Here is a 59642-nt window from a genome sequence, read left to right on the forward strand (position 1 = left end):
TTTACGGATCCGTATTAACCTCACATCCGTACGCGAGCGCGACCGCTGATAGAGAACAAGGGGTCAGTACTTCAGGTATTTACGGATCCGTATTAACCTCACATCCGCACGCGAGCGCGACCGCTGATAGAAGACAAGGGATCGTTACTTCAGGTATTTACGGATCCGTATTAACCTCACATCCGCACGCGAGCGCGACCGCTGATAGAACACAAGGGGTCAGTACTTCAGGTATTTACGGATCCGTATTAACCTCACATCCGCACGCGAGCGCGACCGCTGATAGAACACAAGGGGTCAGTACTTCAGGTATTTACGGATCCGTATTAACCTCACATCCGCACGCGAGCGCGACCGCTGATGGAACACAAGGGATCGTTACTTCAGGTATTTACGGATCCGTATTAACCTCACATCCGCACGCGAGCGCGACCGCTGATAGAAAACAAGGGATCGTTACTTCAGGTATTTACGGATCCGTATTAACCTCACATCCGCACGCGAGCGCGACCGCTGATAGAACACAAGGGGTCAGTACTTCAGGTATTTACGGATCCGTATTAACCTCACATCCGCACGCGAGCGCGACCGCTGATAGAGAACAAGGGATCGTTACTTCAGGTATTTACGGATCCGTATTAACCTCACATCCGCACGCGAGCGCGACCGCTGATAGAGAACAAGGGGTCATTACTTCAGGTATTTACGGATCCGTATTAACCTCACATCCGCACGCGAGTGCGACCGCTGATAGAGAACAAGGGGTCAGTACTTCAGGCATTTACGGATCCGTATTAACCTCACATCCGCACGCGAGCGCGACCGCTGATGGAACACAAGGGATCGTTACTTCAGGTATTTACGGATCCGTATTAACCTCACATCCGCACGCGAGCGCGACCGCTGATAGAGAACAAGGGGTCATTACTTCAGGTATTTACGGATCCGTATTAACCTCACATCCGCACGCGAGCGCGACCGCTGATAGAGAACAAGGGATCAGTACTTCAGGTATTTACGGATCCGTATTAACCTCACATCCGCACGCGAGCGCGACCGCTGATAGAACACAAGGGATCAGTACTTCAGGTATTTACGGATCCGTATTTACCTCACATCCGCAAGCGAGCGCGACCGCTGATAGAGAACAAGGGATCAGTACTTCAGGTATTTACGGATCCGTATTAACCTCACATCCGCACGCGAGCGCGACCGCTGATAGAACACAAGGGATCGTTACTTCAGTTATATACGGATCCGTATTAACCTCACATCCGCACGCGAGCGCGACCGCTGATAGAAAACAAGGGATCGTTACTTCAGGTATTTACGGATCCGTATTAACCTCACATCCGCACGCGAGCGCGACCGCTGATAGAACACAAGGGGTCAGTACTTCAGGTATTTACGGATCCGTATTAACCTCACATCCGCACACGAGCGCGACCGCTGATAGAGAACAAGGGATCGTTACTTCAGGTATTTACGGATCCGTATTAACCTCACATCCGCACACGAGCGCGACCGCTGATAGAGAACAAGGGGTCAGTACTTCAGGTATTTACGGATCCGTATTAACCTCACATCCGTACGCCAGCGCGACCGCTGATAGAACACAAGGGGTCATTACTTCAGGTATTTACGGATCCGTATTAACCTCACATCCGCACGCGAGCGCGACTGCTGATAGAGAACAAGGGATCCGTACTTCAGGTATTTACGGATCCGTATTAACCTCACATCCGCACGCGAGCGCGACCGCTGATAGAGAACAAGGGATCCGTACTTCAGGTATTTACGGATCCGTATTAACCTCACATCCGTACGCGAGCGCGACCGCTGATAGAGAACAAGGGGTCAGTACTTCAGGTATTTACGGATCCGTATTAACCTCACATCCGTACGCGAGCGCGACCGCTGATAGAACACAAGGGATCGTTACTTCAGGTATTTACGGATCCGTATTAACCTCACATCCGCACGCGAGCGCGACCGCTGATAGAACACAAGGGGTCAGTACTTCAGGTATTTACGGATCCGTATTAACCTCACATCCGTACGCCAGCGCGACCGCTGATAGAACACAAGGGGTCAGTACTTCAGGCATTTACGGATCCGTATTAACCTCACATCCGCACGCGAGCGCGACCGCTGATGGAACACAAGGGTTCGTTACTTCAGGTATTTACGGATCCGTATTAACCTCACATCCGCACGCGAGCGCGACCGCTGATAGAGAACAAGGGATCGTTACTTCAGGTATTTACGGATCCGTATTAACCTCACATCCGCACGCGAGCGCGACCGCTGATAGAGAACAAGAGGTCAGTACTTCAGGTATTTACGGATCCGTATTAACCTCACATCCGCACGCGAGCGCGACCGCTGATAGAACACAAGGGATCCGTACTTCAGGTATTTACGGATCCGTATTAACCTCACATCCGCACGCGAGCGCGACCGCTGATAGAGAACAAGGGATCGTTACTTCAGGTATTTACGGATCCGTATTAACCTCACATCCGCACGCGAGCGCGACCGCTGATAGAGAACAAGGGGTCATTACTTCAGGTATTTACGGATCCGTATTAACCTCACATCCGCACGCGAGCGCGACCGCTGATAGAGAACAAGGGATCATTACTTCAGGTATTTACGGATCCGTATTAACCTCACATCCGCACGCGAGCGCGACCGCTGATAGAACACAAGGGATCGTTACTTCAGGTATTTACGGATCCGTATTAACCTCACATCCGCACGCGAGCGCGACCGCTGATAGAGAACAAGGGATCGTTACTTCAGGTATTTACGGATCCGTATTAACCTCACATCCGCACGCGAGCGCGACCGCTGATAGAGAACAAGGGATCCGTACTTCAGGTATTTACGGATCCGTATTAACCTCACATCCGCACGCGAGCGCGACCGCTGATAGAACACAAGGGATCGTTACTTCAGGTATTTACGGATCCGTATTAACCTCACATCCGCACGCGAGCGCGACCGCTGATAGAGAACAAGGGATCCGTACTTCAGGTATTTACGGATCCGTATTAACCTCACATCCGTACGCGAGCGCGACCGCTGATAGAACACAAGGGATCAGTACTTCAGTTATATACGGATCCGTATTAACCTCACATCCGCACGCGAGCGCGACCGCTGATGGAACACAAGGGATCAGTACTTCAGGTATTTACGGATCCGTATTAACCTCACATCCGCACGCGAGCGCGACCGCTGATAGAGAACAAGGGATCGTTACTTCAGGTATTTACGGATCCGTATTAACCTCACATCCGCACGCGAGCGCGACCGCTGATAGAGAACAAGGGGTCATTACTTCAGGTATTTACGGATCCGTATTAACCTCACATCCGCACGCGAGCGCGACCGCTGATAGAGAACAAGGGATCAGTACTTCAGGTATTTACGGATCCGTATTAACCTCACATCCGCACGTGAGCGCGACCGCTGATAGAACACAAGGGATCGTTACTTCAGGTATTTACGGATCCGTATTAACCTCACATCCGCACGCGAGCGCGACCGCTGATAGAGAACAAGGGGTCAGTACTTCAGGTATTTACGGATCCGTATTTACCTCACATCCGCACGCGAGCGCGACCGCTGATAGAGAACAAGGGATCAGTACTTCAGGTATTTACGGATCCGTATTAACCTCACATCCGCACGCGAGCGCGACCGCTGATAGAACACAAGGGATCGTTACTTCAGGTATTTACGGATCCGTATTAACCTCACATCCGCACGCGAGCGCGACCGCTGATAGAACACAAGGGGTCAGTACTTCAGGTATTTACGGATCCGTATTAACCTCACATCCGTACGCCAGCGCGACCGCTGATAGAACACAAGGGATCGTTACTTCAGGTATTTACGGATCCGTATTAACCTCACATCCGCACGCGAGTGCGACCGCTGATAGAAAACAAGGGATCGTTACTTCAGGTATTTACGGATCCGTATTAACCTCACATCCGCACGCGAGCGCGACCGCTGATGGAACACAAGGGATCGTTACTTCAGGTATTTACGGATCCGTATTAACCTCACATCCGCACGCGAGCGCGACCGCTGATAGAAAACAAGGGATCGTTACTTCAGGTATTTACGGATCCGTATTAACCTCACATCCGCACGCGAGCGCGACCGCTGATAGAGAACAAGGGATCGTTACTTCAGGTATTTACGGATCCGTATTAACCTCACATCCGCACGCGAGCGCGACCGCTGATGGAACACAAGGGATCGTTACTTCAGGTATTTACGGATCCGTATTAACCTCACATCCGCACGCCAGCGCGACCGCTGATAGAACACAAGGGGTCAGTACTTCAGGCATTTACGGATCCGTATTAACCTCACATCCGCACGCGAGCGCGACCGCTGATAGAAAACAAGGGATCGTTACTTCAGGTATTTACGGATCCGTATTAACCTCACATCCGCACGCGAGCGCGACCGCTGATAGAGAACAAGGGATCATTACTTCCGGTATTTACGGATCCGTATTAACCTCACATCCGCACGCGAGCGCGACCGCTGATAGAACACAAGGGATCAGTACTTCAGGTATTTACGGATCCGTATTAACCTCACATCCGCACGCGAGCGCGACCGCTGATAGAGAACAAGGGGTCAGTACTTCAGGTATTTACGGATCCGTATTAACCTCACATCCGCACGCGAGCGCGACCGCTGATAGAGAACAAGGGGTCATTACTTCAGGTATTTACGGATCCGTATTAACCTCACATCCGCACGCGAGCGCGACCGCTGATAGAGAACAAGGGATCGTTACTTCAGGTATTTACGGATCCGTATTAACCTCACATCCGCACGCGAGCGCGACCGCTGATAGAGAACAAGGGATCGTTACTTCAGGTATTTACGGATCCGTATTAACCTCACATCCGTACGCGAGCGCAACCGCTGATAGAGAACAAGGGATCAGTACTTCAGGTATTTACGGATCCGTATTAACCTCACATCCGCACGCGAGCGCGACCGCTGATAGAACAAGGGATCAGTACTTCAGTTATATACGGATCCGTATTAACCTCACATCCGCACGCGAGCGCGACCGCTGATAGAACACAAGGGGTCAGTACTTCAGGTATTTACGGATCCGTATTAACCTCACATCCGCACGCCAGCGCGACCGCTGATAGAACACAAGGGATCGTTACTTCAGGTATTTACGGATCCGTATTAACCTCACATCCGCACGCGAGCGCGACCGCTGATAGAACAAGGGATCAGTACTTCAGTTATATACGGATCCGTATTAACCTCACATCCGCACGCGAGCGCGACCGCTGATAGAACACAAGGGGTCAGTACTTCAGGTATTTACGGATCCGTATTAACCTCACATCCGCACGCGAGCGCGACCGCTGATAGAGAACAAGGGATCAGTACTTCATGTATTTACGGATCCGTATTAACCTCACATCCGCAACGCGAGCGCGACCGCTGATAGAACACAAGGGATCAGTACTTCAGTTATTTACGGATCCGTATTAACCTCACATCCGCACGCGAGCGCGACCGCTGATAGAGAACAAGGGGTCAGTACTTCAGGTATTTACGGATCCGTATTAACCTCACATCCGTACGCGAGCGCGACCGCTGATAGAGAACAAGGGATCCGTACTTCAGGTATTTACGGATCCGTATTAACCTCACATCCGTACGCGAGCGCGACCGCTGATAGAGAACAAGGGGTCAGTACTTCAGGTATTTACGGATCCGTATTAACCTCACATCCGCACGCGAGCGCGACCGCTGATAGAAGACAAGGGATCGTTACTTCAGGTATTTACGGATCCGTATTAACCTCACATCCGCACGCGAGCGCGACCGCTGATAGAACACAAGGGGTCAGTACTTCAGGTATTTACGGATCCGTATTAACCTCACATCCGCACGCGAGCGCGACCGCTGATAGAACACAAGGGGTCAGTACTTCAGGTATTTACGGATCCGTATTAACCTCACATCCGCACGCGAGCGCGACCGCTGATGGAACACAAGGGATCGTTACTTCAGGTATTTACGGATCCGTATTAACCTCACATCCGCACGCGAGCGCGACCGCTGATAGAAAACAAGGGATCGTTACTTCAGGTATTTACGGATCCGTATTAACCTCACATCCGCACGCGAGCGCGACCGCTGATAGAACACAAGGGGTCAGTACTTCAGGTATTTACGGATCCGTATTAACCTCACATCCGCACGCGAGCGCGACCGCTGATAGAGAACAAGGGATCGTTACTTCAGGTATTTACGGATCCGTATTAACCTCACATCCGCACGCGAGCGCGACCGCTGATAGAGAACAAGGGGTCAGTACTTCAGGCATTTACGGATCCGTATTAACCTCACATCCGCACGCGAGCGCGACCGCTGATGGAACACAAGGGATCGTTACTTCAGGTATTTACGGATCCGTATTAACCTCACATCCGCACGCGAGCGCGACCGCTGATAGAGAACAAGGGATCGTTACTTCAGGTATTTACGGATCCGTATTAACCTCACATCCGCACGCGAGCGCGACCGCTGATAGAGAACAAGGGATCAGTACTTCAGGTATTTACGGATCCGTATTAACCTCACATCCGCACGCGAGCGCGACCGCTGATAGAACACAAGGGATCAGTACTTCAGGTATTTACGGATCCGTATTTACCTCACATCCGCAAGCGAGCGCGACCGCTGATAGAGAACAAGGGATCAGTACTTCAGGTATTTACGGATCCGTATTAACCTCACATCCGCACGCGAGCGCGACCGCTGATAGAACACAAGGGATCGTTACTTCAGTTATATACGGATCCGTATTAACCTCACATCCGCACGCGAGCGCGACCGCTGATAGAAAACAAGGGATCGTTACTTCAGGTATTTACGGATCCGTATTAACCTCACATCCGCAGGCGAGCGCGACCGCTGATAGAACACAAGGGATCAGTACTTCAGGTATTTACGGATCCGTATTAACCTCACATCCGCACGCGAGCGCGACCGCTGATAGAACACAAGGGGTCAGTACTTCAGGTATTTACGGATCCGTATTAACCTCACATCCGCACACGAGCGCGACCGCTGATAGAGAACAAGGGATCGTTACTTCAGGTATTTACGGATCCGTATTAACCTCACATCCGCACACGAGCGCGACCGCTGATAGAGAACAAGGGGTCAGTACTTCAGGTATTTACGGATCCGTATTAACCTCACATCCGTACGCCAGCGCGACCGCTGATAGAACACAAGGGGTCATTACTTCAGGTATTTACGGATCCGTATTAACCTCACATCCGCACGCGAGCGCGACTGCTGATAGAGAACAAGGGATCAGTACTTCAGGTATTTACGGATCCGTATTAACCTCACATCCGCACGCGAGCGCGACCGCTGATAGAGAACAAGGGATCCGTACTTCAGGTATTTACGGATCCGTATTAACCTCACATCCGTACGCGAGCGCGACCGCTGATAGAACACAAGGGGTCAGTACTTCAGGTATTTACGGATCCGTATTAACCTCACATCCGCACGCGAGCGCGACCGCTGATAGAACACAAGGGGTCAGTACTTCAGGTATTTACGGATCCGTATTAACCTCACATCCGTACGCCAGCGCGACCGCTGATAGAACACAAGGGGTCAGTACTTCAGGCATTTACGGATCCGTATTAACCTCACATCCGCACGCGAGCGCGACCGCTGATGGAACACAAGGGTTCGTTACTTCAGGTATTTACGGATCCGTATTAACCTCACATCCGCACGCGAGCGCGACCGCTGATAGAGAACAAGGGATCGTTACTTCAGGTATTTACGGATCCGTATTAACCTCACATCCGCACGCGAGCGCGACCGCTGATAGAGAACAAGAGGTCAGTACTTCAGGTATTTACGGATCCGTATTAACCTCACATCCGCACGCGAGCGCGACCGCTGATAGAACACAAGGGATCCGTACTTCAGGTATTTACGGATCCGTATTAACCTCACATCCGCACGCGAGCGCGACCGCTGATAGAGAACAAGGGATCGTTACTTCAGGTATTTACGGATCCGTATTAACCTCACATCCGCACGCGAGCGCGACCGCTGATAGAGAACAAGGGGTCATTACTTCAGGTATTTACGGATCCGTATTAACCTCACATCCGCACGCGAGCGCGACCGCTGATAGAGAACAAGGGATCATTACTTCAGGTATTTACGGATCCGTATTAACCTCACATCCGCACGCGAGCGCGACCGCTGATAGAACACAAGGGATCGTTACTTCAGGTATTTACGGATCCGTATTAACCTCACATCCGCACGCGAGCGCGACCGCTGATAGAGAACAAGGGATCGTTACTTCAGGTATTTACGGATCCGTATTAACCTCACATCCGCACGCGAGCGCGACCGCTGATAGAGAACAAGGGATCCGTACTTCAGGTATTTACGGATCCGTATTAACCTCACATCCGCACGCGAGCGCGACCGCTGATAGAACACAAGGGATCGTTACTTCAGGTATTTACGGATCCGTATTAACCTCACATCCGCACGCGAGCGCGACCGCTGATAGAGAACAAGGGATCCGTACTTCAGGTATTTACGGATCCGTATTAACCTCACATCCGTACGCGAGCGCGACCGCTGATAGAACACAAGGGATCAGTACTTCAGTTATATACGGATCCGTATTAACCTCACATCCGCACGCGAGCGCGACCGCTGATGGAACACAAGGGATCAGTACTTCAGGTATTTACGGATCCGTATTAACCTCACATCCGCACGCGAGCGCGACCGCTGATAGAGAACAAGGGATCGTTACTTCAGGTATTTACGGATCCGTATTAACCTCACATCCGCACGCGAGCGCGACCGCTGATAGAGAACAAGGGGTCAGTACTTCAGGTATTTACGGATCCATATTAACCTCACATCCGCACGCGAGCGCGACCGCTGATAGAGAACAAGGGGTCAGTACTTCAGGTATTTACGGATCCGTATTAACCTCACATCCGCACGCGAGCGCGACCACTGATAGAACACAAGGGGTCATTACTTCAGGTATTTACGGATCCGTATTAACCTCACATCCGCACGCGAGCGCGACCGCTGATAGAGAACAAGGGATCAGTACTTCAGGTATTTACGGATCCGTATTAACCTCACATCCGCACGTGAGCGCGACCGCTGATAGAACACAAGGGATCGTTACTTCAGGTATTTACGGATCCGTATTAACCTCACATCCGCACGCGAGCGCGACCGCTGATAGAGAACAAGGGGTCAGTACTTCAGGTATTTACGGATCCGTATTTACCTCACATCCGCACGCGAGCGCGACCGCTGATAGAGAACAAGGGATCAGTACTTCAGGTATTTACGGATCCGTATTAACCTCACATCCGCACGCGAGCGCGACCGCTGATAGAACACAAGGGATCGTTACTTCAGGTATTTACGGATCCGTATTAACCTCACATCCGCACGCGAGCGCGACCGCTGATAGAGAACAAGGGATCATTACTTCAGGTATTTACGGATCCGTATTAACCTCACATCCGCACGCGAGCGCGACCGCTGATAGAGAACAAGGGATCAGTACTTCAGGTATTTACGGATCCGTATTAACCTCACATCCGCACGCGAGCGCGACCGCTGATAGAGAACAAGGGATCATTACTTCAGGTATTTACGGATCCGTATTAACCTCACATCCGCACGCGAGCGCGACCGCTGATAGAACACAAGGGGTCATTACTTCAGGTATTTACGGATCCGTATTAACCTCACATCCACACGCGAGCGCGACCGCTGATAGAAAACAAGGGATCGTTACTTCAGGTATTTACGGATCCGTATTAACCTCACATCCGCACGCCAGCGCGACCGCTGATAGAAAACAAGGGATCGTTACTTCAGGTATTTACGGATCCGTATTAACCTCACATCCGCACGCGAGCGCGACCGCTGATAGAGAACAAGGGGTCAGTACTTCAGGTATTTACGGATCCGTATTTACCTCACATCCGCACGCGAGCGCGACCGCTGATAGAGAACAAGGGATCCGTACTTCAGGTATTTACGGATCCGTATTAACCTCACATCCGCACGCGAGCGCGACCGCTGATAGAGAACAAGGGATCCGTACTTCAGGTATTTACGGATCCGTATTTACCTCACATCCGTACGCGAGCGCGACCGCTGATAGAACACAAGGGATCAGTACTTCAGGTATTTACGGATCCGTATTAACCTCACATCCGCACGCGAGCGCGACCGCTGATAGAGAACAAGGGATCATTACTTCAGGTATTTACGGATCCGTATTAACCTCACATCCGCACGCGAGCGCGACCACTGATAGAACACAAGGGATCGTTACTTCAGGTATTTACGGATCCGTATTAACCTCACATCCGCACGCGAGCGCGACCGCTGATAGAGAACAAGGGGTCAGTACTTCAGGTATTTACGGATCCGTATTAACCTCACATCCGTACGCCAGCGCGACCGCTGATAGAACACAAGGGGTCAGTACTTCAGGCATTTACGGATCCGTATTAACCTCACATCCGCACGCGAGCGCGACCGCTGATAGAGAACAAGGGATCGTTACTTCAGGTATTTACGGAACCGTATTAACCTCACATCCGCACGCCAGCGCGACCGCTGATAGAGAACAAGGGATCAGTACTTCAGGTATTTACGGATCCGTATTAACCTCACATCCGCACGCGAGCGCGACCGCTTATAGAGAACAAGGGGTCAGTACTTCAGGTATTTACGGATCCGTATTAACCTCACATCCGCACGCGAGCGCGACCGCTGATAGAACACAAGGGGTCATTACTTCAGGTATTTACGGATCCGTATTAACCTCACATCCGCACGCGAGCGCGACCGCTGATAGAGAACAAGGGATCCGTACTTCAGGTATTTATGGATCCGTATTAACCTCACATCCGCACGCGAGCGCGACCGCTGATAGAACACAAGGGGTCAGTACTTCAGGTATTTACGGATCCGTATTAACCTCACATCCGCACGCGAGCGCGACCGCTGATAGAACACAAGGGATCATTACTTCAGGTATTTACGGATCCGTATTAACCTCACATCCGCACGCGAGCGCGACCGCTGATAGAGAACAAGGGATCGTTACTTCAGGTATTTACGGATCCGTATTAACCTCACATCCGCACGCGAGCGCGACCGCTGATAGAACACAAGGGATCATTACTTCAGGTATTTACGGATCCGTATTAACCTCACATCCGCACGCGAGCGCGACCGCTGATAGAACACAAGGGATCGTTACTTCAGGTATTTACGGATCCGTATTAACCTCACATCCGCACGCCAGCGCGACCGCTGATAGAGAACAAGGGATCAGTACTTCAGGTATTTACGGATCCGTATTAACCTCACATCCGCACGCGAGCGCGACCGCTGATAGAACACAAGGGATCGTTACTTCAGGTATTTACGGATCCGTATTAACCTCACATCCGCACGCGAGCGCGACCGCTGAGAGAACACAAGGGATCATTACTTCAGGTATTTACGGATCCGTATTAACCTCACATCCGCACGCGAGCGCGACCGCTGATAGAACACATGGGATCGTTACTTCAGGTATTTACGGATCCGTATTAACCTCACATCCGCACGCCAGCGCGACCGCTGATAGAGAACAAGGGGTCAGTACTTCAGGTATTTACGGATCCGTATTAACCTCACATCCGCACGCGAGCGCGACCGCTGATAGAGAACAAGGGGTCAGTACTTCAGGTATTTACGGATCCGTATTTACCTCACATCCGCACGCGAGCGCGACCGCTGATAGAGAACAAGGGGTCAGTACTTCAGGTATTTACGGATCCGTATTAACCTCACATCCGCACGCGAGCGCGACCGCTGATAGAACACAAGGGATCGTTACTTCAGTTATTTACGGATCCGTATTAACCTCACATCCGCACGCCAGCGCGACCGCTGATAGAACACAAGGGATCGTTACTTCAGGTATTTACGGATCCGTATTAACCTCACATCCGCACGCCAGCGCGACCGCTGATAGAGAACAAGGGATCGTTACTTCAGGTATTTACGGATCCGTATTAACCTCACATCCGCACGCGAGCGCGACCGCTGATAGAACACAAGGGATCATTACTTCAGGTATTTACGGATCCGTATTAACCTCACATCCGCACGCGAGTGCGACCGCTGATAGAGAACAAGGGGTCAGTACTTCAGGTATTTACGGATCCGTATTAACCTCACATCCGCACGCGAGCGCGACCGCTGATAGAGAACAAGGGATCAGTACTTCAGGTATTTACGGATCCGTATTAACCTCACATCCGCACGTGAGCGCGACCGCTGATAGAACACAAGGGATCAGTACTTCAGGTATTTACGGATCCGTATTAACCTCACATCCGCACGCCAGCGCGACCGCTGATAGAACAAGGGGTCGTTACTTCAGTTATTTACGGATCCGTATTAACCTCACATCCGCACGCGAGCGCGACCGCTGATAGAACACAAGGGATCAGTACTTCAGGTATTTACGGATCCATATGAACCTCACATCCGCACGCGAGCGCGACCGCTGATAGGGAACAAGGGGTCAGTACTTCAGGTATTTACGGATCCGTTTTCCCTTCGTTCGTCTTTCTAACCTTCTAAAGACGGGTCCGATGGACGACCGGAGCGGTAGCCATGGAAGCATCCAGCTCCGTCAGCCATTGACTATAATGTAAACCGGATGGGGGCTCATTTATGTTCGCAGTTCGCTGTTTGTACGGTTTTTTTTCATTAAAAAAAACGGAAAGCAGACAAATGGAACTGAGCGAAGCTGAAAGTCCGCCGGAAGTAAAACGGAAGATCAGGATGGAAGACGACAACGCTGGGGAGCGAACGCAGGAGAAAAAACGGATGCAGCAAAAGGAAGAAATAGCGGACACAAACCGAGGCTTGTCCATTTGCATCTGTTCTCTATGGACACCAACATGAGAAGCAGAAGGCCACATTCCGCCGCGCGTCCGAGTATTTGGGGACGGAGGAAGCAGCGGTGCGGACGGCACTGGGGCCTTTCTTTAAAAAAACGGAAACATACTGAAAAACTCAGAGACGGAAAATCCGAAAGCTGAAATCCATGGGAAAATAAAGTGAAACGTTCTGCTTCGTTTTTCTGTCCCTACGATGGAGGGAATCCCCGAACGCGGCGGAGGCTCGTCCCGCCTCCATCCAATATTAATTTGCAGCAATTTTTGAAGTTTTTTTAAAATCTTGCATTTTATATTGGAGAAAGTGAAATCCCGCAAGTCTCACATCCGTACGTCCCGCTGTACACAACCGACCGTGGTATCGGGCAGCGCCAGCGCCAAAGATCTGCATGAGCTCACTATTAAGCAAAAAATACATAAATGCACCCATATAGTATATATATATAGATGATGCGGAGGCCCGACGCCATCCGCGTCCGCGGGTACGGAGGGATATTAGCGAGGACTCCGCGCTCCACCTTTAGAATCAATGTGTTTCTTGTGTCAAAGACTCTAATATGAAACATGAAGCAACATCTCTGGTGGTCTGTGGTGGTGAGGGGGTTAATTGTATACTCTTTGGAGGCTAGCGGCCATGGAAGGGTTAATAGCATCATCTATCATTATGAAGCAGTTCATAGTATCATGTCTGGTGGTCTATGGTGATGAAAGGGTAAATATCATCATCTGTGGTGCTCAGTGGCAATGAAAAGGTTAATTGTGTTATATCTGTGGTAGTGAAGTGGTTAATGGTCTCATCTTTGGTGGACAGTGGTGATTAAGGAGTTAATCTTATCTATAGTGATGAAGGCTTAATAGTATCTCGGTGGGAGGGGCAGTGGTAATGAAGAGGTTAACAGTGTCACCTTAGTAGGCTATAGTGAGAAAGGGTTAATTGTGGTCAGCAGCAGGGAAGGGGTTAATGGTGTTCTCTTTGGTAGCCAGCAGCAAGGAAGGGGTTATGGAGTCAGCTTTGCCGGTTGTGATGGGGTTAATGTGGACCGGTTAAAAGTATCTCGGGGTAATGAAGAGGTTAATAGTGTCATCTCCAGTGATTTATGGTGATGAGAGTGTAATGGTGTCATCTCTGATGGTCTGTGGTGGGGAAGAGGTTAATGGTATCTCTGGTGGTCTATGAAGATCATGGGTTAATAGTAACGTCTCTGGTGATGAAGTGGTTAATAGTATTTTGGCTCATCTCTGGTGATGAAGTGGTTAATAGTATCGTCTCTGGTGATGAAGTGGTTAATAGTATTTTGGCTCATCTCTGGTGATGAAGTGGTTAATAGTATTTTGGCTCATCGGTGATGATGTGGTTAATAGTATTTTGGCTCATCTCTGGTGATGAAGTGGTTAATAGTATTTTGGCTCATCTCTGGTGATGAAGTGGTTAATAGTATTTTGGCTCATCTCTGGTGATGAAGTGGTTAATAGTATTTTGGCTCATCTCTGGTGATGAAGTGGTTAATAGTATTTTGGCTCATCTCTGGTGATGAAGTGGTTAATAGTATTTTGGCTCATCTCTGGTGATGAAGTGGTTAATAGTATTTTGGCTCCTCTCTGGTGATGAAGTGGTTAATAGTATTTTGGCTCATCTCTGGTGATGAAGTGGTTAATAGTATTTTGGCTCATCTCTGGCGATGAAGTGGTTAATAGTATTTTGGCTCATCTCTGGTGATGAAGTGGTTAATAGTATTTTGGCTCATCTCTGGTGGTTTTTGGTGATGAGTTAATAGTATATCTTGTGGTCGATAATAATGAGGGGGTCAATCGTTATCATCTCTGCTGGTCTCTGGTGGTGAAGGGGTTAATGATGTCATTCTTGCTGGACTGAGTCTATGTAGTATTGTTAGGTCTTCAGGAGAGCAGAAGGGTCCCTCAGCCCCCCCCCCCCCCCCCCAGCAGTGGTCGCCCTTCAGGACAGGATGGAGGGGGGTGCTGTAGTGACTCCTAGCTCCATCACAACTCTTAGCTTTGGTCACAGGGAGCAGAAATAGCCGTGACTGAGCACCTTCAACAAGTGTCTGCATTCTTGAATCCCCTCCGAGATGCCATGGAGAACATTCCAAGACCCGCCGGTGTCGCGATTGCCCTGTTCATAGGATAAGAGTGACATTTCTTCTACCTCAGGGTGACCTCCTACAGCAAGACTTTCCTCTACCTTTTTCTTCATCAGATTTAATCTCAGAACTAACAATTCTCTATCTCTCCTATACGAGAACATCCTGCTCCCCTATCTGTATCTCTCCCATACACTGTACACAGAGAGGAGATCCTGCTCCCCTATCTGTATCTCTCCCATACACTGTACACAGAGGAGATCCTGCTCCCCTATCTGTATCTCTCCCATACACTGTACACAGAGAGGAGATCCTGCTCCCCTATCTGTATCTCTCCCATACACTGTACACAGAGAGGAGATCCTGCTCCCCTATCTCTATCTCTCCCATACACTGTACACAGAGAGGAGATCCTGCTCCCCTATCTGTATCTCTCCCATACACTGTACACAGAGAAGATCCTGCTGCCCTATCTATATCTCTCCCATACACTATACACATAGAGGAGATCCTGCTCCCCTATCTCTATCTCTCCCATACACTGTACACAAAGGAGATCCTGCTCCCCCTATCTCTATCTCTCCCATACACTGCACACAGAGGAGATCCTGCTCCCCTATCTCTATCTCTCCCATACGCTGTACACACAGAGGAGATCCTGCTCCCCTATCTCTCCCATACACTGTACACATAGAGGAGATCCTGCTCCCCTATCTCTATCTCTCCCATACACTGCACACAGAGAGAAGATCCTGCTCCCCTATCTCTATCTCTCCCATACATTGTACACGGAGGAGATCCTGCTCCCCTATCTCTATCTCTCCCATACATTGTACACAGAGGAGATCCTGCTCCCCTATCTTTATCTCTTTCATATACTGTTAACATAAAGAAGATCCTGCTCCCCTATCTCTATCTCTCCCATACATTGTACACAGAGGAGATCCTGCTCCCCTATCTTTATCTCTTTCATATACTGTTAACATAAAGAAGATCCTGCTCCCCTATCTCTATCTCTCCCATACGCTGTACACACAGAGGAGATCCTGCTCCCCTATCTCTCCCATACACTGTACACATAGAGGAGATCCTGCTCCCCTATCTCTATCTCTCCCATACACTGCACACAGAGAGAAGATCCTGCTCCCCTATCTCTATCTCTCCCATACATTGTACACGGAGGAGATCCTGCTCCCCTATCTCTATCTCTCCCATACATTGTACACAGAGGAGATCCTGCTCCCCTATCTTTATCTCTTTCATATACTGTTAACATAAAGAAGATCCTGCTCCCCTATCTCTATCTCTCCCATACATTGTACACAGAGGAGATCCTGCTCCCCAATCTTTATCTCTTTCATATACTGTTAACATAAAGAAGATCCTGCTCCCCTATCTCTATCTCTCCCATACGCTGTACACAGAGAGGAGATCCTGCTCCCCTATCTCTCCCATACGCTGTACACACAGAGGAGATCCTGCTCCCCTATCTCTCCCATACGCTGTACACACAGAGGAGATCCTGCTCCCCTATCTTTCCCATACACTGTACACAGAGGAGATCCTGCTCCCCTATCTCTATCTCTCCCATACACTGCACACAGAGAGAAGATCCTGCTCCCCTATCTCTATCTCTCCCATACATTGTACACAGAGGAGATCCTGCTCCCCTATCTCTATCTCTCCCATACGCTGTACACACAGAGGAGATCCTGCTCCCCTATCTCTATCTCTCCCATACGCTGTACACACAGAGGAGAGCCTGCTCCCCTATCTCTATCTCTCCCATACACTGTACACAGAGGAGATCCTGCTCCCCTATCTCTCCCATACACTGTACACATAGAGGAGATCCTGCTCCATTATCTCTATCTCTCCCATACAATGTACCCAGAGAGGAGATCCTGCTTCCCTATCTCTATCTCTCCCATACACTGTACGCAGAGAGGAGATCCTTCTCCCCTATCTCTATCTCTCCCATACAATGTACCCAGAGAGGAGATCCCCTTTCTCTCCCATATATTCTAAATATAGAGGAGATCGTGCTCCCCTATCTGTATCTCTATATACCATACACACCGAGGAGATACTGCTCTTCTATCTCTTTCATACACAGTACACAATGAGGGGATCCTGCTCCCCTATTTTTCCTATAGGTTATAAATGTAGAAAAGATCCTGCTCCCCTATCTCTATCTCTCCCATACACTGTACACAGAGAGGAGATCCTGCTCCCCTATCTCTATCTCTCCCATACACTGTACACAGAGGAGATCCTGCTCCCCTATCTCTATCTCTCCCATACACTGTACACAGAGGAGATCCTGCTCCCCTATCTCTATCTCTCCCATACACTGTACACAGAGAGGAGATCCTGCTCCCCTATCTCTATATCTCCCATACACTGTACACAGAGGAGATCCTGCTTCCCTATCTCTATTTCTCCCATACACTGTACACAGAGGAGATCCTGCTCCCCTATCTCTATTTCTCCCATACACTGTACACAGAGGAGATCCTGCTCCCCTATCTCTATTTGTCCCATACAGTGTACACACAGGAGATCCTGCTCCCCTATCTCTATCTCTCCCATACACTGTACACAGAGGAGATCCTGCTCCCCTATCTCTATCTCTCCTATACACTGTACACAAAGGAGATCCTGCTCCCCTATCTATATCTCTCCCATACACTGTACACAAAGGAGATCCTGCTGCCCTATCTATATCTCTCCCATACACTGTACACATAAAGATCCTGCTCCCATATCTCTATTTCTCCCATACACTGTACACAGATGAGATCCTGCTCCCCTATCTGTATCTCTCCCATACACTGTACACAAAGGAAATCCTGCTCCCCTATCTGTATCTCTCCCATACACTGTACACAGAGGAGATCCTGCTCCCCTATCTCTATCTCTCCCATACACTGTACGCAGAGAGGAGATCCTGCTCCCCTATCTCTATCTCTCCCATACACTGTACACACAGAGGAGACCCTGCTCCCCTATCTCTACCTCTCCCATACACTGTACACAGAGAGGAGATCCTGCTCCCCTATCTCTATCTCTCCCATACACTGTACACACAGGGAGGAGATCCAGCTCCCCTATCTCTATCTCTCCCATACACTGTACGCAGAGAGGAGATCCGGCCCCCCCATCAATATCTCTCCCATATACTGAACACACAGAGGAGATCCTGCTCCCCTATCTCTCCCATACACTGTACACAGAGGAGATCCTGCTCCCCTATCTCTATCTCTCCCATACACTGTACACAGAGAGGAGATCCTGCTCCCCTATTTCTATCTCTCCCATACACTGAACACACAGAGGAGATCCTGCTTCCCTATTTCTATCTCTCCCATACACTGAACACACAGAGGAGATCCTGCTTCCCTATCTCTATCTCTCCTATACACTGTATACAGAGGAGATCCTGCTCCCTTATCTCTATCTCTCCCATACACTGTACACAGAGGGAGATCCTGCTCCCCTATCTCTATCTCTCCCATACACTGTACACAGAGAGGAGATCCTGCTCCCCTATCTGTATCTCTCCCATACACTGTACACAGAGAGGAGATCCTGCTCCCCTATCTCTATCTCTCCCATACACTGTACACAGAGGAGATCCTGCTCCCCTATCTGTATCTCTCCCATACACTGTACACATAGAGAAGATGCCGCTTCCTTATCTCTATCTCTCCTATACACTGTACAAATAGAGTTGATCCTTCTCCCCTATCTCTATCTCTCCCATACACTGTATACAGAAAGGAGATCCAGCTCCCCTATCTCTATCTCTCCTATACACTGTACACAGAGAAGATCCTGCTCCCCTATCTCTATCTCTCCCATACACTGTACACAGAGAGGAGATCCTGCTCCCCTATCTCTATCTCTCCCATACACTGTATACAGAAAGGAGATCCTGCTCCCTATCTCTATCTCTTCCTTACACTGTATACAGAGGAGATCCTGCTCCCCTATCTCTATCTCTCCCATACACTGTACACAGAGGAGATCCTGCTCCCCTATCTCCATCTCTCCCATACACTGTACACAGAGGAGATCCTGCTCTCCTATCTCTATTTTTCCCATACACTGCACACAGAGAAGAGATCCCGCTCCCCAATCTCTTTCTTTCCCATACACTGTACACAGTGAGGAGATCCTGCTCCCCTATCTCTATCTCTCCCATACACTGTACACAGAGGAGATCCAGCTCCCCTATCTCTATCTCTCCCATACATTGTACACAGAGAGGAGATCCTGCTCCCCTATCTCTATCTCTCCCATACACTGTACACAGAGAGGAGATCCTGCTCCCCTATCTCTCCCATACACTGTACACAGAGAGGAGATTCTGCTCCCCTATCTCTCCCATACACTGTACACAGAGAGGAGATCCTGCTCCCCTATCTCTATCTCTCCCATACACTGTACACAGAGAGGAGATCCTGCTCCCCTATCTCTATCTCTCCCATACACTGTACACAGAGGAGATCCTGCTCCCCTATCTCTATATCTCCCATACACTGTACACAGAGGAGATCCTGCTCCCCTATCTATATCTCTCCCATACACTGTACACAGAGGAGATCCTGCTCCCCTATCTATATCACTCCCATACACTGTACACAGAGGAGATCCTGCTCCCCTATCTCTATCTCTCCCATACACTGTACACAGAGAGGAGATCCTGCTCCTCTATCTATATCTCTCCCATACACTGTACACAGAGGAGATCCTGCTCCCCTATCTCTATCTCTTCTATACACTGTACACAGAGGAGATCCTGCTCCCCTATCTCTCTCACTCCCATACACTGTACACAGAGGAGATCCTGCTCCCCTATCTCTATCTCTTCTATACACTGTACACAGAGGAGATCCTGCTCCCCTATCTCTCTCACTCCCATACACTGTACACAGAGGAGATCCTGCTCCCCTATCTCTATCTCTTCTATACACTGTACACAGAGGAGATCCTGCTCCCTTATCTCTATCTCTCCCATACACTGTACACAGAGGAGATCCTGCTCCCCTATCTCTATCTCTCCCATACACTGTACACAGAGAGGAGATCCTGCTCCCCTATCTCTATCTCTCCCATACACTGTACACAGAGGAGATCCTGCTCCCCTATCTCTATATCTCCCATACACTGTACACAGAGGAGATCCTGCTCCCCTATCTATATCTCTCCCATACACTGTACACAGAGGAGATCCTGCTCCCCTATCTATATCACTCCCATACACTGTACACAGAGAGGAGATCCTGCTCCTCTATCTATATCTCTCCCATACACTGTACACAGAGGAGATCCTGCTCCCCTATCTCTATCTCTTCTATACACTGTACACAGAGGAGATCCTGCTCCCCTATCTCTCTCACTCCCATACACTGTACACAGAGGAGATCCTGCTCCCCTATCTCTATCTCTTCTATACACTGTACACAGAGAGGAGATCCTGCTCCCCTATCTCTATCTAACCATACACTGTACACAGAGAGGAGATCCTGCTCCCCTATCTATATCACTCCCATACACTGTACACAGAGGAGATCCTGCTCCCCTATCTATATCTCTCCCATACACTGTACACAGAGAGGAGATCCTGCTCCTCTATCTATATCTCTCCCATACACTGTACACAGAGGAGATCCTGCTCCCCTATCTCTATCTCTTCTATACACTGTACACAGAGGAGATCCTGCTCCCCTATCTCTCTCACTCCCATACACTGTACACAGAGGAGATCCTGCTCCCCTATCTCTATCTCTTCTATACACTGTACACAGAGGAGATCCTGCTCCCCTATCTCTCTCACTCCCATACACTGTACACAGAGGAGATCCTGCTCCCCTATCTCTATCTCTTCTATACACTGTACACAGAGGAGATCCTGCTCCCTTATCTCTATCTCTCCCATACACTGTACACAGAGGAGATCCTGCTCCCCTATCTCTATCTCTCCCATACACTGTACACAGAGAGGAGATCCTGCTCCCCTATCTCTATCTCTCCCATACACTGTACACAGAGGAGATCCTGCTCCCCTATCTCTATATCTCCCATACACTGTACACAGAGGAGATCCTGCTCCCCTATCTATATCTCTCCCATACACTGTACACAGAGGAGATCCTGCTCCCCTATCTATATCACTCCCATACACTGTACACAGAGGAGATCCTGCTCCCCTATCTATATCTCTCCCATACACTGTACACAGAGAGGAGATCCTGCTCCTCTATCTATATCTCTCCCATACACTGTACACAGAGGAGATCCTGCTCCCCTATCTCTATCTCTTCTATACACTGTACACAGAGGAGATCCTGCTCCCCTATCTCTCTCACTCCCATACACTGTACACAGAGGAGATCCTGCTCCCCTATCTCTATCTCTTCTATACACTGTACACAGAGAGGAGATCCTGCTCCCCTATCTCTATCTCTCCCTTATACTTTACACAGAGAGGAGATTCGGTCACATAAAGAGGAACCTGCTGCACATGCTGAGGAGAATAAGATCTGCTTGTTGCTCATTTTTCCCTTTCGGTGGTCTTGTAACTGCTTGAGCCCACTTAGCAGAGTTGCAGATGGAGAGTTACATGCGGGCATGCAGAGTAGACACTCCGATGTCGGGGAGCATGCCGTTTCTGCTGGGACAGAGAGCCACATGCCAACAGCACCAGCATGGAGAGGTGGTCGAAGCCTGGATGGGGGCATGCATAATAAGAGGATGGTGTGACTCGGGGCTTCAGTGGCTCGCTTCTGTGATTCAAGGCAGGTCATTAGCATATAGGGTGCGAGAGAATAAAAGTTTTTGCTATAAAGCACTTTCTGCCATTCCTTGCAGACATACAGCCAGACTGATCTCATGTGCGAGGTACAATAGAAAGATGACCTCATGTGCGAGGTACAATAGAAAGATGACCTCATGTGCGAGGTACAATAGAAAGATGACCTCATGTGCGAGGTACAATAGAAAGATGACCTCATGTGCGAGGTACAACAGAAAGATGACCTCATGTGCGAGGTACAATAGAAAGATGACCTCATGTGCGAGGTACAATAGAAAGATGACCTCATGTGCGAGGCAGTGAGTATGGACGAATAAGGTGACGACAGAAGCCGTCTAACCTCTGCCCCAGATGTGGGATGATTGATGGTCCTTACGATTTCCGAACTATTCAGGTAAGAGCTTGCTCCTCTCGAGAGGTTGTATGAAGCCTGCCATACAGTCTTATGTGTTCGCCATCATGCTCCACCCCCTCGGCAGCAGCCATATTGCTGGTCTGTGAGCTCCCCGTGGACGGGTCAGCTGCGCCCGTTACTCCAGCCATCTGGGTGATGTGTTTAATGGTTTGGATTTGTGCTGATTATCTCCAGTAAATGGCGTTCTATCTGCTCCCTGCTGACCATGTATTAGTTATGTCTCCAGCTGCGCCTCCTCATCCGCCCAGCTTACAGTGAATATGAAAGACTTAAGGGCTAGGATGAGACATTTGTCCTCGGGGGCCACTAATACTTCCTGGACAGACTGATGGTGATGGCACCACCGCCCAAGAACGCAAGATGTCGGTTCCCATTATTGACTGTCACAATGTAAGACTTAAAGGCATTGTTCCAGAATATCAACTTCTCCCTCGTCCACAGGATATCCATAGGATAGGGAATAACTTGCTGATCGGTGGTGGTCTTATTGCTGGGACCCCCCACCAGTCTCAAGAACAGAGGTTCCGTGTGTCCCATCCTCCTCCCTGCAGGGTTACATTGCTCCCACCATGAGGAGTGCACCAGCACTCCAATCACTTAGCAGGTCTGCAGAGATACCCAAGCGAGTGCCACTCGCCCATTTCCATCAGCCCCATTGAAATGAATGAAGCCACTGACCACACATGCCCAGCCAATGCTCCATTCATTCTGGCACCACGGAGGTGGAAAAAATGACCCCCACAGTGACAGGAGAGCGTGACATGAAAATCCCTTTCTCCAGATCAGTGGGGTCTTAGTAGTGAGACCACCGATCAGCAGGTTATTCCCTATCCTGTGGCTGGGGAATAACTGGAAATTCTGGTACAACCCCTTTAAAGGGAACCTGTTATCACCTATAACCACCATGAACTAAGTTTATGAACTGATAGGTCAGTGGGGAGGAGCCCGGGGTTGTACTTCTTATACTTACCTGCCTCCCCTGTTCCTACGCTATCAGCCCTCTAATCGACGCTTGGTCTGTGCACCAGCCTCATCTCTGCAGTTAGTGTGTACGTACACACTCATTGCAGAGAGAAGTCCACTGCATTGAAAGCGCACGAACTTCTAGGGCTGACAGCGAGGCAACCAGGTGAATATAAAAAGCACACCCCCAGTCTCTTCGGCCTCTATTCTTTGTAAACCAACAATGGCCTGTACTCAGCAAATCCACTCTCAGAAAGTAGATGTAACATCAGCTGATCTTCACTGTGCTATTGGGGGAATAAAAGAATGCAGGCTATCTGTAAGCAGAGAGATGGTGAGGGAACACTTAGCTAACTTACATGAATTCAAGTCTCAAGGTCCAGATGAATTACATCCTAGGATACTAAAGAAAGCAGCAGAGGAAGCTGCTGAACCAGTCGCCATAATCTGTGAAAATTCCTGGAGAACAGGAGAAGTCCCAGAAGATTGGAAAAGGGCAAATGTTGTCCCTATCTTCAAAAAAGGGAAGATGGTGGATTCAGGAAACTACAGGCCTGTGAGCCTGACTTCTATACCAAGAAAGATCTCTGAACAAATTATTAAACAGCATGTATGCAAGTACTTGGATGAGAATGGAGTAATTAACCAGAGCCAGCATGGGTTTGTAACAAACAAGTCATGCCAGACAAATCTAATTTCCTTCTATGACAGAATCACCGACTGGGTTGATCAGGGAAATGCGATGGATATAGTATATCTTGGCTTTAGTAAAGCATTTAACAAAGTATCTCATACCATCCTTATTTATAAAATGACCAAATCTGGGATTGACATTGTTATAAATGATCTGGAGGAGGGAATTGTGGGAAACTGATCAAATTTGCTGATGACACAAAGCTAGGAGAGATAGCGAACACTAGGGAAGCAAGAGTATTCAAAAAGATCTAGAAAAGCTTGCGCAGTGGTCGGCGACTAACAGAATGGTATTTACCAAGGAGAAATGCAAAGTCCTACATCTGGGCAAGAAAAATGAAGAAAGCACAAAATTAGAATGGGAGGAATTGGGCTAAGCAGCAACACATGTGAAAAAGACTTGGGTATACTAATAGATCATAGACTGAACATGAGTCAGCAATGTGATGCAGCAGCCAAAAAGGCAAACACAATTCTGGGCTGTATTAAGAGAAGCATAGAGTCTAGATCAGGTGAGGCCATTATCCCCTCTACTCTTCCTTAGTCAGACCTCATCTGGAATACTGGGTCCAGTTCAGAGCACCCCTCTTTAAAAAAGACAGCCAAACTGGAGCAAGTTCAGAGAAGAGTTACCAGGATGGTGAGCGGTCTGCAAATCATGTCCTATGAGGAACGGTTAAAGGATTTGGGAATGTTTAGCAGAAGAGAAGACTGAGAGGAGACTTAATAGCGGTCTACAAATATCTGAAGGGCTGTCACAGTGCAGAGGGATCAGCCCTATTCTCATCTGTACAAGGAAAGACTAGAAGCAATGGGATGAAACAAGGGAGGAGACACAGATTACATATTAGACAGTGAGGGGGGTCAATGTGTGGAACAGGTTGCCACGGGAGATGGCGAGTTCTCCTTCAATGGAAATGTTGGACAAAGGCTGGTCAAATATCTTTCTGGGATGATTTAGTGATCCTGCACTGAGCAGGGGGTTGGACCCGATGACCCTGGAGGTCCCTTGCATCTCTACCCTTCTATGATTCATCAATAGTAGATGAGTGAAGGGTCCATCTTCTGGGACCCCCACCACTCAGCTGTTCTCTAGGCTGGTGTGTTCGTGCACTGAAATTATTTCTGCAGGAAACATCAACAGCTCCATTCTCATTGTTGTGGCTAGACTTGATATTGCAGGCAAAGTTTCTACTAAAATGAATGAGAGCTTTCCCTGCACTACCAAGCCTGGCCACGGAGCTTTTTCACTACAGCCTTTATACAGTAAATATTCCAAGGAGTTTGGGTTGAGCTCTATCTCCAGTAGTTCAGGGTGGATCTTCTATAGGCTCTGAGAACAAGAACAACCTAAAGGTAAATCACACCTATATCAAGTTTTAGCTATTTCTTGGGCGGAACACATAATCCTACAGATGTCACTCCCTTGGTATATATTTTTAGGACTTGGTGCTTTACATACACCTTACATAAAACCTGTGTATTCAGGTGGGTCAGCTCGAAAGAAACCACCAGCAGACAAAAGCCTTGTGGCCGGCTCATGCGGCATTTCCATCCCGATTCAGTTCCAACCCTGTGAAATCCCACATAATAAATGGTGGCGACATTTATACAATCATTGGAGGCCAAAACAAGATACGACGCGTCCAGATGTGACGTAAAACAATATCAAAACATACATTTTATTTTCCTGTAGATCACCGCTGGGCTGCAAGCTGCTGGACAGCAGATCATACATGACTGTCATAAAACAAGGCACAAACCCTGAATCTGCGGAGCTGCGTATTAAGCGCTAATCCTGATAGCGGGTGGCGGTCTCACCCAACATATTGCAATAAGGGAGCTGCTACCACTAAGCGGATGTCAGAAGCATGATTGAGATTGAAAATACTAACAGCAGATGGTGTGTAAAGAGCGACATAAGGGAAACATCATATGGAGGAGGTTTATCTCCAAAGGTTCTCCAAGATGGTGGATCTCCAGAGACTGGTCGTTCTTACATACTGGCTGGGAGAATCTCCAGAGACTGGTCATTGTTACGTAATGGCCGGGGGAGTCTCCAGAGACTGGTCGTTGTTACGTAATGGCCGGGGGAGTCTCCAGAGACTGGTCGTTGTTACGTAATGGCCGGGGGAGTCTCCAGAGACTGGTCGTTGTTACGTACTGGCCGGGGAAATCTCCAGAGACTGGTCGTTGTTACGTACTGGCCGGGGAAATCTCCAGAGACTGATCGTTGTTACGTACTGGCCGGGGAAATTTCCAGAGACTGGTCGTTATTACGTACTGACCGGGGGAGTCTCCAGAGACTGGTCACAGTTATATACTGGCCGGGGGAATCTCCAGAGACTGGTCGTTGTTACGTACTGGCCAGGGGAGTCTCCAAAGACTGGTCATGGTTATGTACTGGCCGGGGAAATCTCCAGAGACTGGTCGTTGTTAGTACTGGCTGGTGGAATCTACAGAGACTGGTCATGGTTATATACTGACTGGGGGAATCTTCAGAGACTGGTCATGGTTACATACTAGCTGAGAGAATGTCGAGACTAGTCATGGTTATTTACTGGCCGGGGGAATCTCCAGAAACTGGTCATTGTTACGTGCGGGCCGGGGGAATCTCCAGAGACTGGTCATTGTTACATACTGGCTGGTGGAATCTCCAGAGACTGGTCGACCTTACGTACTGGCTGGGGGAATCGCCAGAGACTGGTCGACCTTACGCACTGGCCGGGGGAATCTCTAGAGACTGGTCGTTGTTACGTACTTGGCTGGGGGAATCTCCAGAGACTGGTCGTTGTTACGTACTGGCCGGGGGAGTCTCCAGAGACTGGTCACAGTTATATACTGGCCGGGGGAATCTCCAGAGACTGGTCGTTGTTACGTACTGGCCAGGGGAGTCTCCAGAGACTGGTCATGGTTATGTACTGGCCGGGGGAATCTCCAGAGACTGGTGGTCGTTAGTACTGGCTGGTGGAATCTACAGAGACTGGTCATAGTTATATACTAACTGGGGGAATCTTCAGAGACTGGTCATGGTTACATACTAGCTGAGAGAATGTCGAGACTAGTCATGGTTATTTACTGGCCGGGGGAATCTCCAGAAACTGGTCATTGTTACGTGCGGGCCGGGGGAATCTCCAGAGACTGGTCATGGTTATGTACTGGTCGGGGGAATCTCCAGAAACTGGTCATTGTTACGTACTGGCTGGGGGAATCGCCAGAGACTGGTCGACCTTACGTACTGGCTGGGGGAATCGCCAGAGACTGGTCGACCTTACGCACTGGCCGGGGGAATCTCTAGAGACTGGTCGTTGTTACGTACTGGCTGGTGGAATCTCCAGGGACTGGTCGACCCTATGTACTGGCTGGGGGAATCGCCAGAGACTGGTCGACCTTACATACTGGCTGGGGGAATCACTAGAGACTAGTCGACCTTACGTACTGGCTGGGGGAAATCGCCAAAGACTGGTCGACCTTACATGCTTGCTGGGGGAATCTCCAGAGACTGGTCGACCTTACGTACTGGCTGGGGGAATCTCCAGAGACTGGTCATGGTTACGTACTGGTTGGGGGAATCTCCAGTGACTGGTCATGGTTACGTACTGGCTGGGGGAATCTCCAGTGACTGGTCATGGTTACGTACTGGCTGGGGGAATCTCCAGTGACTGGTCATGGTTACGTACTGGCTGGGGGAATCTCCAGTGACTGGTCATGGTTACGTACTGGCTGGGGGAATCTCCAGTGACTGGTCATGGTTACGTACTGGTTGGGGGAATCTCTAGAGACTGTTCATGGTTACGTACTGGTTGGGGGAATCTCTAGAGACTGTTCATGGTTCCGTACTGGTTGAGGGAATCTACAGAGACTGTTCATGGTTACGTACTGGTTGGGGGAATCTCCAGAGACTGTTCATGGTTACGTACTGGTTGGAGGGAATCTCCAGAGACTGGTTGACCTTACATATTGGCTGGGGGAATCTCCAGAGACTGCTCATGGTTACATACTGGCTGGGGGAATCTCCAGAGACTGGTCATCGTTACATACTGGCTGGGGGAATCTCCAGAGACTGGTCATCATTACATACTGGCTGGGGGAATCTCCAGAGACTGGTCATCATTACATACTGGCTGGGGGAATCTCCAGAGACTGGTCAATGTCCTGCAATATTTAAGAGATCTCTGGTTTGATTATTGCTCATGTACTAGGTGGTGGATGAATACAGACTAGACATGCTCCAGTAGTGTCTGGGGAATCCTCAGTCTGGTCATCTGTGTGTGGTGCATCTCCTGAAACTGCTTTCTCCTGTACTGGCTGAGGGATCTCCAATCTGGTCATCCTTCCCTAGCAGCATTCTCCCACAATGGCTAAGAGATGTCCAGTCTGGTTATTGCTCATGTACTAGATGATGAATGTCCACAGTCTGGATATGCTGTGGTACTGGTTGAGGTATCCCCAGTCAGGTCAGCCTCATGTACAAAGTGGTGGATCTCCAGCATCTGGTCATCCTTCTATACAGTCCTGGGTGGATCCCCAGGTAAGTCTTCCTGATGCATCAGGTGCTGATCTCCAGAGAGCGGTCACCGTTACGTAGCCGGTGGTTGAGTCCCAGTGACTAGTCATTAGAACATAGTGAGTCTCCATCCTCTGCTCCTCATCATGATACAAGACTCCCATCATTTTAAGGCCCGTGTCACACAAATCCATTTGCGCAGTATTTTGCACGTACAATGATCATTGATTTCAATGGGTTCGTTCACTGAAGCGTATTTGGAGCGCGCCCGTTTTCCTGCACATTGGCACAAGGAGAGAGCGCATTCTGAGCTAACTCCACATTTCAATGAGATGGCGCACGCGTGTGTTTGTGCGCAAAAAGTACAGTAAAACAAGTACAACACGCAGATGTGCCGATAAATCGGCTCCTGTGACACCGGCCTCACACGGTACGTCAGGACTCCAGTTAGGTAGGCTCCCCCGTTTTCTACAGCGCTGCAGAATATGTGGGCGCTCTATAAATAAAGGGTGTGATTATTAGGTGAGCTATCACCACGGGCGCCCATCAGTATGTGCCCCTTTCCAAGTACCTCCTCCTACTACAGAGCTGTCACACCGATTAGTTTTTCTTGTACTTCTTGTGGAATATTCTGTTTTGTTACTCATTATATAATGGTGTGCAGGGGGGCAATTACTTTTTCACGAGTGACTCGGGATGTTGATGACTTTGCATGATTCCATTTGGCTTATGTTCAATGTAACACACATGTACAACGCCACTTCCAAAAAGGAGGGGACTGTGTAAAGTATTAAAAAACGTAAAAAAAGGGCTGCAATGATTGTGGAATCTCATCGAAGTAGATCAGAGGGGCCATTCTTACAGCTCATCCAGAACACCTTTACAAACTGATGGCAGCAACACATCTCACAAAAGGGATTCCTCTGACCACAGATCCGTTCTCCATTGTGCCTCGGTCCACTGTAAATGAGCTTTGGCCCAGAGAAGACGCCGGCGCTCCTGGATCGTGTTGGTATACGGCTTCTCTGCATGATACAGGTGTAGCTTACATCTGTGGATTGTACAGAGATCTGTGTTCACAGGCAGTGATTCCTCTGACCACAGATCCGTTCTCCATTGTGCCCCGGTCCACTGTAAATGAGGTTTGGCCCAGAGAAGACGCCGGCGCTCCTGGACCGTGTTGGTATACGGCTTCTCTGCATGATACAGGTGTAGCTTACATCTGTGGATTGTACAGAGATCTGTGTTCACAGGCAGTGATTCCTCTGATCACAGATCCGTTCTCCATTGTGCCTCGGTCCACTGTAAATGAGGTTTGGCCCAGAGAAGACGCCGGAGCTCCTGGATCGTGTTGGTATACGGCTTCTCTGCAGGATACAGCTGTAGCTTACATTTGTGGATTGTACAGAGATCTGTGTTCACAGGCAGTGATTCCTCTGATCACAGATCCGTTCTCCATTGTGCCTCGGTCCACTGTAAATGAGCTTTGGCCCAGAGAGGACGCCGGTGCTCCTGGATCGTGTTGGTATACGGCTTCTCTGCATGATACAGGTGTAGCTTACATTTGTGGATTGTACACATAGTGATATCTGGAAGTATTCCTGAGCGCTGCAGTGATTACAGTACAGAATCATGTCTGTATATAATGCTGCGCCGCCTGAGGGCCGTAGATCTCCAGCATCCAGTACTGACCCTCGGCCTTATTCTTTGTGCACATGACTTTCTACCAGATTCTAGGAATCTCCTGATGATATTATGTCCTGTGGATGGGGGGGGGGGGGGGGGGGGAATGTTCTTTAATTAATTATTAGACAGATTGGTGATCTTTGCTTCTGAGAGACTCGGCCTCTCTAACATGCTCTTTTCATACAGTCATGTGACTTTATATTGACCCTCCCGTTTTTATTTGTACCACCTACTGTCCAGCCTTTGTTACCCCTGTCCCATCTTTCGTGAGATGTTTCTGCCAGCAATGTCTAAATGGGTTATAAGTTAAAAGGGACAATATCCCCCCCCCCCCCCCCCCCCATCTGATAAATGTTCTGTTGGGAACAATCTAGTTAGATGAGATTTCCAGACCATTGCATTCTTTTACGCAGCTGTCCGGCCTCTTTGGAGTCAGAGTTGTAATAATGAGGCAGTATAGAGTAGGTTTGGGCGATTACTGGCGCCACTTCTCTACAGTCTTGTCACGGTCCGTTATAGAGGATACATAAGTGCTATATGGCGGACTCGGTCACACACGTACTAATCTGCAGCCGTCGCCATCATGTGACGTTCTTAGGAGCTTCAAGAATATCCAGGAGGAGGGTGGGGTCAGGTGACTAATAAATAAGTGGAGGGATCACCCGCACGTCCGATGGGTCTTGGCACATAACCGGGCTCAGTAGTCCATGTTGCATTCATCACTCTCGTAACATTCAGACGGTGAGTCAGTGCCAAAGAAACGGTCACCAAAATTACCTGCAGAGGCATGAAAGGGTTACGTGGCCACATAGACAGAACCGACGAGACGTCTGCCCCATTCCATGTACATAATGGATGATCACCCCTCCCCCACCACAGTGGTTATATAGTCCTCGTTCTCACCGATGCCGGGGATTATGTGAAATTCCTGGTTGACACGTTTATCCACAGCGGTGGTGATGATGCGGACACGTGGGAACGCATACGCCACGGAGTGTACACCCATCTCTGCCATCAACAATGAAATCAAGAAGATCTTGTCCTCCTGCACATCGTGATCCTAGAAGACCAAACAGCGGGCATCAGCGAGCATCACACGTGTGCGCGGTGGCAGTGAGGCAACCAACATCATATGAAGGCGCCACAGCATGCAGATCTACGGGGCGTCACCTACCAGAAGAACACGGATGGCCATCATGGCAGCCGCCCCAGTCGACACGGTACTGTCCATCAGAATGACATAATCCTCGCTGATCTCCTTGGGCAGCCGCAGGTAATGAAGCTGTGAAGAGTCCACAAACAGGCAGGAGATGAGCGGCACAAGGACGGGCGGATGAAGGCGAGGGGGCAGAACGGACAGAATACACCTCCAGCACCACTCCCCCTCCCCCTCCTCATCTATACTGCTCTTACCACATACATTTAGCACGCTACTTGTCCATGTCCTGTAGTAGAATTGCAAGAAAAAGTAAGTGAACCCTTTGAAATTCTCTGCATTTCTACACCAATTAATAAAAAGCGTGGCCTGATTGCATCTAAGTCCTATATAGACAAATACAATGTAACAGACAGCTGTACAGACAGCTCATCATACACAGCGCAGGGAGGAGAAGTGAACTCCAGGATTGACACCTCCAAGAGCTAATTATCAAAAGATTAGATTGGCAGTACGTATGTAATGGGGGCTGTGCCCATTAAATAAAGGCACACAAAACCTAGTTACTGACAGAACCTCAAACAACCATGGAGGGCGCGCTACAGCGATGGTGGGCCATGGTGGAGGGCGCCCCACGGTGATGGTGGGCCATGGTGAAGGGTGCCCTATGGCGATGGTGGGCTATGGTGGAAGGGTCATTACTGTTTGGGGCTGTAGTGGAGGAAGCATTATGGCTTGGGGCTACGGTGGACATGGTATAATGGTTTGGGGGTGCTTTACTTCTCAGCGTCTGGATGCCTTAGGATCTTTAAGGAAATAATTAATTTTAAGGCAGAACAGAACATCTTACAAGTTGAAGAAACGTTGGGTGAAGTAACAGGACCATGACCCAAAGCATACAAGTAATTACATAATGGTGGAAAATATGGAGATTTGTGTTCTGGAATGGCCGAGTTATAGGCCCGACCTTAACCCTATAGAGATGCTGCAGCACGACAAAGACTGCTGTGCACAAACGGCATCCCAGAAATATTGATGAACTGAAACATTTGCAGTGATGAATGGTCTAAAATTCCTCCTCAGCATCATGTAAATCTTATTTGGGCTACAGGAGATGCGTGGAGGAGGCACCCGCTGCTAAAGGGGAGCTGCAGGTTATTCGAGGATTCCTTTCCTTCTCCTCCCTGCACCGTGAATGATGAATGTTGCTCCAGCGGTCTGGGTGTTATTAGTTACATTGTATGCGTCTAGAATTGTGACTTGGATGCAAACAGGACACATTTTATTAGCAATCAATGCAGAAATCTAGGGAATTCCAAAAGGTTCACTTACTTTTTCATGGACCTGTATGTTGGGTTGCACACAGCTAACATGTTGCTCTCACCTCTGGCTCTCCTGTGTTGTGGTTGGTCTGGATCAGGATCTTGCCCAGTCGGATGTCCTTGCACACGGCAGTGAGGGCTTGTTCCATGGTCTCTCCGGCTCGCAGAATAGAGACCCCCGTGATCTGAAATCGGAGCAGAATTCTCTTACTTTTTCCCCAAAACATGCGATGATCCCAAACTGCTCAGAATCTGTGACTGACAGCCCATGGCACAAGGAAGGATGGCAGCGTTTGGGCAAGCATTCCAGGCAGTATGGGTAGGCATCACTGGCAGTCTTACTCCCGTTCAGATGACCATTAGGTCATCCACTATCACCACGGAAGTGGTCCTGACGGAGACAAGTCCTATTAACCCCTTCCTGCCCAAGGACATATACTTACATCTTGGGTGAGAAGGGGTTCCCACGAATGGGCATACAGTTCCATCCTATGGATGGGCGGGCCATCATTACTGATTTCACTAGCTGAGGGAGCTGGCACCTTCAATACTCACTCGCTGACGATGGAACCTTTTCCCCTGGTACAACGGTCCCTGTGGGGTCTCCACTGTGACAGGCTGGAAAAGGAAAGACCAACAATAGGGTTACTGCCTAAAGCGGGGGCCACCTGTCAGAGATTAGAGAGTCCGAGTAACCAGTCACAGTAATACCTACATTGAGTGGGAGGAAAGAGAGCGCGTGCTCGATCAGGAGACGCATCAGACGCTTTGAGTAGAAGATGAACTCATCTCGGTTGGTGTCCTTGTTCCTGGGAGGAGTCGTGTGTTATTATTGGGGGCGGTAACCGCGGTCGGGGTGGGGTTTGTGGTATAGAAGTCTCACCTGATAATCGTGTGCATTCCCCGCACTTGTGGTGTACTCTGAAGGACACTCAGGGTATCTGGAAGAGGCTGCCCTTGGTGAGCAGAAGCCAGGGCCGCTCTAGTGACAAAATGGGGAAGAGGGGGGATAATCAGTCCAACCAAGAGAGACAGAAAAGACACCCAAAAGGGCACCACTACAGACAGCAAACCAAAGGCATGCACTATAAAGATACGGTTAACCCACTCCTTCATTGTCTCCAGCCTACTGCTCGAGACCCTTCATGTGTCCACATTCACACCGTGTGCCCTAAACGAGTTGTGCTCTGAAGGACAGGTGAAACCAAAGGCTGAAGACAAAGGGATGAAAGACAAGAAGTTTGGGAGACACCGGGGAGTCTCACAACTCATCACACCTTTTACTACCCAAACACAGTCATAATGAAATATCACCGGCATTAGCCAACAGTTGCAGCAAGCCACCAGTTTTTGTGCCATGAAACCAACGACTTCAGCCACATAGAGCGGTCTGGAGAGCGTTTAATACACACTCCTGAAGATGGTGGTACCAAACCATAAAGAAGTTGTCCACCTGCGTACCCTATAAATAGTGTATGGACGGCAGTGCTCCTGAACAAGAACCAGCCCAACAAGCACAACCCAATCCAACATGAACGGTTACTACAGCCCAACGATCAAACCAAAATAGTCCAATCAAACAGCAATGGCTACTACAAGACAACGACCAGCCTGACAACTCAAAGCATGATCCAACCCACAATGAAAGGTCACTACAAGACAACAGCCAGTCCTACAACTCCCAAGATGGTCCAACTCAACAGCAACAGTTACTACAAGGCATTGACCAGCCCGATAACTCAATACATGATCCAACCTACAAAATCAAAGGTCACTACAAGACAACATCCAAGAGAACATTGACGGCAACGTGGAAAGCACAATGTATACAGCTCCAGCACTTCTCTGCTATGATCACGGCTTCATTTTTTGCCAAAACACATAGGTCCCCGTTTGCAAATGTGAGCATTTTATGATGTATTCTAATACAGATGTGCTTTTATGAGAAGTCCTGGAGTGACAGAATATACAGGTGGTCCCCGACTTGCGAACAGGTTCCGTTCCGGGAGCCCGTTCGCAAGTCCGTTTTGTTCGCAAGTCGAACAAATGGTAGTATGGAGCGGGATCGCGGGTGGATCCCGCTCCATACAACGTCGGGTGCCGGCTGTTACTACAATGACCAGCCCGGCCAACTCAAGACATGACCCAACCCACAATCAAAGGTGACTACAAGACAACAAGCCCTTCAACTGCTAACACAGTCTAACCCAACATCAATGGTTACTACAATGACCAGCCCGGCCAACTCAAGACATGACCCAACCCACAATCAAAGGTGACTACAAGACAACAAGCCCTTCAACTGCTAACACAGTCTAACCCAACATCAATGGTTACTACAATGACCAGCCCGGCCAACTCAAGACATGACCCAACCCACAATCAAAGGTGACTACAAGACAACAAGCCCTTCAACTGCTAACACAATCTAACCCAACATCAATGGTTATTACAATGACCAGCCTGGCCAACTCAAAACATGACCCAACCCAACAGCAACATTTACTATAACACCTCAATTTCCGACAATGTCCAACCCAACAGCAATAGTCATTTAAAGGCAACAACCAACCCAACAATGCTTACTACAAGAGAAGGACTCACTCAACTGTTCCCAACATCAATGGTCACTACAAGGCAAAGAAAAAACAGCCCAACAGATCCCAACACTGTCCAACTTGACATCAACTGCTCTACAAACAACAGCCTCCCCAACATCTTCTGTTCCCAGAGGCCACCAAGACCATAAGTGCCAGATAGTACTTGGCTGACAAACAGCCATAACAATATCCTCTGCCCTACATCTCCCATCACCACAGGGCACCTTCTCATTGTGTCCATATACCAGAGGTCACTTCTGGAGAAAAGGCAATATGACAAACAAAGATCTAATCAAGTCACCAGAATGGAGGAACACCCAACACTACAAACGCTCTGACCAGTCACACCATCATTGGTGCGGCAGAGCTGTGTGCTCCTGGCATGCATTAGAAACACATATGTGGAATGTCACACATGCAGAAAGCAGGCGTCTCACATGTCCCAGCGCTGCATCCTCTGCAGAGTACGGAGGAGAAGACATTGGTATTCAATGAAAGGAAGAGACAAGAAATGAGGCAATGCCCAGAGAAGTCAGGTTTATCTACACGAAGAGCAGACGAGGGAGCAACCAGACGTGAAAAGAGCAATGAGTAGACGTGCCCCGAGCAGTAGTGAGCACATTACAACATGTGCCCCGAGTACCGGGGAGCAGTAGTGAGCACATTACACCATGTGCCCCGAGCACCAGGGAGCAGTAGTGAGTACATTACACTGTGTGCCCCGAGCACCGGGGGAGCAGTAGTGAGTACATTACACCGTGTGCCCCAAGCACCGGGGGAGCAGTAGTGAGCACATTACAGCATGTGCCCCGAGTACCGGGGAGCAGTAGTGAGCACATTACACTGTGTGCCCCGAGCACCGGGGGAGCAGTAGTGAGTACATTACAACGTGTACCCCGAGCACCGGGGGAGCAGTAGTGAGTACATTACACCGTGTGCCCCGAGCACCGGGGGAGCAGTAGTGAGTACATTACACTGTGTGCCCCGAGCACCGGGGGAGCAGTAGTGAGTACATTACACTGTGTGCCCCGAGCACCGGGGGAGCAGTAGTGAGTACATTACACTGTGTGCCCCGAGCACCAGGGGAGCAGTAGTGAGCACATTACAGCATGTGCCCCAAACACCAGGGAGCAGTAGTGAGTACATTACACTGTGTGCCCCGAGCACCAGGGGAGCAGTAGTGAGTACATTACATCGTGTGCCCCGAGCATCGGGGGAGCAGTAGTGAGTACATTACACCGTGTGCCCCGAGCACCAGGGGAGCAGTAGTGAGCACATTACACCATGTGCCCCGAGCACCGGGGGAGCAGTAGTGAGCACATTACACCATGTGCCCCGAGCACCGGGGGAGCAGTAGTGAGTACATTACACCGTGTGCCCCGAGCACCAGGGGAGCAGTAGTGAGTACATTACACCGTGTGCCCCGAGCACCGGGGGAGCAGTAGTGAGTACATTACACTGTGTGCCCTGAGCATCAGGGGAGCAGTAGTGAGCACATTACACCAGGTGCCCTGAGCACCGGGGGAGCAGTAGTGAGCACATTACACCAGTGATGTAATCAGTACTATTACGGGACAGCAGTGACGTAGTAGTAAGAGGAAGTAATATTGGGGCAAACACACAGGTAGGCGTAATGTCATTAGGCTCCAGGTGGCACTTATCAATACCCTAGATTACCTGTAATGCTCAGTAACCCCCTCCCACCCCCTCTACTTATATTTCCCCCAATCCTACCTGACTGTGATCTCTCGCTGACGCCGCAATAAACAGGCCAATCAAGGATTAACGCCACAGCACGCAGGATCACACGGGTATGGTTAGAGAGAAAAGGAAAACAATATGAAACACGGGTGTGGGAGAAAGGGCCAGAGACGGGCAAGGAAGGGCGAAAACAGAGAGACAGCGCGCTCGAGGGAGCGATAGAGAGAACATGTGTGGGAGAAAGGGCGAGAGACAGGCAAGAAAGAGTGAAGAGAGAGAGAGCGAGCGAGCGAGACAGAGCGCGCACGGGTGTGGGAGAAAGGGCCAGAGACGGGCAAGGAAGGGCGAAAACAGAGAGACAGCGCGCTCGAGGGAGCAATAGAGAGAACATGTGTGGGAGAAAGGGCGAGAGACAGGCAAGAAAGAGTGAAGAGAGAGAGAGCGAGCGAGCGCACGGGTGTGGGAGAAAGGGCGAGAGATGGGCAAGACGGGGCGAAAACAGAGAGAGAGAGAGAGAGAGAGAGAGAGAGAGAGTGCACATGTGTGAGAGAAAGGGCGAGAGACTGGCAATAAAGAGTGAAGAGAGAGAGAGCGAGCGAGCGATACAGAGCGCGCACGGGTGTGGGAGAAAGGGCGAGAGATGGGCAATACGGGGCGAAAACAGAGAGAGAGAGAGAGTGCACATGTGTGAGAGAAAGGGCAAGAGACTGGCAAGAAAGGGCAAAAACAGAGAGAGCCCGGGTGTGGGAGGAAGGGCAGAGAGTGGGCCAGAAAAAAAAAGAGGAGATGGAATAGGAGCGCGACGACCGGGCGGGAAAGAGCGAGAGAGGGCGACGACCGGGCGGGAAAGAGCGAGAGAGGGCGACGACCGGGCGGGAAAGAGCGAGAGAGGGCGACGACCGGGCGGGAAAGAGCGAGAGAGGGCGACGACCGGGCGGGAAAGAGCGAGAGAGGGCGACGACCGGGCGGGAAAGAGCGAGAGCGAGAGAGGGCGACGACCGGGCGGGAAAGAGCGAGAGCGAGAGAGGGCGACGACCGGGCGGGAAAGAGCGAGAGCGAGAGAGGGCGACGACCGGGCGGGAAAGAGCAAGAGAGCAGACAAGATAAGAGTGCACGATGGAGAAAGAGGGAGCAGACAATGAGGCAATAGTGCCAAAAGAGAGAAATGAAGAGGTAAGAGAGCGACAGAAGACGAGAGTTATAAAAAGTTAAGAGTGTGTTAGTAGAGGAGAGGGAAGAGAGCGACAGAGGAGGGGACGGCAGCAGGACAAGCAGCGAGGGCCTCAGCGTCAGTCTTCAGCTCTAAAGGCGGTTACAAGAGCTAGGGATATTGCTCACAAGCAGCGCTGCACAGAGGACCGCTCCGTCTGTACTTCACCAGCAGAGGGCAGGTTAGTCAGCATGCAGATACAGCACATATCAAGAGACTTCAAGGACTACGTATGTACCGCCCCATACATCGTGACCCGGATGCTACTACACACCGTAGGGATGCCTGGACTGCTGGGGGACATTATGTACGACTGACCTAGTCACGTGTGACAGCACCGAGCTGCACCCTGTCATCCATTATACATGTACAGGAGCAAAAAAAAAGTAAGTGAACCCTTTGGAATTCCCTGGATTTCTGTATTATTACTAATACAATGTGAACTGATTGTAAGTAAAACACAATTACAGATAAACACAATGTAACAAACACGACTGTTGTTCCGCTCGTCATCCACAGCACAGGCAAAAAAAGTAAGTGCCCCCTTCAGTTAAAGTGCCTGTAGATCTGCTTTAGCAGCAATCCCCCTCCTAAGATTTACACAACATTGAGGAGCAATTTTGGAACTTTTCTTCCTGAAATTATATTTCAGTTCAAAAACTACGTGACTGCGCCAAAGAAACTGAAAGACGAACCTCAGAGGTGAAGGACGCCCGCGCCCAATCCCCGCTCAAACACAAACCGCATCAACTCACCGTGCCGACGACCAAGAAAACCGGCCGTGATGTACAGATACATGTATTACGGGGCGTCCGAGTAGTCGGAGGGTTCTGAGGTTGTGGCCTTTCCGGAGAACTACCCCCTGCCGAGACCCTCACCCTCTTCTCTAGTGAATGGGCCCATGGGGCTCCCCCCAGGCTGGGTCCTTCTGGAGCATCCTTGTCCATTAGCCAGGAGACGGTCAGAACAACCGGATCGCATTCGGCCCGGACATATTTATGCTATCCGGAAGACCTTGATTCATGCCAAGTGCAGAGAAAAGGGCTACTCCTATGCAATGCTCTACCTCTGGTGGTAGATGGGTTCTCCGCCCACTTCACCCCTCCAGCAGATGCCACCACGTGCCAGACGCACAGGTCGACCTCCATGATGGAACGCATGTGGCCTCCAAGCATCCTCATTCCTAGTAGCTCTGCTTTACTGGTTTTAGAATCCTAGAATGGTAGAGTTGGAAGAGTCCTCCGCGGTCCTCTGAGATCATTAGGTCCTCCGGGATCATCGGGTCCTCCAGTGTCACTTGGTCCTCCGGAGTCATCGAGACCAACCCCCTGCTCAGTGCAGGATCACTAAATCATCCCAGACAGATATTTGTACAGCCTTTGTTTGAACACTTCCATTGAAGGAGAACTCCCCACCTCCTGTGGTAACCTGTTCCACTCATTGATCCCCTCACTGTCTAATATCTAATCTGTGTCTCCTCCATTTCAGTTTCATCCCATTGCTTCTAGTCTTTCCTTGTACAGATGAGAATAGGGCTGATCCCTCTGCCCTGTGACGGCCCTTCAGATATTTGTAGACAGCTATTAAGTCTCCTCTCAGCCTTCTCTTCTGCTAAACATTCCCAGATCCTTTACCCGTTCCTCATAGGACATGATTTGCAGACCACTCACCATCTTGGTAACTCTTCTCTGAACTTGCTCCAGTTTGTCTATGTCTTGTATAAAGTGGGGTGCCCAGAACTGGACCCAGTATTCCAGATGAGGTCTGACTAAGGAAGAGCAGAGGGGATAATGACCTCACGTGATCTAGACTCTATGATTCTCTTAATACATCCCAGAATTGTGTTTGCCTTTTTGGCTGCTGCATCACATTGTTGACTCATGTTCAGTCTATGATCTATTAGTACACCCAGTCTTTTTCACATGTGCTGCTGCTTAGCCCAATTCCTCCCATTCTCTATGTGCTTTCTTCATTATTCTTGCCCAGATGTAGGACTTTGCATTTCTCCTTGCTAAATACCATTCTGTTAGTCGCCGACAACTGCGCAAGCTTTTCTAGATTTTTTTGAATCCTCTCTCTTCCCTAGTGTTAGCTATCCGTCCTAGCTTTGTGTCGTCTGCAAATTTGATCAGTTTCCCTCCTGCAGATCATTTATAACAATGTTGACCAACACTGGGCCTAGGACAGAGCCTTGTGGTCCCCACTTGATACATTCTTCCACTTGGATGTGCAGCCATTGATGACCACTCTTTGAGTACGATCACTCAGCCAGTTGTGAATCCACCTAACAGTTGCCTTGTCAATCCCAGATTTGGTCATTTTCTCAATAAGTCTGGTATGAGATACTTTGTCAAATGCTTTACTAAGGTCAGGATATACTATATCCACCGCATCTCCCTGATCAGCCCAGTCAGTGATTCTGTCATAGAAGGAAATTAGATTTGTCTGACATAACTTGTTTGTTACAAACCCATGCTGGCTCTGGTTAATTACTCCAATCTCATCCAAGTACTTGCATACATGCTGTTTAATAATCTGTTCAGAGATCTTTCTCAGTATAGATGTCAGGCTCACAGGCCTGTAGATTTCTGGATCCACCTTCTTCCCTTTTTTGAAGATAGGGACAACATTTGCCCTTTTCCAATTTTCTGGGACTTCTCCTGTTCTCAAGGAATTGTCACAGATTATGGCGAGTGGTTCAGCAATTACCTCCGCTGCTTCCTTTAGTATCCGAGGATGTAATTCATCTGGACCTTGGGACTTGGATTCATGTAAGTTAGCTAAGTGTTCCCTCACCATCTCTCTGCTTACAGATAGCCTACATTCTTTTCTGTTTCTCAGGAATTTTATTGATTTTCAAAAGAGTAATGATACATTCAAATAAAACAAACAAAAATAAGTAAACAGCGCAGTCGATAATAAATGAGCAGTGGGTTAGGTGCATATCAATAAAGCCTGCATTCTTATATCCCCCCAATAGCACAGGGACGATCAGCTGATGTTACATCTACTTTCTGAGAGAAAACAGATACAAAATAGGTATTTAAATGTTCGTCCTTCTCACCATCATTCTTAACCAATTCACCATTTTCATCCTGTAATCATCCAATGGCATCTGTGACCTTTCTTTTGCTTTTGACCCCCAAATCCTTTTTTATTGCTTTTGGCCTCTCTTACAAGCCTCAGCTTTTCTGACACTTACCCTACAGTTTCTGCAGACCCCATTATATTCTTCTTTAGATATTCCCCCTCTTTCCATATGATAAACATATTTTTCTTCCTCTATAACATGTGTACAAGTTCTGTGTTCATCCATCCTGGTCTCTTTAATTGCTTCCCATTCTTCCTTCTTTTAGGGATTGGTAACAATTGTGCTTTGAGAATCTCATTCCCCAATATTTCCCAACCTTCTTGGACATTTCTGTCCTTAAAGGGGTTGTCCCGCGCCGAAACGGGTTTTTTTTTTTCCAACCCCCCCCCCCCCCCCCCGTTCGGCGCGAGACAACCCCGATGCAGGGACATAAAAAAAAAACGGCTCAGCGCTTACCTTAATCCCCGCGCTCCGGTGACTTCTATACTTACCGGCTGAAGATGGCCGCCGGGATCCTCTTCCTCCGTGGACCGCAGCTCTTCTGTGCGGTCCATTGCCGATTCCAGCCTCCTGATTGGCTGGAATCGGCACGTGATGGGGCGGAGCTACACGGAGCCGGCATTCTGCATGAGCGGCCCCATTGAAGACAGCAGAAGACCCGGACTGGGCAAGCGCGGCTAATTTGGCCATCGGAGGCCGAAAATTAGTCGGCACCATGGAGACGAGGACGCCAGCAACGGAGCAGGTAAGTGAAAAACTTTTTATAACTTCTGTATGGCTCATAATTAATGCACAATGTACATTACAAAGTGCATTAATATGGCCATACAGAAGTGTATAGACCCACTTGCTGCCGCGGGACAACCCCTTTAAGAACATCCGGCCGTTGGATTCTTCCTCTTTCTGAGTTCATTAAAATCTGCCTTCCTGAACTCCAACCTTGAGGTCTGAGTCTTCTCAGGTCTTCCTCCCCTTGTTATCCAACATCCAAGGATACCATGATCCCTGCCTCCTAAGGTCCCAGCCACCCTTACTTCCTCCACCATTCCCTCCCTGTTGGTAAGAATTAGGTCCAAGATAGCAGATCCCCTTGTTTTTCTCTTCTACCTTCTGGAAGATAAAGCGGTCAGCAAGAGCGGATAAGAATCTGTTGGATCCATTACTTTTACCTGAGAGATTCCCAACAAATGTCTGGATAGGTAAAATCTCCCATGATCCCTATGTTGGGCTTCTTTGAGAGCTTGGCCATCTGATGTAGATATAGTTCATCCATATCTTCTGCTTGTCCAGGTGGCCTATATTAAATGTCTACAATGGTGTCCTTTCTGTTGTTCTCTCCTTGTATTCTTACCCAAACAGTTTCTACAGAACTCCCGGCTCTGAAGCTTGAATCTCTGTGGAGATGAATGTTCTCCTAACATACAACACAACACCTCCTCCCCTTTTATTAGGTCTGTTCCTTATAAATACATTGTATCCTTCAAGCCTTGTATCCAATCATGTGTATCATCCCCCCAAGTTTCCGTGATGCCTATGACATCATATTTCTCTTCCTGTGTTTGGAGCTCCAATTCTCCTTGTTTATTTCCCAGCTCTGGGTATTTGTGTAGAAACATGTTAGTTTGTGATCGGGGTCTCTTGTTCCTCTACTTGCCTTCTGAATGTTTTGTCTTTGTTCTTTCTTCCCACTTCTAATAGCGAGGGTCTCAGATGTATTAATTAGCTGTATATTATTACCTTTCACTTCCCTTCCCATACTGTTCTAGTGTAAAGCTCTTCTGATGGAGTTTTGAAATGTATTCTTGGCCCTTGGCCAGATTTAGGGGGATTCAATGGCAGGAACACTGGGAATAAACTTTAAAGGAGATGTCCCGCGCCGAAACGGGTTTTTTTTTTTTTAAACCCCCCCCCCCGTTCGGCGCGAGACAACCCCGATGCAGGGGTTAAAAAACCCACCCGCACAGCGCTTACCTGAATCCCGGCGGTCCGGCGTCTTCATACTCACCTGCTGAAGATGGCCGCCGGGATCCTCTTTCTTCGTGGACCGCAGCTCTTCTGTGCGGTCCACTGCCGATTCCAGCCTCCTGATTGGCTGGAATCGGCACGTGACGGGGCGGAGCTACACGGAGCCGCTCTCTGGCACGAGCGGCTCCATAGAAGACTACAGAAGACCCGGACTGCGCAAGCGCGGCTAATTTGGCCATCGGAGGCCGAAAATTAGTCGGCACCATGGAGACGAGGACGCTAGCAACGGAGCAGGTAAGTATAAAACTTTTTATAACTTCTGTATGGCTCATAATTAATGCACAATGTATATTACAAAGTGCATTATTATGGCCATACAGAAGTGTATAACCCCACTTGCTGCCTCGGGACATCTCCTTTAAATCCAAGTTCCTTCAGTTTAGGCGATGAGCGCCTCCAGGTTTGGTAGAGGAGGTCCGGGCTGGCTGCCCCCATTCTGGATTGTCCCCTTTGCTATAATAAACCCTGCTCACGGACTGCGGCTCTCCTTTACTAGCGTCATACTGCGCACGCGCTCTGAGGACCGTTACACCCGCTGCGTCTGAGGTCACATGACTGCGGAAGTAACAATCCTCAAGCTGCATGCACAGCACAATGCTGAAGTCTTAGCAAGTAAGGGAGAGCTAAGGGGCGGATTTACTGCGGCGTCGGCAGGTTGAATACGAAGAGGAGAAATCAGATAGAGAAGAACAGTCCAGAATGTTCTCCTGTGTAGATATAACCAGGGCTGACGTACATCCAGGTCTGCAGATTCTCAAGCACCATGCATCTCTATAACACGTCTTCTGACAGTCGCTTACATGGAGGCCCGGCCTACACTGACCAATCACTGAGTAGAACAGACCAGTCAGTGACCAGGCTCCGTGGGTCCTTATTTAATGGGTAAAGCACCTGTGACATCCACACCACAATCTCATCTCCTGAATGGAAACACCTTTTGTCGTCGATTCCCTTTTGGAGAGGTCAGTAACACAGAGGTTCACTTACTTTTCCTCCCTGCAGTGTAGATGTTATTAGTTACATTGTATTGCATACAATCAGATCAGAATGTATTCGTGATCAATGCAGAAATGCAAGGCACTACAAAGGGTTCACTTACGTTTACTGAACACGTGCCCACCTGAAGATGTGCATGTAACACTGCAGATTTCATGAAATGGGATGAGATATTATATGCAAGCAAAGAAGAAACCTTGGGCCTGAAGGGGGCGCTGCAGAGGCTGGAACTTACCTTCTCCAGCTGGCTGTGCACATGCTGAACTATCAGATCCAGAGCCACAGAGTTCTCACCCCCTGCAAGATACAACAGTCATTATACAGGTGTCTCTAGGATACCCCCAGTATACAGGTAGGGGGTATATCACAGGGTACAGGTGTCAATACGATACCCGCAGTATACAGGTAGGGGGTATCACACAGGGTACAGGTGTCTATACGATACCCGCAGTATACAGGTAGGGGGTATATCACAGGGTACAGGTGTCTCTACGATACCCGCAGTATACAGGTAGGGGGGGTATATCACAGGTTACCGGTGTCTATACGATACCTCCAGTATACAGGTAGGGGGGGTAAATCACAGGGTACAGGTGTCTATATGATACCTCCAGTATACAGGTAGGGGATGTATCACAGGGTACAGGTGTCTCTACGATACCCGCAGTATCCAGGTAGGGGATGTATCACAGGGTACAGGTGTCAATACGATACCCGCAGTATACAGGTAGGGGGTATCACACAGGGTACAGGTGTCTATACGATACCTCCAGTATACAGGTAGGGGGGGTATATCACAGGGTACAGGTGTCTATACAATACCTCCAGTATACAGGTAGGGGATGTATCACAGGTTACCGGTGTCTATACGATACCTCCAGTATACAGGTAGGGGATGTATCACAGGTTACCGGTGTCTATACGATACCTCCAGTATACAGGTAGGGGGGGTATATCACAGGGTACAGGTGTCTATACAATACCTCCAGTATACACGTAGGGGGTATATCACAGGGTACAGGTGTCTATATGATACCTCCAGTATACACGTAGGGGGTATATCACAGGGTACAGGTGTCTATATGATACCTCCAGTATACAGGTAGGGGATGTATCACAGGGTACAGGTGTCTCTACGATACCCGCAGTATACAGGTAGGGGGTGTATCACAGGGTACAGGTGTCAATACGATACCCCCAGTATACAGGTAGGGGATGTATCACAGGGTACAGGTGTCTATACGATATCCCCAGTATACAGGTAGGGGATGTATCACAGGGTACAGGTGTCTATACGATATCCCCAGTATACAGGTAGGGGGTGTATCACAGGGTACAGGTGTCTATACGATACCCCCAGTATACAGGTAGGGGGTGTATCACAGGGTACAGGTGTCTATACGATAACCGCAGTATACAGGTAGGGGGTGTATCACAGGTTACCGGTGTCTACACGATACCTCCAGTATACAGGTAGGGGGGGTATATCACAGGGTACAGGTGTCTATACAATACCTCCAGTATACAGGTAGGGGATGTATCACAGGGTACAGGTGTCTCTACGATACCCGCAGTATACAGGAAGGGGGTATATCACAGGTTACCGGTGTCTATACGGTACCTCCAGTATACAGGTAGAGGATGTATCACAGGGTACAGGTGTCTCTACGATACCTCCAGTATACAGGAAGGGGGTATATCACAGGGTACAGGTGTCTATACGGTACCTCCAGTATACAGGTAGAGGATGTATCACAGGGTACAGGTGTCTCTACGATACCTCCAGTATACAGGTAGGGGGTATATCACAGGGTACAGGTGTCTATACGATACCCCCAGTATACAGGTAGGGGGTGTATCACAGGTTACCGGTGTCTGTACGATACCCGCAGTATACAGGTAGGGGATGTATCACAGGGTACAGGTGTCTATACAATACCTCCAGTATACAGGTAGGGGATGTATCACAGGGTACAGGTGTCTCTACGATACCTCCAGTATACAGGAAGGGGGTATATCACAGGGCACAGGTGTCTCTACGATACCGGCAGTATACAGGTAGGGGATGTATCACAGAGTACAGGTGTCTTTACGATACCCGCAGTATACAGGTAGGGGGTATATCACAGGGTACAGGTGTCTCTACGATACCCGCAGTATACAGGTAGGGGGTGTATCACAGGGTACAGGTGTCTATATGATACCTCCAGTATACAGGAAGGGGGTGTATCACAGGGTACAGGTGTCTCTACGATACCCGCAGTATACAGGTAGGGGGTATATCACAGGGTACAGGTGTCTATATGATACCCGCAGTATACAGGTAGGGGGTGTATCACAGGGTACAGGTGTCTATACAATACCTCCAGTATACAGGTAGGGGATGTATCACAGGGTACAGGTGTCTCTACGATACCCGCAGTATACAGGTAGGGGGTATATCACAGGGTACAGGTGTCTCTACGATACCCGCAGTATACAGGTAGGGGGGGTATATCACAGGGTACAGGTGTCTATATGATACCTCCAGTATACAGGTAAGGGATATATCACAGTATAAAGGTAGACGGCATTTCTCAGGGTGCAGGTGTATAGTTTAGATCATGTTACCTCTGGGTACTACGATATCCGCCAGCTGCACAGTGGGCTCTATATACTGCTCAAACGCCGGCTTCACATACTTATTGTACTGCTTGATCACTCCGACAATGTCGCGGCCGCGCTCCGTGATGTCACGCTTCAACCGTCGCACCAGTCGGATGTCAGAGTCCGTATCCACAAACACCTTCATGTCCAAGAGCTGAGAAGAGGGAGCAAACTGATGGGCATCGTCACATGATGGGGCAAGTGAGAGCGAGAGCCTAGGGGGCAAGAGGTGGAAGCGAGGGACGAGCTAGAGCCGAGAGGTGCGAGAGGTGGAAACATGAAAAGAGCAAGAGCCGAGCGGGCAAAGGGAAGAGTGAGGGCCAAGAGGTGGAAGCAAGAGCCGAGGGGCGCGAGAGGTGGAAACATGAAAAGAGGAAGAGCCGAGCGGGCAAAGGGAAGAGCAAAGGCCAAGAGATGGAAGCAAGAGCCGAGGGGCGCGGGAGGTGGAAACATGAAAAGAGGAAGAGCCGAGCGGGCAAACGGAAGAGCAAAGGCCAAGAGGTGGAAGCAAGAGCCGAGGGGCGCGAGAGGTGGAAACATGAAAAGAGGAAGAGCCGAGCGGGCAAAGGGAAGAGCAAAGGCCAAGAGGTGGAAGCAAGAGCCGAGGGTCGCGAGAGGTGGAAGCAAGAGCCGAGGGTCGCGAGAGGTGGAAACATGAAAAGAGGAAGAGCCGAGCGGGCAAAGGGAAGAGCAAAGGCCAAGAGGTGGAAGCAAGAGCCTAGGGGCGCGAGAGGTGGAAATATGAAAAGAGCAAGAGCCGAGCGGGCAAACGGAAGAGCGAGGGCCAAGAGGTGGAAGGAACAGCCGAGGGGCGCGAGAGGTGGAAATATGAAAAGAGCAAGAGCCGAGCGGGCAAACGGAAGAGCGAGGGCCAAGAGGTGGAAGGAAGAGCCGAGGGGCGCGAGAGGTGGAAACATGAAAAGAGCAAGAGCCAAGCGGGCAAAGGGAAGAGCAAAGGCCAAGAGGTGGAAGGAAGAGCCGAGGGGCGCGAGAGGTGGAAACATGAAAAGAGCAAGAGCTGAGCGGGCAAAGGGAAGAGCAAAGGCCAAGAGGTGGAAGCAAGAGCCGAGGGGAGCGAGAAGTGGAAATATGAAAAGAGCAAGAGCCGAGCGGGCAAAGGGAAGAGCAAAGGCCAAGAGGTGGAAGCAAGAGCCGAGGGGAGCGAGAAGTGGAAATATGAAAAGAGCAAGAGCCGAGCGGGCAAAGGGAAGAGCGAGGGCCAAGAGGTGAAGGTAAGAGACGAGCAAGAGCCGAGGGGCGGGAGAGGTGGAAACATGAAAAGAGCAAGAGCCGAGCGGGCAAAGGGAAGAGCAAAGGCCAAGAGGTGGAAGGGAGAGCCGAGGGGTGCGAGAGGTGGAAACATGAAAAGAGCAAGAGCCAAGCGGGCAAAGGGAAGAGCGAGGGCCAAGAGGTGGAAGGAAGAGCCGAGGGGCGCGAGCGGTGGAAACATGAAAGAGCAAGAGCCGAGCGGGCAAAGGGAAGAGCAAAGGCCAAGAGGTGGAAGCAAGAGCCGAGGGGCGCGAGAGGTGGATGCAAGTGAAGAGTGAAAGTCAATTGAAGAAAGAGCGGGGGCTGAGAGGAGAAGTGCAAATTCCAAAAAGAGGAGGGTGAGAGCCAGGACTAAGTGAGGGGGGAGAAGAGAAGGAAGGACGGAGGGGCAGTTGGCGCAGGTCTTACAGGCACTCTACCTTTAGAAGCTCCTTGTTGGCAAATGATAGAATTCCTTCGAAGATGACCACGTTGGCACCGTAGACAGTTTTCTGTAGTAGAATGAGAGTGTGAGAATTGGGCGTATGGGTGGTCTTATGCAGGGGGGCACCTATGAGGTCAATGTGGGGGTCACTCACCCAGTCCTTGCGGCGGCTGTGCGTGGTGAAGTCGTACACCGGCACCTTCACACTCTTTCCCTTCTTCAATTTGCGCAGAATGCTGACCAGCAGATCAAAGTCAAACGCGTCAGGATGGTCGAAGTTATACTCGTTCCTGGCGGCCGATTCCTGCTGCTCCTTCGTGAGGACCTGCGATGAGGAGGAACGCGAAAGTCAGAGGCGAATCCGCATGAACGCTGCAACGCGCAGACTGCTACAGATGAGCGGCCGACTTCACGGCTGTGCAACCAAGAAGTCCAAATGTCTGGGCTGCACTCAGTTGTTGTGCGGAGCCCTGAGCCCCTCCCCTTTATGGGTGGAGTCATTCTCCACGATGGCCCACCTTGTAGAAGCAGTCCATGGACAGCAGCACCACCCACGGCACGTCCAGAGCTTCTATAATCTTGTTGGCTACGGTCGTCTTCCCGGATGCGCTGCCGCCGCACAGGCCTGCGGGAAAAGGATGATGGGTGTTATAATAGCGCAGCACGAGACATCGCCGCATTCTGTGACATCACCTCACCTATCACAAAGGCCTCCTTGAATGGGGTCCCCGACTCGTTGTACCAGGGAGGGCGTCCCGCTGTGTAGATGGTTCTCTTACTGGTGCGCAACAATGGAGGCTCCGTCTTGCTCTGGCTGGTGGTGCGCTTCCGGGGTGACAGCGACGGGGTGAGAGGCAAGCGGGTGAGCAGAGTGTCCAGAGAGTCCTCGCCACTGTCACTGACCACAAAGATGACAAAAGTGAGTGCCCTCTGCTGGCATATCCCTGCAATTCCTCCCGTGCGCTCCCCGTCTCCTCCCGCGTGGTCCCAGTCTCCATGCCCTTCACCCTCCTTCCGCGCAGTCCCCGTTTCCTCGCCCTCCTCCCGAACGGTCCCCGTTCCCTCGCCCTCCTCCCGCGTGGTCCCCTTCCCCTCGCCCTCATACCACGCGGTTCCCATCTCCATGCCCTCCACCCTCCTCCCACGCTGTCCCAGTCTCCATGCCCTCCTCCCGCGCGGTCTCAGTCTCCATGCCCTCCACCCTACTCCTGCACGGTCCCGTCCCCTCGCCCTCCACCATCCTCCTGCGTGGTCCCTTCCCCTCGCCCTCCTCCCGCACGCTCCCAGTCTCCTCGGCCTCCTCCCGCACGCTCCCCGTCTCCTCCAGCGCGCTCCCCGTCTCCTCGCCCTCCTCCCGCGCGCTCCCCGTCTCCTCGCCCTGCTCCCGCGCGCTCCCCGTCTCCTCGCCCTGCTCCCGCGCGCTCCCCGTCTCCTCGCCCTGCTCCCGCGCGCTCCCCGTCTCCTCGCCCTGCTCCCGCGCGCTCCCCGTCTCCTCGCCCTGCTCCCGCGCGCTCCCCGTCTCCTCGCCCTGCTCCCGCGCGCTCCCCGTCTCCTCGCCCTCCTCCCGCGCGCTCCCCGTCTCCTCGCCCTCCTCCCGCGCGCTCCCCGTCTCCTCGCCCTCCCCTTCTCCTCGCCCACCTCCCGCGCGCTCCCCTTCTCCTCGCCCACCTCCCGCGCGCTCCCCTTCTCCTCGCCCACCTCCCGCGCGCTCCCCTTCTCCTCGCCCACCTCCCGCGCGCTCCCCTTCTCCTCGCCCTCCACCCTCCTCCCACGCAGTCACAGTCTCCATACCCTCCTCCGGCGCGGTCCCGTCCCCTCGCCCTCCTCCCGCGCACTCCTAGTCTCCTAGCCCTCCTCCCGCGCAGTCTCAGTCTCCATACCCTCCTCCGGCGCGGTCCCGTCCCTTGCCCTCCTCCCGCGCACTCCCAGTCTCCTAGCCCTCCTCCCCCGCGCTCCCCGTCTCCTAGCCCTCCTCCCGCGCGCTCCCCGTCTCCTAGCCCTCCCCCCGCGCGCTCCCCGTCTCCTCGCCCTCCTCCCGCGCGCTCCCCGTCTCCTCGCCCTCCTCCCGCGCGCTCCCCGTCTCCTCGCCCTCCTCCCGCGCGCTCCCCGTCGCCTCGCCCTCCTCCCGCGCGCTCCCCGTCGCCTCGCCCTCCTCCCGCGCGCTCCCCGTCGCCTCGCCCTCCTCCCGCGCGCTCCCCGTCGCCTCGCCCTCCTCCCGCGCGCTCCCCGTCGCCTCGCCCTCCTCCCGCGCGCTCCCCGTCGCCTCGCCCTCCTCCCGCGCGCTCCCCGTCGCCTCGCCCTCCTCCCGCGCGCTCCCCGGCCCCTCGCCCTCCTCCCGCACGCTCCTTGTCTCCATGCCCTCTGCCCACGAGGTCTCGATCTCAGTCTTCATACCCTCCTCCCGCGCGGTCCCGTCTCCTCGCCCTCCTCCCGCGCGCTCCCCGTCTCCTCGCCCTGCTCCCGCGCGCTCCCCGTCTCCTCGCCCTCCTCCCGCGCGCTCCCCGTCTCCTCGCCCTCCTCCCGCGCGGTCCCGTCTCCTCGCCCTCCTCCCGCGCGGTCCCGTCTCCTCGCCCTCCTCCCGCGCGGTCCCGTCTCCTCGCCCTCCTCCCGCGCGCGTCCCGTCTCCTCGCCCTCCTCCCGCGCGCTCCCCGTCTCCTCGCCCTCCTCCCGCGCGCTCCCCGTCTCCTCGCCCTCCTCCCGCGCGCTCCCCGTCTCCTCGCCCTCCTCCCGCGCGCTCCCCGTCTCCTCGCCCTCCTCCCGCGCGCTCCCCGTCTCCTCGCCCTCCTTCCGCGCGCTCCCCGTCTCCTCGCCCTCCACCCGCGCGCTCCCCGTCTCCTCGCCCTCCTCCCGCGCGCTCCCCGTCCCCTCGCCATCCTCCCACGCGCTCCCCGTCCCCTCGCCATCCTCCCGCGCGCTCCCCTTCTCCTCGCCCACCTCCCGCGCGCTCCCCTTCTCCTCGCCCTCCACCCTCCTCCCACGCAGTCACAGTCTCCATACCCTCCTCCGGCGCGGTCCCGTCCCCTCGCCCTCCTCCCGCGCACTCCCAGTCTCCTAGCCCTCCTCCCGCGCAGTCTCAGTCTCCATACCCTCCTCCGGCGCAGTCTCAGTCTCCATACCCTCCTCCGGCGCGGTCCCGTCCCTTGCCCTCCTCCCGCGCACTCCCAGTCTCCTAGCCCTCCTCCCCCGCGCTCCCCGTCTCCTAGCCCTCCTCCCGCGCGCTCCCCGTCTCCTAGCCCTCCCCCCGCGCGCTCCCCGTCTCCTCGCCCTCCTCCCGCGCGCTCCCCGTCTCCTCGCCCTCCTCCCGCGCGCTCCCCGTCTCCTCGCCCTCCTCCCGCGCGCTCCCCGTCTCCTCGCCCTCCTCCCGCGCGCTCCCCGTCTCCTCGCCCTCCTCCCGCGCGCTCCCCGTCTCCTCGCCCTCCTCCCGCGCGCTCCCCGTCCCCTCGCCCTCCTCCCGCGCGCTCCCCGTCTCCTCGCCCTCCTCCCGCGCGCTCCCCGGCGCCTCGCCCTCCTCCCGCGCGCTCCCCGTCGCCTCGCCCTCCTCCCGCGCGCTCCCCGTCGCCTCGCCCTCCTCCCGCGCGTTCCCCGTCGCCTCGCCCTCCTCCCGCGCGCTCCCCGTCGCCTCGCCCTCCTCCCGCGCGCTCCCCGTCGCCTCGCCCTCCTCCCGCGCGCTCCCCGGCCCCTCGCCCTCCTCCCGCACGCTCCTTGTCTCCATGCCCTCTGCCCACGAGGTCTCGATCTCAGTCTTCATACCCTCCTCCCGCGCGGTCCCGTCTCCTCGCCCTCCTCCCGCGCGCTCCCCGTCTCCTCGCCCTCCTCCCGCGCGCTCCCCGTCTCCTCGCCCTCCTCCCGCGCGGTCCCGTCTCCTCGCCCTCCTCCCGCGCGGTCCCGTCTCCTCGCCCTCCTCCCGCGCGGTCCCGTCTCCTCGCCCTCCTCCCGCGCGGTCCCGTCTCCTCGCCCTCCTCCCGCGCGGTCCCGTCCCCTCGCCATCCTCCCGCGCGCTCCCCGTCCCCTCGCCATCCTCCCGTGCGCTCCCCGTCCCCTCGCCATCCTCCCGCGCGCTCTCCGTCCCCTCGCCATCCTCCCGCGCGCTCTCCGTCCCCTCGCCATCCTCCCGCGCGGTCTCAGTCTCTATGCCCTCCACCCTACTCCTGCGCGGTCCCGTCTCCTCGCCCTCCACTGTCCTCCCGCGCGGTTCCGTCCCTTCGCCACCCTCCAGCGCGGGGTCCCCTCGCCACCCTCCCCCCGCGCGCTCCCCGTCCCCTCGCGCGCTCCCCTCCTCCCGCGCGGTCTCAGTCTCCATGCCCTCCACCATCCTCCCGCACGGTCCAGTCTCCTCGCCCACCTCCCGCGCGCTCTCCGACCCCTCGCCCTCCTCCCGCGCGCTCCCCGTCCCCTCGCCCTCCTCCCGCGCGCTCCCCGTCCCCTCGCCCTCCTCCCGCGCGCTCCCCGTCCCCTCGCCCTCCTCCCGCGCGCTCCCCGTCCCCTCGCCCTCCTCCCGCGCGCTCCCCGTCTCCTCCCGCGCGCTCCCCGTCCCCTCGCCCTCTACAGCCCCCGCGGGTCCCTCAGGACTGGCCACGATCACTATACAGCCCCCATGGGCCCCTCAGGATTGGGCATGCACCTGTGTGTGCTGCCGCTCCTCCCCGGCTCTCCCTCCATCTCCCCGCAGCCTCTCTTCTCCGCCGCTCTTTTCTCCATGCCGGAACAAGGGCGCAGCACAGAAAACTACAAGTTCCGGCATCCCACGCGTCACCTGACTACACCTCCCGGCGTCCTCCGCGTCACCTGACTACACCTCCCGGCATCCTCCGCGTCACCTGACTACACCTCCCGGCATCCTCCGCGTCACCTGACTACACCTCCCGGCGTCCTCCGCGTCACCTGACTACACCTCCCGGCATCCTCCGCGTCACCTGACTACACCTCCCGGCGTCCCACGCGTCACCTGACTCCACCTCCCGCCGCTCCCCGCTCACAGCGCCGTCCAGTGATGAGCGATCGCATTGGCGGCAGCCGGGATTGGGCTCACCCAGAGGCTGAAGTCCAGCCTGTCGGGGGTGCAGCAGCCTTAGAGGGTCACGGCTGTAAATATGCTGTTTGTCCAAACCTGATGGATTTGTCAATAAAAACACTGAAATACTTGTAATTGTAGTTCAGTAACCATAGAAACATCAGACTGAGGCTGCGGGCGCCAATGTGCAGGCGGTCAGTGCGATGCTGCGGGCGCCAATGTGCAGGCGGTCAGTGCGATGCTGCGGGCGCCAATGTGCAGGCGGTCAGTGCGATGCTGCGGGCGCCAATGTGCAGGCGGTCAGTGCGATGCTGCGGGCGCCAATGTGCAGGCGGTCAGTGCGATGCTGCGGCCGCCAATGTGCAGGCGGTCAGTGCGATGCTGCGGGCGCCAATGTGCAGGCGGTCAGTGCGATGCTGCGGGCGCCAATGTGCAGGCGGTCAGTGCGATGCTGCGGGCGCCAATGTGCAGGCGGTCAGTGCGATGCTGCGGGCGCCAATGTGCAGGCGGTCAGTGCGATGCTGCGGGCGCCAATGTGCAGGCGGTCAGTGCGATGCTGCGGGCGCCAATGTGCAGGCGGTCAGTGCGATGCTGCGGCGCCAATGTGCAGGCGGTCAGTGCGATGCTGCGGGCGCCAATGTGCAGGCGGTCAGTGCGATGCTGCGGGCGCCAATGTGCAGGCGGTCAGTGCGATGCTGCGGGCGCCAATGTGCAGGCGGTCAGTGCGATGCTGCGGGCACCAATGTGCAGGCGGTCAGTGCGATGCTGCGGGCGCCAATGTGCAGGCGGTCAGTGCGATGCTGCGGGCGCCAATGTGCAGGCGGTCAGTGCGATGCTGCGGGCGCCAATGTGCAGGCGGTCAGTGCGATGCTGCGGCCGCCAATGTGCAGGCGGTCAGTGCGATGCTGCGGGCGCCAATGTGCAGGCGGTCAGTGCGATGCTGCGGGCGCCAATGTGCAGGCGGTCAGTGCGATGCTGCGGGCGCCAATGTGCAGGCGGTCAGTGCGATGCTGCGGGCGCCAATGTGCAGGCGGTCAGTGCGATGCTGCGGGCGCCAATGTGCAGGCGGTCAGTGCGATGCTGCGGGCGCCAATGTGCAGGCGGTCAGTGCGATGCTGCGGCGCCAATGTGCAGGCGGTCAGTGCGATGCTGCGGGCGCCAATGTGCAGGCGGTCAGTGCGATGCTGCGGGCGCCAATGTGCAGGCGGTCAGTGCGATGCTGCGGGCGCCAATGTGCAGGCGGTCAGTGCGATGCTGCGGGCGCCAATGTGCAGGCGGTCAGTGCGATGCTGCGGCGCCAATGTGCAGGCGGTCAGTGCGATGCTGCGGCGCCAATGTGCAGGCGGTCAGTGCGATGCTGCGGGCGCCAATGTGCAGGCGGTCAGTGCGATGCTGCGGGCGCCAATGTGCAGGCGGTCAGTGCGATGCTGCGGCGCCAATGTGCAGGCGGTCAGTGCGATGCTGCGGGCGCCAATGTGCAGGCGGTCAGTGCGATGCTGCGGGCGCCAATGTGCAGGCGGTCAGTGCGATGCTGCGGGCGCCAATGTGCAGGCGGTCAGTGCGATGCTGCGGGCGCCAATGTGCAGGCGGTCAGTGCGATGCTGCGGGCGCTAATGTGCAGGCGGTCAGTGCGATGCTGCGGGCGCCAATGTGCAGGCGGTCAGTGCGATGCTGCGGGCGCCAATGTGCAGGCGGTCAGTGCGATGCTGCGGGCGCCAATGTGCAGGCGGTCAGTGCGATGCTGCGGGCGCCAATGTGCAGGCGGTCAGTGCGATGCTGCGGGCGCCAATGTGCAGGCGGTCAGTGCGATGCTGCGGGCGCCAATGTGCAGGCGGTCAGTGCGATGCTGCGGGCGCCAATGTGCAGGCGGTCAGTGCGATGCTGCGGGCGCCAATGTGCAGGCGGTCAGTGCGATGCTGCGGCCGCCAATGTGCAGGCGGTCAGTGCGATGCTGCGGGCGCTAATGTGCAGGCGGTCAGTGCGATGCGGGCGCCAATGTGCAGGCGGTCAGTGCGATGCTGCGGGCGCCAATGTGCAGGCGGTCAGTGCGATGCTGCGGGCGCCAATGTGCAGGCGGTCAGTGCGATGCTGCGGGCGCCAATGTGCAGGCGGTCAGTGCGATGCTGCGGGCGCCAATGTGCAGGCGGTCAGTGCGATGCTGCGGGCGCCAATGTGCAGGCGGTCAGTGCGATGCTGCGGCCGCCAATGTGCAGGCGGTCAGTGCGATGCTGCGGGCGCCAATGTGCAGGCGGTCAGTGCGATGCTGCGGGCGCCAATGTGCAGGCGGTCAGTGCGATGCTGCGGGCGCCAATGTGCAGGCGGTCAGTGCGATGCTGCGGGCGCAATGTGCAGGCGGTCAGTGCAATGCTGCGGGCCCCAATGTGCAGGCGGTCAGTGCGATGCTGCGGGCGCCAATGTGCAGGCGGTCAGTGCGATGCTGCGGGCGCCAATGTGCAGGCGGTCAGTGCGATGCTGCGGCGCCAATGTGCAGGCGGTCAGTGCGATGCTGCGGGCGCCAATGTGCAGGCGGTCAGTGCGATGCTGCGGGCGCCAATGTGCAGGCGGTCAGTGCGATGCTGCGGGCGCCAATGTGCAGGCGGTCAGTGCGATGCTGCGGGCGCCAATGTGCAGGCGGTCAGTGCGATGCTGCGGGCGCCAATGTGCAGGCGGTCAGTGCGATGCTGCGGCCGCCAATGTGCAGGCGGTCAGTGCGATGCTGCGGGCGCCAATGTGCAGGCGGTCAGTGCGATGCTGCGGGCGCCAATGTGCAGGCGGTCAGTGCGATGCTGCGGGCGCCAATGTGCAGGCGGTCAGTGCGATGCTGCGGGCGCCAATGTGCAGGCGGTCAGTGCGATGCTGCGGGCGCCAATGTGCAGGCGGTCAGTGCGATGCTGCGGGCGCCAATGTGCAGGCGGTCAGTGCGATGCTGCGGCGCCAATGTGCAGGCGGTCAGTGCGATGCTGCGGGCGCCAATGTGCAGGCGGTCAGTGCGATGCTGCGGGCGCCAATGTGCAGGCGGTCAGTGCGATGCTGCGGGCGCCAATGTGCAGGCGGTCAGTGCGATGCTGCGGGCGCCAATGTGCAGGCGGTCAGTGCGATGCTGCGGGCGCCAATGTGCAGGCGGTCAGTGCGATGCTGCGGGCGCCAATGTGCAGGCGGTCAGTGCGATACTGCGGGCGCCAATGTGCAGGCGGTCAGTGCGATGCTGCGGGCGCCAATGTGCAGGCGGTCAGTGCGATGCTGCGGGCGCCAATGTGCAGGCGGTCAGTGCGATGCTGCGGGCGCCAATGTGCAGGCGGTCAGTGCGATGCTGCGGGCGCCAATGTGCAGGCGGTCAGTGCGATGCTGCGGGCGCCAATGTGCAGGCGGTCAGTGCGATGCTGCGGGCGCCAATGTGCAGGCGGTCAGTGCGATGCTGCGGCCGCCAATGTGCAGGCGGTCAGTGCGATGCTGCGGGCGCTAATGTGCAGGCGGTCAGTGCGATGCGGGCGCCAATGTGCAGGCGGTCAGTGCGATGCTGCGGGCGCCAATGTGCAGGCGGTCAGTGCGATGCTGCGGGCGCCAATGTGCAGGCGGTCAGTGCGATGCTGCGGGCGCCAATGTGCAGGCGGTCAGTGCGATGCTGCGGGCGCCAATGTGCAGGCGGTCAGTGCGATGCTGCGGGCGCCAATGTGCAGGCGGTCAGTGCGATGCTGCGGCCGCCAATGTGCAGGCGGTCAGTGCGATGCTGCGGGCGCCAATGTGCAGGCGGTCAGTGCGATGCTGCGGGCGCCAATGTGCAGGCGGTCAGTGCGATGCTGCGGGCGCCAATGTGCAGGCGGTCAGTGCGATGCTGCGGGCGCAATGTGCAGGCGGTCAGTGCAATGCTGCGGGCCCCAATGTGCAGGCGGTCAGTGCGATGCTGCGGGCGCCAATGTGCAGGCGGTCAGTGCGATGCTGCGGGCGCCAATGTGCAGGCGGTCAGTGCGATGCTGCGGCGCCAATGTGCAGGCGGTCAGTGCGATGCTGCGGGCGCCAATGTGCAGGCGGTCAGTGCGATGCTGCGGGCGCCAATGTGCAGGCGGTCAGTGCGATGCTGCGGGCGCCAATGTGCAGGCGGTCAGTGCGATGCTGCGGGCGCCAATGTGCAGGCGGTCAGTGCGATGCTGCGGGCGCCAATGTGCAGGCGGTCAGTGCGATGCTGCGGCCGCCAATGTGCAGGCGGTCAGTGCGATGCTGCGGGCGCCAATGTGCAGGCGGTCAGTGCGATGCTGCGGGCGCCAATGTGCAGGCGGTCAGTGCGATGCTGCGGGCGCCAATGTGCAGGCGGTCAGTGCGATGCTGCGGGCGCCAATGTGCAGGCGGTCAGTGCGATGCTGCGGGCGCCAATGTGCAGGCGGTCAGTGCGATGCTGCGGGCGCCAATGTGCAGGCGGTCAGTGCGATGCTGCGGCGCCAATGTGCAGGCGGTCAGTGCGATGCTGCGGGCGCCAATGTGCAGGCGGTCAGTGCGATGCTGCGGGCGCCAATGTGCAGGCGGTCAGTGCGATGCTGCGGGCGCCAATGTGCAGGCGGTCAGTGCGATGCTGCGGGCGCCAATGTGCAGGCGGTCAGTGCGATGCTGCGGGCGCCAATGTGCAGGCGGTCAGTGCGATGCTGCGGGCGCCAATGTGCAGGCGGTCAGTGCGATACTGCGGGCGCCAATGTGCAGGCGGTCAGTGCGATGCTGCGGCGCCAATGTGCAGGCGGTCAGTGCGATGCTGCGGCGCCAATGTGCAGGCGGTCAGTGCGATGCTGCGGGCGCCAATGTGCAGGCGGTCAGTGCGATGCTGCGGGCGCCAATGTGCAGGCGGTCAGTGCGATGCTGCGGGCGCCAATGTGCAGGCGGTCAGTGCGATGCTGCGGGCGCCAATGTGCAGGCGGTCAGTGCGATGCTGCGGGCGCCAATGTGCAGGCGGTCAGTGCGATGCTGCGGCGCCAATGTGCAGGCGGTCAGTGCGATGCTGCGGGCGCCAATGTGCAGGCGGTCAGTGCGATGCTGCGGGCGCCAATGTGCAGGCGGTCAGTGCGATGCTGCGGGCGCCAATGTGCAGGCGGTCAGTGCGATGCTGCGGGCGCCAATGTGCAGGCGGTCAGTGCGATGCTGCGGGCGCCAATGTGCAGGCGGTCAGTGCGATGCTGCGGCGCCAATGTGCAGGCGGTCAGTGCGATGCTGCGGGCGCCAATGTGCAGGCGGTCAGTGCGATGCTGCGGGCGCCAATGTGCAGGCGGTCAGTGCGATGCTGCGGGCGCCAATGTGCAGGCGGTCAGTGCGATGCTGCGGGCGCCAATGTGCAGGCGGTCAGTTCGATGCTGCGAGGTGAAGCATAACCCCCCCGCGCCGGAGCGCCGGTTGTGTACAATAGGACAGTCAGACACATCGCAGGTCGGTCTCACTTGCCGATCCCCTGACAGCCGTGAAGCAAGCGCCGCAGATCGCGGAGTCACAGTGATGCCGGGTGTTTCTGCATGAAAACCGCTTCGCGTCCGCGGGTAAAACGCACGGTGACGAGCGCCATGTCAGTCCGGGTCTCGACCCAATATGGTGCTTGTGTGAAACTGGCCTAAAAAGGCTGGAGACGACTAAAGATGAGGGACCAGAGCCGACCGCGAAGACGAGGGACCAGAGCCGACTGCGGAGACGAGGGGCGGAAGCCGACCGCGGAGACGAGGGAACATAGCCGACCGCGGAGACCAGGGGCGGGAGCCGACCGCAGAGATGAGGGACGGGAACTGACCACGGAGACGAGGGACCAGAGCCAACCGCGGAGACGAGGGAACATAGCCGACCGCGAAGATGAGGGACCAGAGCCGACCGCGAAGACGAGGGGCGGGAGCCGACCGCGGAGATGAGGGACGGGAACTGACCACGGAGATGAGGGACCGGAGCCAACCGCGGAGACGAGGGAACTGACCGC

At 53.1% G+C, this 59642-nt stretch overlaps 1 protein-coding gene across 1 annotated transcript; it reads right to left on the minus strand.

The window, feature by feature from the left end:
* Window positions 1-30589: 30589 nt before the first annotated feature.
* On the minus strand, window positions 30590-53443 carry LOC136618693 (uridine-cytidine kinase-like 1). Its single transcript, XM_066594352.1, has 15 exons — window positions 53318-53443; window positions 49395-49594; window positions 49215-49321; window positions 48851-49021; window positions 48692-48763; window positions 46968-47157; window positions 44593-44654; window positions 37069-37085; window positions 33618-33716; window positions 33450-33543; window positions 33290-33352; window positions 32797-32919; window positions 31431-31538; window positions 31160-31316; window positions 30590-31033 (listed from the first exon to the last, which is right to left on the minus strand). Exons 1-15 carry the CDS (start codon window positions 53392-53394, stop codon window positions 30954-30956), a joined length of 1620 nt encoding a protein of 539 aa, XP_066450449.1. The 5' UTR covers window positions 53395-53443; the 3' UTR covers window positions 30590-30953.
* Between the last annotated feature and the right edge of the window lie 6199 nt (window positions 53444-59642).

The sequence above is a fragment of the Eleutherodactylus coqui genome, chromosome 1 (genome assembly GCF_035609145.1).
Source record: "Eleutherodactylus coqui strain aEleCoq1 chromosome 1, aEleCoq1.hap1, whole genome shotgun sequence".
NCBI lineage: Eukaryota > Metazoa > Chordata > Amphibia > Anura > Eleutherodactylidae > Eleutherodactylus > Eleutherodactylus coqui.

What these genes read in the sequence shown, in the direction of transcription:
- LOC136618693 (XM_066594352.1), bottom strand. Translation starts at nt 53,394, where the DNA reads ATGGAGAAAAGAGCGGCGGAGAAGAGAGGCTGCGGGGAGATGGAGGGA. An exon ending in CCATGGACTGCTTCTACAAG is followed by an intron (nt 49,022 to 49,214) that starts GTGGGCCATCGT and finishes TCCTCATCGCAG; the next exon opens with GTCCTCACGAAGGAGCAGCA. An exon ending in ACAACACAGGAGAGCCAGAG is followed by an intron (nt 31,539 to 32,796) that starts GTGAGAGCAACA and finishes GACTCTTCACAG; the next exon opens with CTTCATTACCTGCGGCTGCC.